The following is a 72,089-nucleotide window of genomic DNA, read 5'->3' as shown; positions in this document are numbered from 1 at the left end:
AAACACAAAACAACATATTTTTATAATGTACAGTGTTTTTCTAACAAATTCTGTTATAATTAAGGCTTTTTCACGATTTTAAGGGTATGTCTATATCGTCATCAACATCATCATTACCAGTTCAGCAGTGAACTATTTTTTATTATAGTTTTGCATATAAATCACACAGAATTTTTAATTAAATTCTTTTTAGACTTTGAAATCATGCTTCTGTGCAGATTCATTGTACACATTATCTTGAGAAGAACTGTTTTCAACAGTTGACTGCTCTTCTTAGAAGCAATAACTCTTCTTTGACTCTGTGCTTTATAGGATCACTCTTCATCCCTGGCCATTGTGTTTTTCCTCCTGGTATGGACGATGTTTAAAACCTCAGATATAAATTCTGGCTATATTTGAAATAACATTTTTGTTCATTATTATTGATTTTGCTGTTTCATGCAGGTTCTTGTGATGGATACACAAACATAACTGAACCATGGCGCAACCTAGAATTTAAATCAACGTCCTTCCCAGGCTACCCCAAGGATGATAAACATCTTGTTGGGTCGTGGTGGCGCTTCACAGGGATTGGTGGAGACACAGTCCTTTGGGGTTGCTATAAAGGCCCTCGTGGTGGTACCAAATATACCATCCGTGTTGCATTTGAATATCCAAAAACTGAATCTGAAACTCCAACAACAGGGATTGCCCATGGTTTTGTTGGAGCGTGCGAGAAACACACTATTAAAATGAGCCTGGCCCTTTGTCCCGGAGGATTCTATGTCTACAAACCATCAAGTCCACTACTCAGCAGTATGGGTTTTGTGACCTGTAAGGCATGATTACTCATTGTCATCCTTCTCTTTATACTTAAGTGTAGACAAGTCCCACTCAATGATGCAAACTGCAGTTATAGAGACCTATTTTTATATTTTCACCGTGAATATCACTTGTGTGTTTGTTTGTGTGTGTGTGTGTTATCTCTGTTTAGATCACAGTGGTTGTAAACCAGACTCCTGTGGACCACTTGCTCAGTGTAAGGGCGCAGGCTGCATTTGCATTTCTGGGTATGAAATCCCTCTAACATACCTACCCACAGGAGATTCATATGGTTGTGTTGGTAAGTACATTAATTTCATCGTAATTGTTGTAAATTACAATATGATTGTGTGACACTAATTATCTTTTTCAGCTGGAGATACATTAAGATGCTTCATGCACACTTAAGGTCTGCATTTTGTGAGCATGTACTGTATTTCCCACCTTAAAATCATGTCTGTGACATCTCTTGGCAGACATTGATGAGTGTCAAAGGACTGCAGGAATCTGCGGTCATTACTCCAATTGTACCAACACTATTGGATCATACATCTGCACCTGTCTGATTGGATTCAATGCAACAAATCCAGCATTACCACCTAGAAAGTCCAACCAATGCGAAGGTAACATTTAAAAAATGTGCTGCTCTCAGTGTTTCATTGTCAATCTCAAACTTGTGTCTTTCTGATGAGCTGCAATTTGTTTAGGTACCAGGCATATGTAGAGGTTTACACTACAGTGTTTTCTTTTTTCCTCTAAGATATTAACGAGTGTCTTGACAATGTCTGTGGTGATGATGGGATGTGTTACAACAACCTTGGAAATTACACGTGTGAATGCCGTGAAGGTTACCACACTGTACCCGATGCAACTCCTGTTTGCCAAGGTCTGTTACAATAGTAATGTTTCACATCACCACATAATCAGGACTAGCTGTCATTTTTTTTTTTTTTTTTTACATGTTCTCTAAGCTATTACTAAATGCAGTTCTAATTTTTACTTCAGAGTTCTTTGCCAGAAAGCATGTTTTTCTTGAAGAAAATCTAAACCAGTGTATTTAAAATGTGCACAAAAGTCTCACAGTTATAGCTGAAATCTGTAACTTTACCAGACCTGCCAACCCTGGACGAATTTTTTGAGTACTACTTCCCCAACCTAGATGCATCAGATGCAAATTGCTGCTGTCCACACAGTGAACTACTATACACAATTTGCATTCATTCGCACAACAGTGCATCATTTGCATTCATGCAGCAAAGTCCATTTATCACTTCTCTAAACATCGCCTACGATTTCACTCAGGCTACACACTAAGCTACCACTACTGCTGCATTTATACAGTTACTATTTACACTTCCACAATAATCAAACTTTAAGCCAATTTGACTTTGACTTTGACTGAAAATTAGATTTTCAGCTAATTTGAAAAGATGATGACATTGTAGCTGTAAAACCCTAACCAGCCTGAACAGACTATTTTGTGGCTATGGTGAAATAAATATTTAAGAGCTTAATACAACAGTTGTCATTATAGGTAGGCTTAATGGTATGATGACCTAATAACAATGCAGGCTGAATATGAACATGGCTGTTGAAACTGTAGAAGTAATCACATCCCTCTTTACATATTGGACTAAATTTGCAATGGGGGTATTTCCTTTCCTTGAAATTTTCTTAGAGTAGGCAAAGTTATAGACTAGAGTGCCAACACACAGACACACACACCCAGCTGTCCACAGGCCCATTCCTCCTTTTACACACACGGAGTGGGGGGGGATGAATCTGGTGCTATGATTGGTCGAACTCTTCTTCTTTTGTTATTTGGCAGGCTAGACGCTGATGCTTGAGTACTGCACGTGCACAATTGAACTCACAGGCGTCACCAGCTTTTTACGTAGTTTACATTGACAAATCGTATTAGTGTACTTTGATGTCAAAATGCGTACAACTGTTCACCATTAGTCTGACTTTACTATCATACATTTTACTATGTGTTTAACTAATATGTTTTCTCACTCTACAGATATAGATGAGTGCAATGAGAAACCGGGTGTATGTGGTAACCAAACTGTGTGCACAAATGTACCGGGGACCTTCTCTTGTTCTTGTCTAGATGGATTTTACCCTTCAACTGGAATCTTGTGGACATTAGGGGTCTCATTTTGTCAAGGTAAGCTTAGGATGCAATATATACATTATGAAGAGTATGCTGTCATATCTTGATGTGGTCAATGACCTTTACATGTGTTTTAATTTTATTTTATTCTACAATAATTCAACAGGACTTCAGGATATTCTAGATGTGATAGAACCCCTAGAGGTATGTATTGCCTGCTGGGTGGAATTGTCAAGGACAGGACAATTTTACAAATGCTAATAACATTATATCTACAATATATCACTCTTATTTTAAGTTAATTAGTTAATTAGCCTGAAAAATTAAACAAGCCAAAGATAAGTACAAATCTTGCCTGTGCCATTCTCCACACATATGCACTAAACCACTACACCTGTAATGTGAGTAGGCATCTTGCTTTATGTCTTGTTGACCAAATGTTACTATAATTTGTCAACATATGCCATAGTTTGGATATTATACACTATTCAAATTTCAGCTACTAACATTTAAGTTGAAGTTTGTGAATTTGTTGTAGGGCGAGACAAAAGAGATCGCTTTCCTTCACAAAATGGACCAACAACTTAAAGACAGTGCAGGCATCATTATATCAGAACAGGTCAGTATAGAAAACAGAAAAGTGCTTCTGCTTTAGAAACATTTACAAAACACAAAATGTAATTCCTTCTATGACAGATCTAGAGTGCAACTACATATATTTGACTCAGCCATTATGCATAGTTGGATTCTCTTAAGCTAAAGGAAAAGTCAAGGAATCACCAAAGAAATTAGGGTTCATCCTCTGGGGACCATGAATATCTGTACAAAATTTCATGGCAATCCATCCGATGCTTTGGTCAGTTTAAATATATGCAGTTGAAATTTTAGAGAAGGGCACCAGCCACTGCTAAAATCTGCCAGCTTTAACTTGTTTCATTAAGATGGAGAACTCTATACTCTCCCGCTTACATTAGTCTCTTAAAGTGTACAGCACTGGTTTTACATCAACTTTGATGCACTTTAAGTGTGGATGACACTACGACTGCATTTACATAATTCTTTCCCCTACCTTTTTCTTTCAGACTGTGGCAAACTTCCTCTCAGTATCTATGGTACTTGTGCACTTTTTGTTGGAAGTTTTTATACTACTTTGTGTTTGCACGATCAGCCAGGTCAGCTGCTCATTACACATATATTTGCTCTTAAAGCAAATGGCAGGTGTTGGACCACAGGCCAGCTCAATCACGTTCAGTAGTGAAGGAGACGGGGAGCTTGGCAGTCTGATTCTGAGCATCTCAAACCGTCTAGTTTCTGCGATGATTCAGCCAGGTCAGAACCAAACCAGGAAAACTGTGAAGACTTCAACAGTGGGTAAGAGATGCTCATCTTACTGTAGTTTACAGTCCACATTTACTGTATGTTTACATGGGTAAATACCAAATAATGATATTGTAACTCTCATATGTGTGCTAGATTTAACTCTTGAAACTGTTGGGCCTGGGAGCAACAATGCAAACAACTCTCTTCTCTCAGCCAAAGGAAACATCATGGAAATCAACCTGGAAAGTCTGGCAAAAAACAACAACGGTAAGGGAGAGCTCAATTTTTTTTTTGCTTACTCATATTCTACAAATCATGTACATTTTCACTGTGTCTTTCCCACCTTTCGCACTGCAGTTGGTTTCTTTCATTTCACTATGGTAGGAAAATCAACCTGTACAGACTTAACCTACTTTTATGTTGCCAAAATGTACATTATCATTGTGTGCTGAGGGGCATAATGATCAGAAAATCAGCATCTGCCTAGAGGTTAGGACATACACATTCACATATAAACACAGGACTGTGGAAAATGGTGTGATATGGCCTAAAACATGCAAAACACTCATATGGCCTTTTACTGTAAAGCAGTGTTTATCGCCTCCCTGTGGACATTTCCAGGTTTTGCAGCTGCTGCCCTCATGACAATAAACGGCATGGAGATTCTTCTGAGTAATAAATACTTTGAAACAGAGAACAGGACAGAGATGTACTCAGATGTTATCACCGCAATCTTACCCTTAATGAACAACACCAACCTGACCAAGCCTGTCAACTTCACCATCCGACACAAGAAGGTGCTACTCAATCCATCTATCCATCTCTACTTTTTGAGACAAATACATTTTAAGATAACACATGCCTTGCTTTTCATCAGATATTACCCAAGTCTGGTTTGGTGACCTGTGTGTACTGGGAGGACAAAAGAGAGGAGACAGGAACGGGAGAAGGAGGTGAAAAAAAAGGAGAAAATATTACTACAATGCGCTGGTCAGAAGAGGGCTGCTTGGTTGCATACTCTAGTGAAAACGTCACAGTGTGCAGCTGCTCCCATCTCTCTTCATTTGCCCTCATCCTGCAGATAGGGGAGGTATTATAGATTTGTATGTGAATGTGCATTTGCCACTTCAGGTTCCCATACTTGAACTTAGGTTGATCATTGCCCGTGTGTCGTATCTTCTCAGCCTCCATCAGAGGAACCTTTCTTGGAATGGCTGAACCGAATTTGTGTGATTGTCGGACTTTTCTTCTTTGCTTTGGCCATCCTCACCTTCCTCCTGTTTAGCTGGAACCCCAAGATCAACAACACAGCCCGTCTTCACCTCTGCCTCTGCCTCTTCTTAACTCATCTGCTGCTGCTGTGGAATGACAGATATGTTGAACATGAGGTACAGTAACACTAAGATGCAAATTTTCGTTTTTGCTTTAAAAAAATACCTCATGAACCATGACATGTGTATTAAACGTGACCAAAAGGAAGCTAACCATTCTCAGCTGGGGGTGTTTCGGGCTTGAATGAAAGAAAGAAGCCTTTTATTAGTTTCTCCTTATGTGTCTCCACAGCTTGTCTGCACTGTTGTGACAGGGTTACTCCACTTCTTAGTTATTGCAAGTTTTGTGTGGATGAAGCTGGAGGCCCTACAAATTTACCTGCTGGTCCGAAGGCTCTCCAAGATGCAGGTCATCCAGAGCGAAGGCCTCCCCTGGCCGCTTCTTTATCTGATTGGCTACGGTGTTCCATTTGTGATTGTGGGTATTTCTGCATTGGTGTACTCTGATGGATATGGTGCCACTGAGGCAGGGGTGTGAGTAGGACAAACAGTGATACACAGAATGATCAATGTATATCTATTTAAATGGAATATTACTTAATAATAAGACTGGATAATGGTGTGTAATGTGTGATTAAATTTCAGGTGCTGGCTACCACAAAAACTTAACTTCAAATGGGCTTTAACAGGACCAGTGATTACTTTGCTGGCTGTGAGTATATTAGTGTTTCATACTGTGGAATCTTTATCCCACAGCAGTGATGCGCGGATCACAGTCATATCTGCGGGCACAATGATTAATTGGCGGATCGGTTGGGGCCGAGTCATAAAAATTAACATTCTGTTTAATAGCAGATGGGTTGCAAGTGGATGAAATAATAGATCATTAATGAGGAAAATATTAATTACATTCACTAAAACGTGAACATATTTAAAGCTTCATTTTTTGTCAGGCATGAATTAGCAGACTAGACTCTTACTACGCCAATTGTGGGGTCTATTTGTCTTAAGCAGCAATGGAGGCAAAGAAAAGATCCAAGACAAAATTAAAAAAGGAATTGAAAACAAAGAAAAGGAAGGGCAGAAAAGTTCAGTGTGGGAGCAATTTAGTGAAATATTTAACCATGACGAGTCAAATGCTGGGTGCATTATGTCATATACAGATAAAAGTGGGAAGAGGCTTACAAAAATACTTTTTTGTTGTTACAATAAGTGTTCATGAATAAAATACCTTATGAAGGAGGTCCCCACACCGAGTCTTGAACTGGAGTCTCTCTCGGATCATAGACGACTGCGCTGATTACTGAGCTAAAACTTTACTCATCGCCTCATTGCAGACAGACCTCTACATATTTATACACCCAAGTGTAGGGAGGAACTTCAACTTTAAATAAATGTTTATTTACAGCCAGTGTAATATGTTAGCATATCATCACACTTACATATTTCCCACTGAGAAATAATGGTAATGTGTGATCGGGTGCGGGCTCTAAATCGGAGAAAATAATTCATTCAGGTGGGTGGTGGGTGGATGATTTATGCATACATGCAGATTCGGATGACATCAGAGCTGCTCCGTGCATCACTATCCCAAAGTGTTAATGTTCAAATTGTTTTCTTAGTGGAATAAATGGGTCAAACTCACTCTAATTATGTCTCTTCTATCAGCTTAACTGCATCTTGTTCTCTGCTACTTTATGGACTCTGAGACCCACTTTGGCCAACATGAGGAGTGAGGTCTCGCAGTCCAAAGACACAAAGTGAGTGTGTGCTCTCTGGTTTATTTCTCTCTTAATAAATAGTTAATAAATGATACTAATTGTAAGTGATTTTAATTGACAATTGTATAAATTAATATACATTAATGATAGAAACAGAAAAAAAATCCTTCTGTCTTTTTGTTGGCAGGTTGATTATGTTCAAGATCCTGGCCCAGTCTGTCATAGTGGGTTGTAGCTGGATTCTAGGCCTGTTCCAGTTTAACCTTGTCTTCCACGTCCTCTTCATAGTTCTCAACACTCAGCAGGGCACTTTCCTCTACATCGTCCACTGTCTGCTCAACAAGGAGGTAGACTCACTCCGCTCTCCTTAAGCTGCTCTCTTATACATGTTGAATTCATATAGTACTGCCACGACCACTGTTGTCACTACTACTGATAACAACAACAGCTCTCTGTCTTTGAGATAGTGTTTTCTTGTGTGTTTAGTAGAAAGAGAGTGTCACTATGTCTGCAAAAAAGTACAACCTAACTCTAAAGTGGTTCTATTTCATTGTATTTTCTAGGTCAGAGCGGAGTATGCGAAATGGTTGACCTGTTCTTTCAATAAGAACTGAGAAGAAGGATCTGTGGTGAGTTTTTAGAAGACAGTGAAAAAAATTAAGTTAATGATTTGTGTAATGTTGCATGCAACTCCACCCCCCTATTTTAATGGCGTATGAAAAGAATATGATCAATGTATTTCAACAGAAAGATGTACCATCATTCTCTGAGGACCTGGACAAAGCTGAGGAAGAGACACACAGTGGGAAAAACAAAGATGGTTAATGATGATGAAATGACTATGACAGAAGACAGATAGAAGACAATGAAGATGAATGAAAGCCATGTCCACTCTGAACCATCATATGTCATTATTTTATTATTGTTGTTGTCATTAAATGTATATGTGTATGACTGCTTCTTTGTACTATTAATTATTGTGCCATTTTCTGATGTTCACTTGGAGACAACAGAAAAAGCTTTTAACAATGCAGAAAATACTATACATACTATACTATACTACTATACAAAGTCATCATTATTTCCATTGTATAAACCACTTTTTCCATCATCCAGGAATGTGAACTGCATAGGCATGTCAGTATGTTGCTTTTTGGACAACAGCAAGAAAAATATCAACTACTGATCTTTACATTGCATAGATGCATGTTTTTGACAAGGCTAATAGCTACTTCCATGATGTTCTTTCAAATAGCTAAAATCAGATGTCCATCCTTTCCGACTACAACTGTTTCATCTGTTACACATGGAATTGAAATGCTTTCGCTAACATCAGTGTAAAGGAAAGTTACTTGTTTTTACTCTGCGTAGCACAAGTGGGTTGCTTTGCATTCATATGAACATACTGTGATCTGGTAGGCAATTCCCATGTTTCCCAGACAGAGTGCAGGAGTGTTTTCTCATATCTCTGAATAAATGCTCCAGATCTGTGCTATGAAAACCCACAGTATTTTTGTGAACTCATTTGTATAGTTTGTATGATTTGTCAATTGTGTTGTTTTGAGTCAAAATTAAACTTTTGAGTTCTTCCAGTTATTCATAGAAATGTTTCCAACATTAATAAATAGGCATCGCACCTTTTCTCATGTAGTATGTATATACTATATGTACCATGTATATACTTTATGTGTATATAGTATATGTATCCTATACTTCAGCTATGAGTTCTGTGGTATTCTGTATATAAATGTGTGGCAATAATTTCAGATGTTTTTGACCTGACCTGAAAGATGCAACTCAAGCTGTGTTCATATTATTGCAGAAAAATAACTTTCATGTGCACTCATAACTAACCAAACTAAAAAAACAGCTGGTGGGTAAAATATCAGCCCTCACTCTTAGATCTCACTACTGTGTTTATTGCAGCCTGTGAGTCTTTGAAAATGTCATTTCATTCGCAAAACAGATCAAAAGGTTAGAAAACTTGCAAATAGTTAGAAACTAATGGTAAGGCTGCCTCAATCTCCCCAAGAATCCTGTACTGAGCCAAGCAAACAGCACTTGCAGTGCAAGAGTCTTGTTTTTCTGTTAAAATGTGAACGTGGCTTTAATCAGAAATTTATATAAACTGTGTGGTGTGAGGCCATATATAGTGTGTAGGTGCCCCTTTCTAATCACTATTTCCTTTTTTATGGTATACCAGATATATGTAAATTTCCATAAGCTACTTGCAGACAGGGAGCTGGTGCAGCCTCCACCTCCATTGTTTCTAATATAAAAACAATAGCAAAATTGTGAATCAGTAAAAAAATTGAATGCATTCCAGATGACTTGTCACAAGGAAAGCTGGAAGAGTTAGGGAGAGAGAACTTATCGAAGTGTTAAATGGTAAGAGAGTACGACTCTGACAAACTTGAATCCGAATTGACAAACAGGCTGAAAGTAGAATCAGAAAAGGACACTGAAACAATGCTGTAACACAACATGGCATGGGGGTCATGTGGAACCTACATACATCAATTACACACCCTTTCCCAACCTTTCAAGCCTAAAATGGATGCACCGTCATGCATCACAACACATCAATGTTTTTTCCACTGTTAGCATATGTTATTAAAAGAGCTGTTTGGTGGCTGCAGATTTCTCTTCCCTCAGCTTGGCTCACTTTTTTTCATATTATGAGTCAGCAAGTTTGCATTCTTCGCACTTGTACTATTCCTTTTTAAAAGCAAGTTTTGATTGCTGTGCTCATAAAATGTTTGGTATACCACAGTGAGGACTGGCGTCCTTCACAATTTAAGTGGAACCTGTTCATGCCTCCTCTGATCTTGTCTTTTGCTTTGTTAATGAGGAGGCCTTTAATACCACGTGTTTATTAATTTGCATTGTTTTTTTTAACCAAACCTTTTAAAACCAAATTTTGGTGCAAATTTTACAATCTAAATCTCGGATACTCAGAACTGATCTGCAGATTTGACGTGGGATCTGACACAATGAACTGCTGTGCCTCACTTCTTTTGGGTGAGTGAATTAATATTTTCATATAATTGATGTGCTAGTATTTCCAAACTTATTAGCTGAGAGTACTTTATTAGACTAGTTCCCAGAAAATCAAAAATTTCAATTCAAAAGGTACTATCAATTTTCAGTTTGTAATAAGTTTTTGACAGGAGAAGCAACATCATTTAGACGTGTTTTATCAAAGTCTTTTCTAGCTTCTAAAGAGATATATGTTACGTAGGTAAATCATTAGAATCAGCTTTTATTACATGAGTCATGTTTTGTTCATTTTAGACAGACATTACTACTAGCACCTTAAAAATTAAGTATTTATTACTCTGTGTCTTTCAAATTTACTCTAAATCTGCATTTCAACATTTTTTAAAAGTTTGTCTTTTGCTGATATTTTTAGAGGAGAAAGAATGTAAGCTGTATAAATTTAAAAAAAGTAGAGATGCAATTGTTTTCAGGATATTGCTAACCTCTACGCTATTCTTATTTTCCACAACTCTCCATTGGCTCTGTTTTGTTTTTTAGGTTTACTCATCATCCCTGTAACTAGTGCTTTCCCTCCTGGTATGAAAGATGTTTACTTGCAGATAACACACAAAAAGCTTGTAACTGAGGGTGAAATAACCATTAATTGTTACCATTATTTGCCTTCATGCAGGTTCTTGTAATGGATATACCAACATAACTGAACCATGGCGCAACCGAGACTTTACATCAACTTCCTTCACTGGCTTTCCTAAAGATGATAAGAATCTTCTTAAAAAGTGGTGGCGCTTCATAGGGATCGGTGGAGACAGAGTTGTTTCAAGCTATTTATCAAACAATCGTGGTGGCACAAACTACATGATTTATATTCCATTTTCATATCCAACTACAGAGTCGGTGATCCCAACAACAGAGACTGCATATCGTCATTGTGATGGGTGTTCTGGTAATACTTTTTTAGTGAGTTTGGCTCTGTGTCCTGGAGGATTCTATGTGCACAAACCATTAGGTCACCCAGCTAGCAACATGGGATACGTGACTTGTGAGTAGTTATTAATTGTTGTAATCCTGTGTTTTTAATTTCCCTTTCAACATATAAATCTCGATTTAATGAAAATTTGAGAAATAAGCATGATGTATTCATATGCAATAATCTTCAAAAGTGACATCCCAGGTGTTGCACTGAATACAGTGAAAGCCATGTGAAATAATGTGGTGTAAAGTATGTGTTTGGTGTGATGGATGGGTCAGTACAATTCTGACAACCTTGATTCAATTCCTTACTTACAATAAGGGCCATATGGATGTCAATGATGTTAATTAAAGGTCTTAACATTGTACCTGTCAGACATTATGTGTCTGATTTGATCAGATTTGATATCTGTGGAAATTGGGTATATTGATTACCCAGTAAGACTGAAGTGCAACAAACTCTGTGTATGAAAGTGGTTTTGTGTCCTCATCAATCAAGTCTTAGAGAACACTGAAAGTAGAAAGTCAGATATGTGTTTAAATCTAATTGTGAGAGTTGCTATATTTGGCGTTGTTGGCTGTGAGCGTCATTACTGATCCATTTTATTGTTGCTACACTGTAGATGGATGGATGTAGATGAATTTCATTCATTCCCACCAGTTAGGAGCTGACAGGCTGTTATCAACTTTAAGATTATGGGGCGGAAATATCTTTAAAATAAATAGCAAACATTGTAAACGTGTGCAAAAATGTATGTTGATTGCATCTCAGGTGAGTGGCCATAAATGAAGACCGAACGGTCAATGCTCAAACTCTTTAGTATGACAAAACAACTTGGATAAACTGAATGCCACAAGCAGTAATGTGGTAAAAAAGTAAAACTTTGAAGTTGATTCATTTGAACACATGCAAAAAGATACTACATGATACTACATAGAAAATAGACCTGTACCAACATTATTTGTACAATACAGATGTGACACAATCAAAAAAATTACACAAAAATAAAGGAAGCATCATCAGTTTATTAAACTTTTGTACCACAATTGCAGTGCTGATAATAGAGGTGCTTAGTAACCGCCAGTTTCTTTCTCTCTTAAACTTTCTCTCCTATTTCCTTATTCTCTGTTATTAAAGAGGCCTTAAACACCACGAACCAGTGAATTTGCATTGGGTTTGTTTTTTCATTTGCATTAGCGCTTTTAAAAACAATTTTTGGATGCTGTGCAAATTAGACGATGTAGACCTGAGAGAGTCACAACTGATTTGACGCGTCATGATGAACTACTGTGCCTCGTCACTTCTCCTGGGTGAGTGAATTCATGTTTTCATATAGATGTAAGTATCCCCAAAAGTATTAACTGTGTTAAGTAGTATAGTTAGTTTGTTACTTCTGACAAGATTTAATTCCAATCAATAAATTATATTCTTATGATTAATGTGTTAATATTCATTTTAGAAAGACATCACTGATATTTCAAGGAACCTTTAAAAGTAATATAACTTGGCAGGTTTCTCTCAAATTTATTCTAAATCTACAATTTTTTAAATTGATATTTTGAGATGATTAATCTATTCTTCTCATTTGGGGTTGAAAAATACATCACCAAAGTTTTGCAAAGTTCCAAAGTTTTTCAGGGCACTGACAACATCTCCTTGACGCTTCATTGTGTCTCTTTTCATTAGGTTTACTCTTCATCCCTGTCACTTGTGATTTTCCTCCTGGTACGGATGACTTCCACTTATATACAGACAACAACAAAAAAACAGCTAGAAACAAAACAAACAAACAAACAAACAAAAAACTAGCAATGGGTGAAATCACCATCAAATTATATTTAATGTTATTGTTTCCGTGTTCATTGCAGGTTCTTGTGATGGATACACCAACATAACTGAACCATGGCGCAACCGAGACTTTACATCAACTTCCTTCACTGGCTTTCCTAAAGATGACAAAAATCTTGTTAACCATTGGTGGCGCTTCACAGGGATCGGTGGAGACAGAGTTGTTTCAAGCTGTATATCAAATAATCATGGTGGCACACATTATTCGATTTATATTCCATTTTCATATCCATCTACTGAGTCCGTGACCCCAACAACAGGGACTGCATACACTTATGTTAGTAACTGTGCTGACAGAGGTTTTTCAGTGAGTGTGGCTCTGTGTCCTGGAGGATTCTATGTGTACAAACCATTAGATCACCCATATACTCCTCTGGGTTACTTGACCTGTGAGTAGCAGCCAGCTCTTGTAATCCTAAACTGTTGTAATCTTGTGCACTAACTTGTTAAAATTGTATCTTACCCAAATTAAGCTGATAAACCCTTCACAATAGTTGGGGCCCAGGCAATGGTGTTTACCTCATCCCGTCATCCTGGAAGGTGCTGCAAGTTACTTGAAATTTCACTGCCAGAGGGGCAAAGCTAGGGCTGAAAAGCTCAGGAAAAAGAAGTTAAAATCCCCCAAAACAGGAGCAACCAAATGCTTCAAAATAGCTAGTTAATGCATTTGGCGCTAAACACAACAGATATTAGAACCAGAGAATCAGAGCGGATTCAGGACCACAGCTCCCAGTGAGACTAGTGAAGACACCAGTCAAGGTTTTACAGCTGCGGTAGTTGGCAGAAGACAACAGGGATAAGCTAGTATGGGTTTAGTAAGGAAGATAAAGTTATTTGGCTGTTTTCTGCTCTGGTTTCAACAGAAATTTTAAGACGATAATTAACCAAAGTACACATACCAAGTATTTTGTCAATGTGATTATTATTGCTGTACTGTTTAGTTTAATCTTACTCTAATGCTTGCAGTTATTATAGAAAGAGTGTAAAATACATGTAATATAATGCAATGCAAATGCACCTCAACTTTGACTCTTTGTAGCTTTTATTTTTCAGTGGATCTAATGGCTCAATTAGTGATAATACAAAAAGTAGTTTTCTCAGTGTGTGTGACACTCAGTGAATTTTCTTTTTTATTTTACAGCTATTTCATTTCTAATGGTTTTGTATATGAAAAAGTTTTTCTGGGTTATTTAAACTGCATTTTCAACTGTCTATGGCTACAATAAATAATATTTTTGTATTCATGTCACCTGATCAGTCGTTAATACTTTCTTACATACCGACAGTGACTTTAAACACCTTCACAACCATTCTACGAGATGTGTCATTATAATTGCTTTACTTTGAATAGGTGGAAAGAACTGATAAATAAAATGTCTCATATCTGGGCCCACATATGATACAATACCAAAGTTGTTTTAACTTCTCATACTTAAACATGACAACAGTACTTGGAGAATTGCATAACTCATTTTTAAAATGATATTGTCATAATTTTTATCTCTGTTTAGATCATCATAAGTGTAAATCAGACTCCTGTGGACCACTTGCGCAGTGTAACACTGATGGAGGCTGCACTTGTGTTTCTGGGTATGAAATCCCTCCAAAACACCTACCCACAGCAGACTCATATGGTTGTATTGGTAAGTACATTTTATTTCATCTTAAAACTAAGTAGTAAAATGTGTGAATTAAAGTCAAAGTAGTGTAATGGGAATTATTAGTCACTACTGGGCATGTTGTGGTGGCTAGTATCAATTACAATCTTTTAAATGCTGAACAAACAATATGAGACAGTTGCTGGCTTTAGACTTTCAAGCTAAAAAACAAGACAAGAAGTTTGCAAATATTTATAAACGATTTGTAGGTAAGAAACTTAAAACTTGCAAACAGGGATATGGTAAATTTCAAACAATCAGAATAGCAAGAATGTCTAGGAAGCTACAGAAGTTTACAAAATTAAATTTCAGTATTTTATGGAGAAAGCAGACATAGATCGTTTTTCAACAAAATAAGAATAGATCTATGGCATCTAGACACCTGCATTACAGTAGGGACTTTGTGGAGAAATGTATAGCATATGCTACAAGCCTTCACAGTTTGTTCAAAGTGGACTGTCTTCTTTAAAATCCTGCCCTGCCTATCACTTGACAGACATAGATGAGTGTCAGAAGTCTGGAGGACTTTGCGGTTCTTACTCCAGTTGTACCAACACAAATGGATCATACATCTGTTCCTGTCTGGTTGGATACAATGCAACAAATCCAGCATTACCGCCTGGAAATTCCAACCAATGTACAGGTACCACTTAAAAGATGTCTGTCTCTCTCTGTCTTTGTTGTAATCACATTTATGCAGGTGTTTACATGAGTCTGTTGTTAATTGCTCTTTACAGATATTGATGAGTGCACTGACGATGTCTGTGGTAATCATGCAACCTGTCACAACAACAAAGGAAGTTATACGTGTGAATGCCATGAAGGCTACCACCTTGTACCTGATGTAACCTCTGTTTGCCAAGGTCTGTACTATACCAAATTGGGTTCCCATGAGCAGGTTGAATTTTGGGTATACATTTGTGTCAAAGTGGGAATTTGACGGAATTTGAATATAATCTAACATTCAAAACCTGTACTAACAGCTAAAAGACCAATTTTTAGTGTAATCAGAAAATTGTCATTTATAGTAACTGTTCCCTCCTTAGATATCGATGAGTGTTTCAACTCAACTGTCTGTGGTCCTGATTCTGTCTGCACCAATACACCTGGAGTGTATAGCTGTGCATGTCAACTGGGTTTCACACCAACTGTACCGGCCAAAGACCCCAGCGAGACCAACATCTGTATTGGTATTTGCAAACACAACAGCATAGCAAATCTGCAGGTTGAAATGTCTCTTACCATTGGACATTTTGGGTACATTTTTTTCAGTATGAGAGAGAGAAGCAAATAAACATTTTAGAGGGAAACATCTAAGCAAAATAACCAACATTCTTTGCAGGAAATATTGTTTTAGGTATCCAGTAGACAATGAAAAACTACAATTTCACTGTCTTGACTGGTATTGGAAGCTCCGATCTATGTTACACCAGGAGAGAGTTAGATGAAGTGAGAGGCTGTCAGAGGAATCACAGGGTGCACTCCAAAACCTAACCTCCACAGTGCTGGTTTGTACCGGGTGGACACATCTGAAAATGGTACATGTGCCAGTTCAGTTCTGTGGCTTGTGCCAGAAGTAAACAAAGTTAATATATATTCATGGCATGGCATGGCTAAATCCAAATACCTAAAAGTTATTGTACTGGAAAGACTTTGAAGTTGTGCAAAGATGAACTTAAAACAGAATTATGGTTACATATTGTATCATCTAATAGACAGTGATTAATGTTTAATGTGTTATATTATTTACCCTCCTAGGTCTTAGTACTAAAGATATGCAGAGAGCCGAGTATTTGTATTGTATCTGTATTTGTTGATGCAGTAAAAATACACCTTCTAAAAGTAGTGTTACCACATCTTCAGCCTCACAACATGCCACTGTTTGATCCTCAGCTAATGGAAATTTAATGTAACGCCTGCATTTTATTAAAAAAGGTCATCCACTCTCCAGTATGGCATGTTCACAAGGCAAAATGGAGTGCACCAAATGCACACTGCTAGCAGTTTGAATAGAAAAGGGTGCTGAATAGAAGGCAGGCTGCAGCATAAAACAAAGGAAAACTAGCTCAGATTAAAAGGTGCACTGTGAGAGGAAGTATCACAGGTAGCTAAATGGGGTCAAACATACTTTTGTGATGTTTTGAAAAAGTGTCTATGACTAATTTTCATTTATGGATTTCTACAGATGTTGATGAGTGTGTCGAAGATGCTACCATTTGTGGACCTAATGCCAACTGCACAAATTCATTCGGCTCTTACATCTGTACCTGCTTCCTCGGTTTTCAGTTGAACAACCCACATGTGATAGCCAGCCTTGCTAACCCATGCACAGGTGCCTGCTCTTGCTCGGCATCTGTGTGACATACAGTGGTTCTAATATATTTACATATATGTGGAAGAACAGATAGGCCAATATAAAAATCATTGGCCTGTGTGTGCTCTCTCCTCTACAGATATAGACGAGTGCAGCGAAACACCGGGTTTATGTGGTAAAATGACTGTGTGTACTAATGTACCGGGGACCTTCTATTGCTCTTGTCCTGATGGATTTTACCCTTCAACTGGAATCTTGTGGAAGATGGGTGTCTCATTTTGTCAAAGTGAGTAAATCAATTATAAAGATTAATTAAAGAAAAATGACAATTTAAATGGATTAATGTACTATATTTGCTGATATTCTATTAGGTGTTCAAGATATTCTAGATGCAATAGTACCCACAGAGGTAAGCCCCGCTGACACATTTCATTTAAACTGTCATCTCTCTATTGTGCAATCAAAACAATGTGATTTTTTCAGATTATAGAAAGTTGGACTGTACCTTGCTGTCAACACAGAAGTGAAAAATCATCAGGATACAGTGCAGTAATATAACCAAATATACAACATACACATTTATTGCAGGGTCAGACAAAAGAGAGAGCGTTCCTTGACAATATGGATCAACAACTTAAGAACAACACAGGTGTTGTCTTACCAGAAGCAGTATGTACAACTTTTGTTTTTTAAAATCATGGCTTGCTCTCAGTAATATCTAATATTCATGTTATTAAACATAGAGACAGATCACACCGTTTTTTTTTTTTTTTTTTACTGTTTTAGTGATGTAATGACTTGTGCTAAGGGCACTGCAGTTACATTTGCTTTTCACTCTGTCCTTCTTGGTGTTTTGCAGATGGTGACCAACAGCTTTTCTGCATCTATGGTACTTAACACCCAACAAAATTCTTTAACCCTTCTGATGTGTAGTTTTTATAGCCTGTTTATTTATCCATTATAATGACTTCAATTCTTGCAGCAAGTGTCTGGTGCTGGACCAATAGCCAAGTCAATCAGAGTTAGTAGTAAAGGAGACGGGGAGACTGGCAGTGTGATCCTGGGCATCTCAGACCGTCTAGTTTCTGCAATGGTGTCACCAACTCAGAACCAAACCACAAAAGCAATGCAGACTTCAATAGTGGGTAAGAGAAGTTCCCCTACATTTGGATTCTCAGTGAATATCAAAGTAAACTTACTTTAATTCCTATCCATCTCCAAGATTTGAGTCTACATGCCATTGGTCCAGGGAGTCATGATGACATCAGTGTCGCCCTGTCTGCCAAAGGACAGACCATGGATATCAACTTGCAGTCTCTGGCCAAGAACAACAATGGTGAGAGAGATTAGATTATAAAGCAAATGTGATTACAAACATAAATAATTTTATTTATTCATGTTTGTTGATTTTAGGTTCTGCAGCTGCTGCCTTTATGATACTAAATGGGATGGAGAGTCTTCTTAGTCATCAATACTTTAAAACAGAAAACAAGACAGAGATGTACTCTGATGTTTTCACTGTAATATTACCCTCAATACACAACACCAACCTCACCGAGCCTGTCAACTTCACCATCCAACACAAGAAGGTGCAGCAGCATCAACAAAGATTGTACACCTATCCATCCATCAATCCATAAAGAAGCTAACTTTAAATGTATTAAATGTAAATTTTCGGTTTCTCTTGGTCTCTCAGAAAGTTCCTGAATCTGGAATAGTGACTTGTGTGTACTGGGAAGACAAATGCGAGAACAATGGAGAGGCAGGAAAAGAGGGAGAGGCAATGCGTTGGTCAGTAGAGGGCTGTTGGGTTGCATACTCTGATGAAAACCACACAGTGTGCAGCTGCTCTCACCTTTCTACCTTTGCCCTCATCATGCAGATCGGGGAGGTATATCAGATTTCTATGTATTTGGTAAAAGTGTGTTTCTGAGGTCAGGGACACACTGATTTGAGGATGAGTTACATGATGCATACTGGACTTCACCTATTTGCATATGTTTGCCTGTCAGATTTCATAATGCTAACATCAAATGATTTGAAAAGTGGGGCTAAGGTAGGATGGACTTAAAATAAGATGTCAGATTAAACATCTGGTTTAAATGAGAATTCAAATCTTCTAGTGTCTGTGTCCAATCTACACGTTGCTCTCTTTTGTCTTTTGCTTTCTCAGCCTCCACCAGAGGAACCTTTCTTGGAATGGCTAAACCGAATGTGTGTGATTGTCGGACTTTTCTTCTTTGCTTTGGCCATCCTCACCTTCCTCCTTTGTAGCTGGAACGCCAAGATCAACAACACAGCCCGTCTTCACCTCTGCCTCAGCCTCTCCTTGTCCCATCTGCTGCTGCTGTGGAGTGACAGATATGTTGAACATGAGGTACAGTAACACTAAGATGCAGAATACCTCATGGGCCATAACATGTTTTAAAAGTGACAAAAAGGAAGTTAACCATTCTCTGCATGGAACAAAAAACTTAAAAGCAAGGAGGAAACATTTGATAGTATTTTTAAGATACTCCTTATGTATCTCCACAGCTGGCCTGCACTGTCATGGCAGGACTTCTCCACTTCTTACTTATTGCAAGTTTTGTGTGGATGCAGCTGGAGGCTGTACAGCTTTATCTGCTAGTCCGAAGGCTCTCCAAGGTGCAGGTCATCCAGAGAGATGGTCTCCCCAAACCGCTTCTCTATCTGATTGGCTACGGTGTTCCATTTGTGATTGTGGGTATTTCTGCATTGGTGTACTCTGATGGATATGGTGCCACTGAGGCAGGGGTGTGAGTAGGACAAACAGTAATACATGCTCTCATTCATATTCCTCTGTATGTCTGATTTGCAACTAGGTTGAAATTATTGCTTATTATTTTGATTATGTTGCAGGTGCTTGCTTTCGAGACGTCGCAATTTCAATTGGGCTTTAACAGGCCCTGTGATTGTTGTCATTGGAGTGAGTATATTGCATATTGTTAATTGCATGCTATATTTTTCAGTACCATTAGAGCAGATGGATTTTCTTAAACTTTAGCTTGTCTGAACAATTTTTAGCCAACACAAAACCCAGAAATACAATCCAACATGGACTTTGAGACTAACTTTTTCCAAAAGATCTTTGTTGGGCATGTTGAAGACGATACAATGTGTAATGCTTTACCATGACGACCCACTGAACATGGTGCATTGCAAGTTTGCCCCTAATTTTCTATTCTATTCACCTGTCAAAGCATTGTGGGATAGCAGGAGATGGGGGAACTGACCAGAGACACTAAAAAAGGGAGGGGTTGAAAAAAAGGAAACTTTATGCAAATTAGGGTGAAAAATCACCTGGAAGTGCTACAGTGGTGTGTTTAGTTTAGTTCTTACCAGCAGTGGATACAATTCTGTACTGGAGAAATGTAGTTTCTGAAATTCCTCTTTTGTACTCACAATGCCAACATTGCAATACAGACAAAATAGGTATGCTGCATGGCACAAAGTCATGTGAATTATTGAATAAAATCGCTTATTTACACAATGTTTGCTAACAAGCACTCTTCCAGAGTATTGACATGCCCAAAGGCTCTTTTGCGGGATTAGCTCCCTTCCAGTGGGTCTTCATCCTTAGCTTCAACTCATATCAAAAAAGTTCACATGAAGACACATTATACTCTCTGGTCTTACATCAGTTATAAACACCTCATACAACTAGAACAAAATTATGTTTTATGAAATATGTAATTTATGAAATATTCTTTTCCATCTCAGCTCTGCCTCTGTGTCTTTTATTTTCTTAAAGTTTAATTGGATGGTGTTCTGTGCAACATTATGGAGTCTGAGACCCACTTTGGCCAATATGAAAAGTGATATTTCTCAATCCAAAGACACCAGGTATGAGTGCTCAAGATTGTCTTTGCATTTAAATGAAAAATATGAAATTTGTGTTTGGATTATCCAGTTTGATTCTTCCAATAGCAGTGATGTATTTCCTACTAATTGCTTGGTGGAAAGTTGAAGGTGACAATTTATAATGCACATATAACAATACATGTTCTGTATATCACTGAGTTTACTACATAATGTTCATTTGAATGCATATGATATTGGTCATATTATATTCTACATACAGATACATAATTTTGATCCTCTTCAAACTGACACCAAGAGTGAAAAGTAGTGTATACTACTTATTCTATACTACTAATACTATATAGCGTTATTTGTTAAATTTTTTGTCACGTTGTTTTTGAGTGTTAATAAGTGTTAAAAGGAGACTGTGCTGAATAGATATGTATGTTTAAAAAGTTATATATTCTTAAGATAAAAACACATAAAATTATCATTGTTTACAGGTTGATTGTGTTCAAAATCCTGGCCCAGTTTGTCATACTGGGTTGTACCTGGATTATAGGCCTGTACAAGACGAACCTTTTCTTCCACGTCCTCTTCATTCTCATGAATTCCCAGCAGGGAACCTTCCTTTTCATCGTACACTGTCTGCTCAACAAAGAGGTAATCTTTAGCTCCGTCACTCTTCTTTTCTATATCTTGCCCTCTTGCAAAAGTCCAATAACTAGCCTAGTATCAACAGCTAAATATGAGGGGAATATGAACGGAACAATAAAGATCCAAGATCCCCTCCAGACATGTTTACTTGGCTATGAATAATAATTTGTGTGATAGAGTTTTTTCCACAAGAAAGTTCAATTACCTTATTAAATATGCCTACAATTACATCTCCTCTTCCTCCTGAATTGTTAATTTGTGTGTTCCAGGTGCGAGAGGAGTACAAAAGATGGCTGACATGCTCTTGTGGAAAGGACAGCGCTGTGGTGGTGGTGAGTCCCAGGATATACAACAAATTATCTCAATAAATATTATACATCTCAAGTTCAGTCATTAAAGAAAAACTGTATTACTGAAGAGTTTCATCTCTTACTGTACATCTCAAATAACTCTTTCAACTGATTTTGTATGTGATATGGAGGAGCTATCCCCAACGCTACAGACTGATGTGAACAGTGCAGAATTTAACCACAAAACACATATATTAATGTATTCATGATTTATTGAATACAATTTTAATTCAGGGTCCTGTTTTATATGTTATTGTTTGTCTTAACCCTGTATATCCATTTCAACAACACATATACTGTTTATGATCATTTATTTCAGGAGAAAGATGTGCCATCAGTCTCTGAGGACTTGGACAAGCCTGAGGAACAAACGGATCAGGGGAGAAAGGATGATGAGTAATCATGATGAAGTGAACAGAGAACAAGGGAGAAGAGAGACAGAACAGAGACAAAATCATCTACTTCAATCTATGATTTATGTTCATAAATTCCAGTTACATGAATGCAAAAGGTGACCTGTATTTCAAATATAAATGTCTACACTTAAAATGTATCATTATATCCCTCTTATTGTTATAGTTGGCCAAAGACTTGTAACGTTATAAACTAAAATGTTTTAAATTAACTAGTAGTCAAGTTTATTTAGGTTATACTTGTAATATAATACAATTCATGTTGTATTAATGCCATTAATTCATATTATTTTGCTGAATACATTTGAGATACAGCTGATGTAGCTGTAGCATTTCACAAGTTAGAAACTCTTACTAGTGTATTTGAAAGCTTTTAAAAATCTGGTGGTTTCTCATAATCTCTACACTGTCCTTGTAACCTTCAGTAAATTACTGATTAATAACGGATTAATGTAGCACACATCAGGGCTTACACAAGACATTAACAGTTCAAAACTATTTTTTTACACAGTATCATCCAAAATATTTATACAACGAGGCCCATAATATTAGAAGTCTTCACAGTGTTATGAAACACAAGGAAGACTTGTGGAAATTGTCACCATCTTACCATCTAATTCATTTGTTTGGGTGTGGGAGCTTCTACAAACATGTCACTGTTCACATCCTCAGTCAGTCACTGTCTAAAACAACAAACTTACCACAAGGTAAAACATTCATGTCAAGTTGTTTCTTCTATCTTTCCATTTGTATTCTATTTACATGAGAGTTAGGGCACTTGAAGGTGTGTCTAACTTTACAAGACAAATTTTAAGGACGGGGAAACGTCAAGCATACTTTCTCTTATTTACATTGTGTGTATTTATGCTACGTTTTCCTCAAACAATAATTCAGAGAAACAAACAGGGGGCACAAAAGTGTATAAAACTTGAATTGGTGGCAGAAAAAAAACAGCCAGGAGTCTCTCTGTACTTCAAAGAGGTTGTTTTCAGACATGAATGCAATGTACTGTATGAAATGTTAGATGTTATATCTGCATCACTCCTCATTCCCTTCCTGTAATGTGGGGTTATTTATCATCTTTACAAGACAACACTGATGTGCACTCCACTCCTGACAGAGTCACTTTCCTTTTTAGCATCATTTTGTCCTTGGAATCATAGATCTGTTTACTTTAAGAGTTTATTTTTATAGGGATGATGCACATTTCTCTATATCACTGTGGCAGTATTGGCAAATTGAAAAGTTTTTCTCTGGAATTTCTATTGCTGACATCTGCATTTCTGTTGTTCTTTGCGTGTTCTCATAAATTATTAAAAAAAAAGATAGATATCTCTGCTCATGGTATTGTTTGCACCAGAGGTTAAGAACAGCAAATGTAATATTATTGATGGAATCGTGGTGGGATTAGACAATATGTATAGAGTCAAAACAGAATTTGATCTGAGTGAAAAAATGTATTGATTATTTAAGTGGGATTACCAACTGCACATCAGAAATGTGGAACAACACAAATAAATGTGCATCATTGTTTATTCTTAGAATTGTAACGTCATATTTCAATTTGTCTGTAAAGTGTGTTTATATTTCAGATACAGACAACACTTTTTTGCAGTGCTTAAGCTTGCATGATCTGAAGCTGTTGCAATGCATAGGTCTGCTTCAAGGCTGCAGCGTGTAATCACATACAATGCCACAGATAGGAAGCAGTGTGATTTTTTAAAGATAATTCAAATAATATTGGGTTAAGTGTGAAATCCAGTGTTTCCTTTTGACCTGTATCCTTATGTCCCTCTGAAATTCTTATGTCTTTGTGATGGTAAAAATGTATTATAATTTGTAGCCATGCTAGTTGTGGTACAGAGTGATTTTTTTGCAGTAATGATGATAAAGAGGAAATGTCTAAGAAGGGTGGAGAAGATATTTCATCAGGACAGTTGCTGCATCCTCATTATCTATTATAAGTTCTTGTACAATTTCAGGATGGCCTGTGGCACAGTTGACAAAATAGAGGAGTAATCATGGGAAATAGCTGGTGGCTGAAAAGCCTGTATGACACTTCTCAGTCTTACCCACTTTAGAAGATAACGAGGACTGACCAATTATCAAATAGAACTACAGTGGAGTGGCTGAGGTCGCAGATTACAGAAGCTGCTGAAATCCCCTGTGGAAATTTGAGCAAAGAGAGGAAATAATAATGTCCTCTCTTCTCTTCCACTGCTTCATCAACTGCAACTTGGCCTTAATCCACACGCTTAACCACACTTGGCTATGCACAAGTCCACTTTTGAGTGGAGTAGATATAAAAGCAACCCTGTCTCCTCAAAATTAAATTCCCACACAACTAAACAGCATTCTCAAATATGTTTCGACGGAAACGTATTTTGTCTTGGATTACATTTCTTTGTGATGATTTACAAATATGTTTCTAATCATCATATCTTTACTTTCTTTGACCACTTGCAGAGATGTTATTAATTCAAACAATCATTCTCTAGTCTTATTACTATTATTAAAGTATTATTATTATTATTATTCTGTGACTATTTTTTTTCTTGTATCTCTACTGACATCTGATGTTTTGTGCATAATGACTGCTTTTTGAATAGCTGTCTGCCATTACTGTGAGGAATAAAAAGAGAAATAAATGTTACGATTTCAAATTTTCTGGCTATTGTTGTCTAACCTCTATGATACACACAGTGATGTCATGTGTAATAAGGTCCCCATAAAGGAACCCCCCACCCCACCCACATTTTTTTTCATTTAATTGAAAATAAGAATAATTTCCCTTTTTTATTTCGGAACAAAGCTCTCGGAGTTGTGTTTTAATAAGAATTCTCAGGCACTGATGATTTTATCCTCATAGACAGAGGGGGCTGCTCACTGTACCTGAAATGGTTATCCTGCTAACATTTCCTGTAGACCAAATCCACTGGACTAAGTATGCTGGTTAATGGATAAATCACAATAGTGTTTTTTGTAGTTTCATGTCATGGCTACATACTTTTAAATTGTAATCTGACAAATGAAGCCCTTTTTGTGTCAGGCTCCATGGAGGCACTCTGTGATTCAAAACTATTCTATTCATTCTACCTACATGCCAGCGTGCTTTTATATTTTAAATTTCACCCTTCACAGTTTTCTCAAAATCATTTCGTCAATGAATGCCGAGGTAAACATTACAGTGACTTGCATAAATGACAAAAAAAAAAAAAAAAAAAAAAAAATCTAATGGATTATCAAGAATATTCCTTCACTCATATATACAAGCAATAGTGAGGGATCTCTATGTATTATACAAATGTAAGTAAATGTTTATTGGCTTAATTTAGCAGTCTGTAATGATTTAATACCGCAAACGATAATGCGAATGCTAATACTAGCTTGCTAACTAGCTAACAGCTGCACATTTTGATGTTGTGGTGTATGTGTAGTGTATATGTGTGATAAATTGTAGTTTTCACTCATGTAGAGGATTCTAGTATTTGATGTGTGGTCAGAGGCTTGATAAGTTGTAAATATTTGCAAAATGCGGAAGCTAGCATTAGCTCGGCAGATAGCCAGTGAGAGCCAGTGTCAGCTATGGACATGGTGTATCGGCAGTATATTTCAAGTTTTGTGTTTCTGTTTTGATTTGATGTCTATATATATTCTGGTCTCACTAGGGATGGATGAAGACACGAGGTCCCTGATCTTGTGGTGGGTTGCCAACGCCTCCCTGTTCACGGGGAGGTGTAACGCAGCAGTGAATGGATACGAGTAATACATTATACACTGTATGAAACCTTTCCTACATTGTGAAATTGTGTTTCAATCAGGGCGTTCATTGCGAAAAAAGGATAAATATAAGGTTGGTTGGCTGTCTTCTCACTATTTCACACGTCACTATCCAAGTGAGATAATCAGCCTTAAGGATGCAAAAGTTGTCAATTATTCTTTGAGTTGATGAAGAGGTAACTTTAAAATATGTCGGTGCATTCATCTTACTCCAGCTATGTGTAGACTTTCATGTTTAATTTTTAAAATTTCATATTCAATTAAATTTTATTTATTTAGCGCCAAATCATAACAAAAGTCATCTCAGGGCACTTTTCACATAGAGCAGGTCTAGACCGTACTCTTTAATTTAGAGAGACCCAACGATTCCCCCATGAGCAAGCACTTAGTCTAGCATTTACTCTATATTATTATTTTAGTTTTTGCTGGTGCAAGTAGTTAATAACCCCAGAAAATGTAATACCCGTGTTTCCCCGTTATGCATTCAACAGCAGTGGTGGACCACCAATACTGTTGAAATTTCACACAGTTTATTATTCATGATGTTTGATGCACACTCAGTATACAGTGCTCATAACACAAATCAACTGAGGATGATTTTATGTCACTTAGCCTACATTTTACATTTTTGTCATACATGTCATACATACATTTTATCCTATTTACTATTTCTATAAAACACAACAGCACTGCTGTTGAACAAAAAACATAGGGGAAACGTTAAATACTGTAAGGAATGTGCAAGGAATGACATTTTAAATGTTTGCTTTAAAACCATAGTGTTTTTCTGTTTTTTTGCTGTCCTTCCTCCATAGGATCTGAAGTGTCCCAAAACTGGGGTCAGCACAGAGGGGGATGAGACCACTGCCGCATCTTGGAAGTGGTACACTTTGATGGATGAGGCAAATGGGGGCAGGCCGTCGGTAACACTGCCTGTCCTCATTGCCTCATCCTCCCAGGATGCGGTGGTGGTTGAACCACCGTCACTGTGGTGACCCCAGAACAGGACATCTCGACAACATCCACCCCAAAAAGGTGGCGGGTGGATGTTGTGGAGGCATTGAAGGAGCTTCAGGAGAAGGAGGAGATATATGAGATGGAGATGAGAGAGATGGAGGCGAAGAGAGAGGAGGCCAGAGCCAGAGAGGCAGCGGACAGGGAGGAAAGGAGAAGGCATGAAGATCTAGAAAGGGAGGAGAGGAGACACAGAGAGGCTGTGGAGAGGGGGGAGTGTTTTTTTAAAGAGATAAGGGAGAGGGAGGAGAGGAGAGACAGAGAGATGGCTGCTAGGGTTGGAGCGCCTCCTAGCAAAAAAATGAATTTTATGTATAAATAGTTAATTTAAAAAATGCTCTGCTCTGTCTGTTCAAGTTGTTAAAAAATAAATGTTCACCCACATGAGAAGGCAAGTGTATTTTTATATCAGATTTCAACAAGGCAATTCTAAGTGCTTAACATTAAACATTGAAAGCATTAAGACAAAGTGCAAAAGAAACACATAAAAGGACATTTAAATACAATAGTAAGAGCTACCAAGCAGCCAAACTGTAATTACAATGTCATGTGATGCTAGTAGGCCCAAAAAGACTTTTTCCCATAGACTTACATTGTGAAAGAGACGTCTGTAAATCAGTGGATAATTTTTTTGAGCATCACAACCCCCGCGAAATAACTCTTCTCACTATCAGAATTTGATCTGTTCGGTCCAATCACATGTCGATAGTCTAGAAGAGCTTTATCCCTAGAGTTTTATCCCTATTCAAGTTAGCCAGAGGACTAAAATAGCCAACTCGGCTAGCAAAAATCGCTAGCGTGCTTGCTCTATGGGCCCAATTATCCCAGAAGATCCGGGTAATTTTATACTGAAGTCGAACTTTTTTGGCTTCATGCACCACTGAGCAACTTTCATAGGAATGAACGGGGCCCCCGCCTCTGTATCCAGTTCTCTTTATACATCCATGGGATCTACCCCTGGGTTGCAAGACTCAAGTCCGTATGGGCTCCATGAGGGAGCGCCAATGCATAAAATTAATAAATACAGAAAAACAAATCCCAGTGTATAATAGCAAAGAATGTTGAATGAAACAGTAAAAATACTTTGTAAAAAATAAAATAAAATGGGGTATAATGGTGATGGCAAGTGGAAGCATTCCAACTCTGCTACACTGCAGTTAGCAACTTGATTAAATTAACAAAATCACTCTGAAATAAAAAGTATTCTGTCACAAAATTTAAGTTACTTGATTAAAAGACCAAATCATTCTGAAATAGCTAAAAAGAGTCTAGCCTATCTAGCAACAAACCATAAATGTAGCTAGCTAATGTATCCTAAGTTAGGCTTGTTAAAATTACCTAGCTAGCTAACAGTAGCATGAAAAGAAAAGTTAAAGAGCAGATTGCAGGTTGGAGAACCCAGTGAATCACTGTGTAGGAAAATAATGTAGGGACTACATTTATTTATACACATTACAGCAACTTCTGGAGTTGTTTTTGTGAGAGTTTTACTTCCGCATCTAAAAAGGCTAAACCGGAAGTGACATAACAGGAGGGAGCACTGTCAAGTTGAATAAGAAAGGAATGGATCTCAGGGCTGGCTTTGACACTGAAGAGGTTGTAAATCTTTATTCATACGCATATGACGGACTACAAATGCACAATTTTGATCCTGCTAAAATGTCAAAAAGGATCAGAAACAAACAAGGATTAAGAGAAATAATGGTCATTGGCCAGAAATTCAGTTATACCATAACTTACAGCGTGAGAACCAGTGCAGCACGTAACACAGTGTTGTTTCATCTCACACTAGTGAGACAGTACCAGCATCAGTAGTGACTGTCTGATAGCAAGATACCTACCCACAACAGACACTGATGCAGAAAGATCAGCTTGTTAGGTCAGTTACATGTTGCGGTGTCTGATTTAACTCCTCACGATGTTTACAGCGCTACCGCACAGGAGAGAGAGACAGATAAAGAAAGTTGAGAGAGGTAGATAAAGAGAGATGTTTCTAATCTAAGCTTTTAATGGAACAACAGAAGACATTTCAAAAGGTTTCAATGGCCTCATTGAGGTGACAATTAATAAAAGTAATCATAAGAACAACCAAGTGTTTGGATGTATTTAAACATTTTATGCACTTAAGAGCAGCTTCATGTATAACAAATAGATGCTGCATTGCTGGCTAAGGCCTGCAGGCATCAGCAGCAAATACTAACAAACCTATATAAATAAAATGATTAGTGCATTGTAATATTCTCCAACTGCATCGACTAAACTAAAGCATTTATGCATGTAATACATATGTAAACCAAGGTTTAATCCCACTAACAAAATTCAAAACACTAACTTGTAAGTTACTATCACCATCAAACTGATCAATAAGTCTGTTAACACAGTAGAAAACCACTAATCTATAAAACACTGGTATGAAATATATTACATCTATTTTTAACTATAATCACAAAACACACAAACATACTGAGTGTAAGTTTTTAAATGATGTAGCTGGATGAATCTCAAACATATGGTCAAATGAAAAAATACCAATTTACCACTTTTAAAACCACTAGAAAGCAGAGAGTGGATACCACCAAAGCTATATTATGTTATTAGTTATATTATGTATAAATATGAATTGTAGAATTAATCTGACTTGTATTAATGTCAAACTGCAAACTGAGAACCGCAACATCATGCTGGGTTTTACACTCAGTCCTGTGTTAAATTGTCAAAGCTGTGCAGGTTACAGGCCAACTGCATTGTGTTTGGTGATCTGGTGGCAGGATCTGGAAAGCGACTCTGTTGCGAGTGGAGGACAGGGCAGCATCGCTGTCTTGTAGAGTCAATGTTGACCTCGAGTAGTCCTCCTTCAAAGATTCCATCAGGGTTGATGCATATGCAGGGGGAGATAAAAATATTTAGATCACATTAAATAATACATAAATAAAAATAACAGCTACATAACAACACCCAAGAATAAAAAATATACCTGAGCAAACAGAAAGTCACAAAGTTATACAACTAGATACATGGATCTTGCGTTATGTAACAACTTACTTAACATCATGCTGTTTCAAACAGTAACTGCGTTTCCAAAACAGGATACCAACAGTGTTAGCTAACTAACGTTAGCATTATCTGTTGTCAGCTAGTAGTTTTACAGGTTAGTTGTGCTGCCTAACGAACGATAAACACTCGTCAGACGTTACTTTTCAATTCAAGGTTTCGAGATTTGGAAGTTAAAAACATTAGAAACAAGAATTTAACAGAACAGTTCATGTCTTTGTCGAGCTGAATCTGTCCGGTCAGTGCTGAGCTACTGCTGGAGCCAGAGCTGATGAGGCAGCTGTGTTTACCAGAGGAGCCGCACTAGCTATCAGCCTTAAACAGTCCTGGCTTCAACATCCCATCCTGAACTTCATCATATTGCAAATAACATAATCCTAGCATGTCAACAGTATATGTCACATAGAAGTGGTATACGTCAGCTGAAAGCTGGGAACGTGAAGATGTAATATGAGATGCAGCTCAGCACTGTGTGTCAAGTTTTTCTCTTAATAAACTAATTTTGTTGCAGCAAATTTGCTGCAGCAACATCAAAAACTTTTGACATTTGGAGATTTCTGTAAAAATGGCTTTTTTACAGTGATTGGATGGTGAACACTTACGTTCTGGAAATTGCTCAGAAACCCCCTTATTGTCAATACACCTAGCAAAGCCATACATTGTCTGAATACCCTAGGTCTCTTGTTTATGGTTGTAAAGTTTTATGAGGCTGTGATTATCCTAGAGGTCACAATAGATCATTTTATCGTGAGCTCATGTTTGAAAAAATGGTCTCACTACAATGAAATGGCTACTATGGGGACTAACATCATCACATTAATACAACTGGGCTCATTGCATCCATGAAATAAAACACGAAAATAACACATTATACTGCATGCAAACAATTGCATAGTTTTTGCCCAAAACTGCATGGGATTAGCATAAAGTGGGCATGTCTGTAAAGGGGAAACTCATAGGTGCCCATAGAACCCGTTTTCATTCTGATATCTTGAGGTGAGAAGTCAAGAGACCCCTTTGAAAATGGCCATGCCAGTTTTTCCCTCACCAAAATATAACGTAGATTCACAGTGTTCCGGAAACTAAACACACTAAGCACAGTAAAAAGTCCCATAAGATATCAATGTGCAGCTAGATAAGTCTCTGGAGGAAGGTCTTACATGAATACCAAAGTTTGATTGACACAGTTTGGGCCAATTGTTTGGGAGAAATTTTTGGATAAAATAGTGGGTACATTCAATATCCGGATTACAATGAGGACTCACGGATATTCGGATGGCTGCGCTTTTCTACCCACGGTATCCCGGACAGGCAAGAAAGAGTCTTTTCTATTATTATAAAAACACACATTATTGATGAATGACCATCAATTATTATTATTTATTTATTATTTATCATTTTTAAGCATTTCTACATTTTTTAATCGATAATTGCGTATATTAAGTGACTTGGCAGGGGTCGAAAATGGCTGTGCACAACTGAAATGTTAAAACACATGAGGATTGATAGACACAACTCTGGTAAATTTGTAGTAAGCTAAATTTAATTGATTTGAAAACAATGTAAATCATTGTAAACATTTCCCTGCATAACTTAAACAACAAATTCAACAAATTCAGCAACCAATTCAACCAGACAACAAGAAGCCTTAAATCAACATCATTTAACATGTAACTTAAATCTAATAATTTATAAGATAATGTTAATTGGTTAATCATACTGTAATTTTATATTGTGTAAACTATTAACAGTGTGTTTGGGTCAGTGACATTTTAGAATATCAAAATAGCAAAAAAATAAAATTGAAGTAATGTGTTAGTTTCAGCTTTTTATGTGTGAATCCGCAAGTGTATTTTTCATTTTTTAATGCCCCTTGTAAAAGGCTACGATATATGACATTTTAATGCATTTATCTGTAAAGACCCCTGAAAAATGTCATTCATAGTGCTTTAAAATCAGGCATACTTTTATATTTTATTAGCTCTTCTTCATTATGCTCATTCATAAACTCATTTAATAGTTTATTTTAATAGTATTTTGTATATTTATTTCAAAATTAAGTGTTTTACCATATGACATTTTGTTTTACCGCATGACATAGCACAACTGCAAAATACCATGGCACATACAGTATACCTAATAAGTTAAGTTGGCTACTTCTGAATAATACAAAAGATACACAGGGCCTCCAAAGTAAACCTTTTAATGACATTAAAATGTCTTGCAACAGTTTTCTTGTTTCATACAAGAATGAATGCATTGTCAGTTTGAGGTCTTATACAATATATGAACAAGTAAATCCAATTTAAAATTTGATTTTTACCACTAGTCAATTTAAAAAGAGCATTAACTTTCTTATTTGGTAAAACATATTTACAGTTTGATTCCAAACATAACTAAACCTTACGAACAGTTCTAATCTCTAATACTAATTCTCAGAATTCATTTAGTCATAGAAAAAAACGTAACACTTTGCGTAACCCCTATAACTGTAATCTATCACTTGAACAATGATTAAAACAAATCTGTCATGGTAACCTGAAATCAGTACAGTGTGCATAAAATATCTGTCTTCTAACGCCCTCCCCCTGTGGCTGGTCACTGTTGTTTTCTTCAGACAGATAAGAATCTTTCCCAGTCCTCAGCTGACAATCTTGAGCTTCGACTGGTTGATGGCTCTGGTTCTGAGATGACAGCTTTCACATCTGATTGAAAGTAAAAGATCACATCTGGAATTTGGGGCCACACAAAGCAATTCTTCCCCCCAGACTGTTGCATACAAGAAACCTCAATTTCTTCACCAACAATCTTCAGTACCTGCCCCACGAAAGGCTTGTCATCATAAGACACAATGACCATCTTTCCAGCCATGTCTTCCTGTTCTTGATTGGTGGTGCAGGATGCTTTTTCAGAGTTAAAATCGAAGACCATGGGTGGCTCACATTCGCAGGTAACTCCAAAAGGCTTACAAAAACAGGACAGCTCTCTGTGAGAGATCTTTCCAGGGGTGTCTGTAATCACTTGGTGAATGCCCAAGGTGCCTTTGACTATTGGCAAGGCAGTGGGCACAGCCTCATCCACCCTAGCAATGTCCTCTTCTGTTACCCAGTAGAGTTTTATGTCAGAATTGGACTTTTCCAGAAAGGAAAACAATTCCTCTGGGTGCTGAATATCCCCTCCTTGCTGGACAAATGCATCTGCTTTTCTCTTTAATGAACCACCAATACCATCTGGTGCACCCTTTCCATGGGACTTCTCTGAGAAGTTCCATGTGACAGCCTCAATACCACGCATGAAAGGTAAGGTTGACATCAAGAAGAAATTTTTCTTATTTCTATATTGTGTCAGAGGGCCATCACTCATGAAGTGCACTGTAGATATTGGTGCATTTGACTGTATTTCATCCAACACAGGCTTCAAGTGTGCCCATACTGCCCGCTCATCATGTCTGAGAGAAGTGGAAATGGTAGCATAAGCTTTTGATCTTTCTGCAGTGTAGACCCTGCATGTGTGGACTGTTGCTTGTCTTCGACTTCCCCCCCAGTGATAGGACTCAACCTCAACATTCAGCTTGCATGAATAATTCTCAGAAAAGTCCATGTGGACTACAGCCTCATGGTCTTGAAGGCTGTTCTTGAGAGCCCTACATTGCTCCACCTGATGGATCCATGTATAATGATGCTTTGCCAGTCTTTCCAGCTTTTCATTAAAGCTCTTCAGGAGATCTTCCCATTTTCCAGTCACTTCTCTCTTCACAAAATGTGAATAGATTTTCCCTTCTGAGCTGACTTTCTCCCTCTGCCATTGATGCCATGAAACCAGCCCAGTGTCATTTGGAATGGCTGGCTCCATCTCTGAATAGCAGCACTTTGCACACTGCCTAAACATGCATTTTTTGTTTTTCATGTCACACACAATGTGAGTGAGTGCATCAGTAATGCTTTTACTTCCTAAAAAGCCTCCTTGATGCAGCATCATCAACCTCACATTTTCATGATCAATACAGGCACATGTGTTGCGGTCACTAGCCTTAGGCTCTGTGACATAAAATGGACGAAGGCGGGCAAAATGCCGGTATGATATGGGTGCTCCTCCTACCTCTGTATTGTATTCTTTATGAAGCTCTTTAAGAGACTTGGTCAGCACACGACGCTGTTGCTTGACCTCGCTTTTAGTTACAGTGTCCTTTTTTCCCAGTAAAATACGACTGTTTTCATCACGCGTTAGAAATTGGACCACACTGCGTCGTCTTTGTGTACCTTTCCTGAAAACTTTTTCCACTTTCTTTTTTCTAGCTGCCTTGAAGTTTGTATTCTTCAGTTTCTTTAAGCTTTTGCGGAACCTGTCAGCTCTTCTTTTTTCTCTCAAAATGTCCTTTTTTAACTGCCCAATTTCTTGGTCCCTCCCAAGATAATGCTGTCTCATCAGGTGCAGAGTGTTGTGACAGCCCTAGTGGTGCAGAGTGTTGCAATGGCCCTTGTGGTGCAGAGTGTTGCGGTGACTGTGGTGATGAGGAGTGCTGAGGAGTTCCAGAATGGTCAACTTGAAAAGGCTCTGCAAACAAATCCACTGATAGTGGCATGAGGTTCATCACAGCTTCTGCTTATCGCTGTCTTTCCCTACATTTCCCCTGGTTGAGCCTCCACTGTTCTCTTCTTTTCGTGGCTGCAGATGTGGTCAAGTGTTTGATGGGTTGATAATCATATTGCCCAGCTTGCTTCATTTGTCGATACCTGCAAGAATTGAAATAAATATGTTTATATATTAATAATATGAATTTAATATATGAATAATATAAATATCATATTAATTCATTAGTTTATTTATTTATTCATTCCTTCATTTACTTATTGCACGTCAACAAAGGCACTTTATAGTTGTGCCTCTGTTAAGGACTATAAATCAGGCTTGCCTGTACTGACACAACTGACATACACTGCCATTATTACCATCATACACTTTCACAGTAATGCCTTTCCCTTCTCTTTTCTAGTCTCTCCTCTCTAGCAACAGGATCTGCCCTGATCTTTGCACGAAAACGTGCACCCCTCTCTTTACTGGAAAGAGGCATCTGTAAAAATGTAAAATAATGTTTAAAACATACGGAAACATATTATATGTTAAATGTAATTAAGAACAATTGTTCAGACTTAACAAATAGTTAAATTAATTAAAAAACAGATAATTTAGTTAAATCCTCTGTGTCATTTGGGATGACAACATGTCATTTAGTAAAACCGTTTGTCCAAATGACATATTTTGTTTTTCCGCATGACGGATTTCAATATTTTCATTCTGTACAGGCAGTTGCATGGCCACCTATGGCTAACAATGACCTTGACTTTGACTTATGAACTTTAAATTTCATGGGTAAATCAATAATTTTTAAATCTATAACTTTATTATCACTTTTTTAACGTTTGACCAAATGACGCTGAAATCTGTGACACTTTGTACAACACATGGAAAAGGTGATATTAACTTAGAAAAGGAGTACATTTTTGAACTTACCACCAACTCTGGTGGTCTTCAGGGGTCTTCTGAGTGATGTCATCACATGTCACATGACACGAGTCATTTATCTACAATTCAAAATGGCTTCCAAAATTTGTTTTACCGAATGACAATTGAGGGAAATCTGTCCTTGCGGAACAAAGTGTTTTAGATATTAAAGACATTTCTTCAAGATTTATCCTATTAATACTTAACAGTGCTTTTCTGTACATTTTAAAAAATATGCCACAGACAAAAGTGGATGATTTTTACATATTTTTAATCATTTTAAATGAAGTTGTCTTCTTTGACATCAAGTGACTGCCGTTTTACCGTACGACATTTTTCCACTTTAATGGTATAAAAGTCAGTCAATTTTGTATTTTTCATGCAAATATGAATAGTGAGGAGGAAATGTGACGTGAGATTAATGAATATATACAATATCAACCTTATTTAATCCAAGTGTGTAATAGTAATTTCTCCTGGAACAAAAAATCAGTGCGTCACGTCACTGACCCGTTTGTGTGTGTTTGTGGTTTGTTCAGCAACTAATTGCACGAGACAAGAAGAAGAAAAGAAACATCATTTGAACATGTAAGCCCACTATAGCCTCTGAAAGACAGCAATATCAGTGGAAGAGGTTTGTGCAATACCGCCTTCCAACTGCTGTTCTGTACTTCACTGGAAGTTCTGTAAATAATTGTTTGAGTGCTGTAAAAACTGTTGTAAATGACGTAATATCTCACAGACCTTGCTATTCTTTTAATTAAAAAAAAAAGTAACTTTTATTTTTTTTTAATTTAATCTAAATTTAATTTATTGTAAAATTGTTTCTTTTTTAACCTGACTGAGTGAACTGCACAAGAATTCCACTGTGCATGTATCCTGCGCTTGTGCAAATGGCAAACAGGTCTCAGTCTGAATCTTGAAATGTTTTTTCGAGCTAAGATGTCAGATTGTAAATCTGTTTTGTTAATAAAGGTTTTTTAAAATTAAAGTTTGTGGAAAAAAACAGCTTACATGTGATGTCACAAATAAGTGTGTGAAGATTGATGATGTCAGTAATACAAACTCAAGTTCAAAGGAGCAGAATGTGATGATGTCATAAAGACCAAAGTTTTTAGAAGGCTTTGATGTTTCAGTGTTCTTTTGATAGTTGTACCAGCAAGTCTGGAATCTCTAACAGGTTAGAGACCGGAGGGAGAATTCGAACTCACACAGCTAACGTGACACAACCAAAGTGCGAGACAGATAGACAGATAGAATGGCTTCGAGAAAAGTCGGTATTTCGTCCAGGGCTGAGTGGGTTGGGATTCAATACTCACTGCAGGCAGCCGAACAGTACGGATGTGGAGAGGCAGACAGACATGGTCTGCAAAAAAGATATACAGGGGAGGGTAAACTCCTCAAGGTCCGATGGCAGAGGGCGCAGGAGGCAAAAAACATTCAGCGGGCCAAAGAGGAGTGTCTCAGCAGTGATATCAGGACCCATTTACAGTGGGATCATGAGACACAGAGACGGAGGGATAAAATTGGGAATTTAGAAATTGAGAACAAGCTGCAGCAGAGAAAACCTGAGCAGTATAGGTTTAGGAGGCTCCAAAACCAACAGGAGATAGTTAGGGAGAGACTGACAGCTATTAACAGGGAGCAGGCTCTCTCTGCAGCTCTGAGGGAGGAGCAGAGGTGTAAATCAGATGAGGCTAGGCGACGCGCTGAACTGGAAAGGCAGCAGAAAGAGAGGGAGAAGAAGGCTGCTTTACTGGAGTCCATCTCAGCTCACCGTAAGGAGCAGATCAAGGAGAGAGAGCAGCGCAGGAATGCAGAGCTCCAGAGCAGCCGGGACTGGCTTCAGGTTCAGAAACAGTCTGACAGGTTGCTTATTAAACGCGAACAATTGAAGACTCAGAGGATAAGAGAGGAAAATATCAAATTACAGAGTTTCAATGCCTCTTTAGCAGCTGAACAACGTTCCCGGTATCAGCAGCAGAAAAAGGAGGAACATGACAATGCAGTGAAAAACACTGAACAGATTGCTGAGAGGGAAAAGAAACATCAGCAATACATTCAGCGGGAACTCCTTACTCTTCAGAGCAAGCCGGTCTTGCCAGCTGTGAGAAAAGGAGGGCTAGGTTTGTTTAATAGAGAGGTGCCTGGTTGTATTACAGCGAACAACGGTGAGGCATTACCCAAACTGGGTACTGCTAAAACCAAGTTTGTTAAACTGTGTCAGGAGCGGAACAAGTTGCAGCTGGGTTATAGAGAGATTGATAAAGTTAGCATGGGATCAGACCGCCTCCCTCCCATTTCCAGTGCAGTTAAGCACACCTTAGCTGCACAAAATGCAGAGAGAGGAGGGTTTAGTCCAATTTTTAGAAGGGAGGGGCCTAACTACCTCCCTGCAGATATCAGGGAGCCATTGCACAGATACTCCGGTGCTCAGACAATTAAACAGCGACAGGAATGCTACAGGAGTAATGTTAAATATGAGCAGACCACAATAATAGATCTTAGACAGACCGGTTTATCTTCTACACCTGTCCTCCCTAAACTCCAACGGGACTCTAGAGTATTATCCACCATCCCTCGCTTACCACCAATTCGAAATGCAAGATAGAGGTTCAATATCTATGGACATTGACCTTCTCCCTTTTTCCTTTCCACCCCACCCTACTTTCATTTACTTACATTGAGGAGTGCTTTTTCATCCCATTTGTGGGTTTACTCATGGTATTCAGGTTTCCTCCCACATTCCAAACACATACTGGCTAGGTATATTCGACACTCTTAAATTATCAATCATAATTCGTTTAGTTATTAGAGGTTCCCAGCAACAGCCGAAAGAAGATCGGTGACACCGCCTTTGTCAGTTACACCCCCAAACTATCAATACTCTGCCCATAGATGTCAGGGAAGCCAGCTCACTAGATTCTTTAAAAAGAAAGCTTAAAACCCGTCTCTTTACCCAGGCATTTAACGCTTTGCACTTGCCCTCTACTGCACTGTTTAATGTAGTCAGCCTTGCACTTATACTCAACTGCGCTTCTTTTAAAATGTCATATTTTATTTTATTTTATACAATCTACGTATTGTATGCTTTAACTTGTTTTTGTTATATTTTATGTTTTGATTATTATTCAGTGTGCATTCTATGTATTTTAGTTTCACTTTATCAAATGGTTTTTATTTTTAAAAGAGAGAAGTAACAGGAGCGCTGCTGGTGTCCCTCAAACCACCGGTGATCATGGAAGGGAATAATTGAAGGAGAACGGAAGAATTATGATCAAAAAAGCTGTTGCTGATAAGGCTCATAGTGAAGATTGCTTCCGTACGGATTTTCGAAAAGTGAATGGGGTAACAAAACTGGACTGTGATACTTTTCCAAGGATGGAAGATTGTGTAGATCATGTTAGGGGGGAGCCAGGTTTGTTACTCAGTTAGACCTAATGATGGGATATTGGCAAGTCCCCACTGACTGAGGGGGCGAAGGAGATCTTTGCGTTTGTTACATCTGATGACTTTCTCTAATATACAGTTATGGCATTTGGCATGCGTAATGTGCCAGCCACTTTTTAGCGTTTGGTGAATGTCGTTCTCACTTGTCTGTCTTTCTGTCAATAATTGGTTGTCTGTTCTGAGTTATAGGTTGAACATCTGGAGCATCTGTGTGCAGTGTTTTGCAGTCTGAAGGAGGTGGGTTTGACTGTGAACCTGTCTAAATGTGAGTTTGGGCAGGACACAGTGACCTATCCTGGAGAGGCGGTGGGGGGAGGTCAGGTGGAGTGTATTATGGCATTTCCTGTTCCAACCACCTGCACTAAGCTTTGCCGTTATTTAGCTATGGATTCTATAAAAATTTCTCTACTGTAGTCTCATGGTTCTGATGGGGTACAGCACCCACTTTCTTATTTTTTAGATTAATCTAGACTATGTGTAGAAATAAATATATTTATAGATGGAAAGGCGTGAGGGTCAAAAATGATCTACCATTTCTGATTTCCCATCAGAAATGGTACTCGACCATTGAAAAAGAAGCATTGGCGCTTGTCATGGCTCTAGAACATTTCGAGGTTTATGTCGGCTCGTCTAGTGCTGCTGTGGTTGTGTACACAGGTCATAATCCACTCGTATTTGTGCATAGAATGCGGAACATGAATAGGCGTCTGATAAGTTGGAGTTTGCGACTGCAGGCCTTCAATGTGGAAGTCAGACATATCCATGGCAGGGATAATGTTCTTTCTGACGCATTGTTGTGTCTCACAACTGTTTTCAGATAAATGTCAGGTTACGTAACTTGTAAAACACAAAGCACAAATAAATGCATAGTAATTTGTATCAGTAAATCTGTATCTGCAACTCGTATATCTTCATTTGTAACTTGTATATCATCATTTGTATGTCAAATTAGCATTTTTAAATGGAAATATATTTGTGAATATCCATCTATTTGTTTGGATTATTTTGAGACTGTTCTACTGTGCCCATTAACACAAAATCCACAAATGCAGGGAGCACGTGATTTGCAAAATGTCACATGACTCGTGAAACACAATGCACAAATAAATGCAGTGATTTGTATCTGTAAATCTATATCTCTATCTGTGCTTTTAATTAACCACTCATATATCATCATTTGTACCTCAACTTAGCATTTTTAAATGAAAATATATTTCTGAATCTCCACCTATTTGTGTAGATTCTTTTGAGACTGTGCTACTTTGCTTTTTAACACAAAATCCACAAATGCAGGGAGCATGTATCTTGTAAAATGTCACATGACTCGTGTCTCGTAAAACACAATGCACAAATAAATGCAGAATGATTTGTATCTGTAACCCATCATTTGAATAAATGTAAACTAACTTTAAAATATGCATCAACAGTCTTTAAAAAAAAAGCCTCTAATCTACAACTTAAATATCATTATTTGTAAATAAACACAAACATTTGCACAAATACATCGTCATATTTTTACTGCGCCATATGGGGGGATCAAGTGGGTATGGGGCGAAAGGCTTAAAAATGTCCTGACAGCCCTCAGGATTCATCCATAAGGGCTGCTTTTTTACAAACAAGTCCACTGTATAAACCTGGAATGTGTTTGTAACAGCTGACCTGTGTAGATGTGTAGCAGAACACAGAACATTAATTATCATCAGATCCTAACTGATCCGGTGTTAATGAAGTTACCGCTGCTGTGCAGTTTGGAGACGCACTTATCGTTTCATCTGCTGTGTGATGCTGCAGCCACCTGTCACACACCAGCTGTGGGCAACAAACAGAACAGACCGATGTTTCTGTGAAATCCTGGATACATTCAGTGACACCTGAACATTATTGTAAAATTCAGACATCAATCTAACATACTTCAGACCAGGCTGAGTCACATTAATAGCTATATTTTGACATTTCAGTGGGTTATGTTATAGATGAAAAGCTTCTGTTGTCAGCAACTTCCACAAGTTGAGGCAGTACCACATTTCCAAATTTCACACTGCAATTGCAAAGTGGTAGCTTGAGAAAGAAGCTCTGTTAAAATATAGTGTTTCAAGGATACTAATCCTTAGAAGAAAAGGTGTTCACATGTTGCTGAAAAGTGTGAGATGGAGAGAAATTGAGTTTGTCCAAGACAGGGAACTACTTTGACTCTTACCTTGTTGCTTTAGAGCCCAATTATGTTGACATATGATTGCACTGTATATCTGAACATCAGTCCTGATGCACTACATTGTATGTAGTATTGTTTTATTATCTATCTATAGAAGCAGCCAGAGTCACAACCCTCACATAGGTGCCATTAGAAAAAAACCCTGGCTGTTCAATTTTTAGGTAATGATACCTAACAGGACAAGAAATGTGATTCATTTAGATCCTTATTAAAAAGCTCCGTTGTAAATGTTCCAGGAATATTTCACAAGTGGCCACTTCACATTCGGCCAATTATCTGCTAAAATAAGAAACAGTAAACAGTACAGCCAGTTCAATTGAGACAAGATATTTAAATCTCTAATATCTATCTATCTATCTATCTATATATCTATAGTTCTTAAAAAGGGACATATCATGCTTTTTGTGAATTTCTGTCATTAATATGCTGTTATAATGTTGTATGTCTATGTTAAACATGGTCAAATTTCCAAAACTTGTGGTGATGTGAAAATGCCAGGGCTTCAGTCTGCTTGGAACGCTGTTTATAATGTTACCTCTACTTCCTCCTCATGATGGGGTCCGATTTGCAGCCTTTGTTGCTAAGATTAAGTATTTGAAAAGTTTATATTTCGAGTAGAGAACAAGGAAAAGAAGCAAAATCTGACTACTACTGTTTGTTTACGTAGCCTCCCAAGCCACTTAAATTGACACTTTCTGAGTGCCACACTTACATTAAGTGCAGCACTACAAAAGCAGCTTCGTGATATTTCAATGCTTTTTCTCTTTCAAAAAACTTGAGAGGATTTGTGGGAAAATTACAGTTTCATGATATACAGAATACAGAATTCGAGGCAGCACTACAGTTGTGTCTGTCAGAAGTAGTGACACAACCTGACAGAGTGAAATGCTTTCAAGTGTCAAAGACTAAGCACAGACTATAATTTTTATATAAAATTCTTTCAAACCAAGTGGCACATGCATTAACATGGACAAATGCAGTGGGCCGCTTCCTGTAAAGCATGAAAGGATACACATCCCTCATGTTGTCAATGTGCCGTGCCCTGAGAATGTCGTTGATGCCGATGATATTCTCATGGTGGAAACGCAGCAGGATCTTGATTTCCCTCAGCGTGCTCTGGCAGTACGTCTGATGCTCAAACGGGCTGATTTTCTTGATGGCTACGTGCTGGCTTGTCAAGTTGTCCAGGGCAGAGCTGGATAGGGAGGATGTGGAAAGAAGCAGAAAACAGGTCTCATATTACACACTGCACAGTTCACACACAATGAAGGTATCAGAAACTGGGCCAATACTGTCAAACTCAATAACATGATACAACTACTTGTTACTATATTCAACCCACTTATCAATTGCATATGGCCATTTGTTTAGGTCATAATTGTCCAGTTTGGTTTAATGCCTTGCATACTGATACTACAGATACTATCGGTGCAACCCTCAACGTATGTTGTATAAACACAAGACTACAAAGGACACACGGCCATATAAACTTTATCTGTGTATTACACATTTGTAATTAGCTGAGTTGGTGACTACTGACTGATGGGCATGCACATTTTGAAAAATCTGTCCAAAGATTCTATACATTATCAAAAAAGTTGTATCTATAAAATGCATAAGACTCACCTTTCCAATATTTACAGCAAATATTTTGTGGTATAATTTCTGTATAATGCTGAATACAACTTACGAAAGTGATGTGGAAACTTGAATCCTTTAGTGCACATACACTTAGAACAAACTTTAAAGTGAAGTATGGTACATCTTGTGTCCAGCAGTTAAACCTTTTATATTAATCATATTTGCATATTCAAAGATTCTGAATTTTTAATGAGGGAGAAAGCAAAATGTCATAGAAATCCTGTAAATATTTGTTGAGGTATTTCAGTCTGGACCAAAGTGGTGAACCAACTGAGCAACTGCTGTTGCCAGGCTGCGAGTGTGATTAAAATGAATGTATAAGGGCTACAACCCCTCACTGCTCAACCAGTTTACAGCTAAAAGTCAGAACTTTAACCTCGTTTACTGTTTAATTGTAAGCGTAATGTAACAAACTGCTCATTAGCTGTCCTGCTGATGGCTGCAGGAACTGAATCAATGTAAGGAGAAGGCTTTCAGACAGCCTAAATGAAGCTGTTATTAAATTAATAAATAATGCATGGAACAGAATTGTTTAAATATAAAAGTAGGTGTATCGTTGATCTGACAGTTTCCTTAGCTCAGTATGCAGGACTCATAGATCAGCACTAGGGGTGTCACAATTCTCCACATCCACAATTTGATTTGACTTTTAAATTTAAGTTCAAAATTCGAATCGAATTTTTGATTTAACCATTTTTTTCAGGATTGACGGCTATGCCATTGTTAGACTCGGGTCTGGGTATCACCGGATAATCCGTAATTCATTTGCAATTCAAAAACCAAAAAACGGTAAATCTGCTATTTGATTCAACCTCTCAAATAACCAAATCAAATCAAAACCAATCAAAAACAGACGCACTTATCGTTTCTGCTGCGGTCGCATCTCTGCAGGTATAAGTGCTCCTTACTGGAGCTTATAAACTCAAATGTTTTTTGGAGAGGGGGTATTTCATAGTCAGCACCCCCTGCAACTCCAACTGGATCATGTGCTATGGATTCGCCCACTGATTTATTTATGAAACACATTCACAACCAAATTTGTATGTATTTCCCTGCATGACCATGAATGAAAAATCAACCATTACAGTGGTTTAAATACTTTCTTGATAGAATAGAGTGTAAAGACACAGTTTTCTGTAAAATGTGAAGATTTAGGTTTTCGTGAGCTGATCAGTACTGAAGCAACAATGGCTGTAGACTATAATAAGCCTCCCGCCCCATAACCAGTTGACCTGTTGATGGTTTTATATTAAATATCCTCAGCCACATATTCTTGGGAAAATATAATTAAATGAGCAACTTCACATTTTACAATCACAGGCTATAAAACGCCTTTTCTTAACACAGATAGTGGCATTTGGAGTCAGGTTGCGGTGGACAGGCAGCAATTTGAAATGGAATGAAGCCCACTGACGGCAGACAGCCCAAAACAGTAGTCAAACGCACCACATCCACCCACAACACAATGCTCTTCCTTAGACTTCTGCTATTAAAACCTGACAAAAAATTTTTATTTCTCAGAATTGAAGGAGAAATAATTACAACTGATGGCCTTAAGATAAACATATCATATTGTTCAGATACTAAAGACACAGTGTTTTTGTGTTGAGAAATGTTAAAGATATCATTAAGAGAAAACCTTAACATGGTGACAGTGTGGAAAATACTTCCGGCCGGCGGGTATTCCGGTCAGCCAATTGCAAAGCTTCAAATTCTGTTTACTGCACAGTTTATGGCTGATCGAGGTTATTATACATACACACATTATTTTCTTTGCAGTTCAATGTACAGTACAGTACGTTGATGGTGATCGTTACCACCAACCTGCAGTACTATATAATGTTATGGCCCAGATCCGGCCCAGAGCCTCCATAAGTTGTGGGCCAGATCTGTAAAATGGACCCAGGCCGGTGTCCTTTGGCACAACGGGCCAATAACAGTGCGGATCCGTTTTTTCGCTTCTGGGCCGGCACCGGGCCAGCTCCAGAACGGATGAGATTATTTTGTAGTCATTTGTCCGAAGGTGGGCCAGATCTGGTTCAGTTCTGTACTGGATCCGGCCCAGAGCTTCCATAAGTTCTGGGCCAGATCTGTAAAATGGACCCAGGCTGGCGTCCTTTCTTATCTGGGCCAGTACTCAGCCAGCTCCAGATCGGATCACTTTCTAGCCATTTTGTTCAAATATTTGCTGTATCTGAATTAGTTCTGGGCTAACCTTTATCTTTTCCATTACTAAATTCAAACTAAAAAAAGTATCTCTGGATATAAATTTCTAGAACTATAGTTGCATCATCATAACTGGTTGTTTAAAAAAAAACAAAAAAAAAAAACAAATCATAAGTTACGACAGGAGATGCTGCTTTGTTGATCGTTCACTGTACACTCATCAGTCAAAATCTGTAATGAAGTCTACTCACAGTGGATTAACTCCAGAAAAAAGTGAATGAAGCGTGACATGACATCACTTGGGTTTACCTGTGCATGTTGAGTGTAAACTGAGTAAATATAAAATAGTGTAATTATGTCATATGACAATAGCATATGGCATATGAAGAAGAGACGAAGTCCTTTTAAACCCGTAATTTAGAGTGTAACAGAAGTATAAAAACTGACCTTTGACACACCAAAGCACATTGGGAAGAACTAATGTAATTGTCAGGGACCAAGCAGTAAGGCTCAAGAACACCAGGTGTGTAGCATAAAACTTTGTTATTTATTTACAATTTAATTTAATCTTAAAATTCAAGTTCAAAATACAAAGATCACTAGAGAAAAGTAAAATAGCATAATGAACTCAACCGGGTTGGCAGGAATAAACAATTAACTAACAACCTTAATAGCAACAACAATACCAACATTATTCACAACCAAACTAATTGTGACCCCCCCCCCCCCCCCCCCCCCCCCCCCCAAAAAAAAACAAACAAAAAAAACAACAAAACTTAAAATTTAACTGAATCCCAAACATATCCCCACCCTTATGACCTCTCCCACTGCCTGCTGTCACTTCCACTTCCTCGTGCCACTTCTTTTGCTGGATCCATGAAAAACAAAAACTTAAGCATAATTTAAAGCAAGCAAGAAATGGCAGAATGTTAACCAAAATGTGTTCATACAAATTAGCAAACTGTCAAAAAATAAAGTGTGTGCTGTAGGAAAAACAAAAGGCTATGTGTACTGCCATTACTTAAAATGTTTGTATGTTAACGGTGCTAAAAAAGTAAACCACTGACACTCAGTATCGGTGTTTAGTGCGGCTGCCACAGTAATCATGAATGCAAAATATATGTAAAATATACAGTACCTTTATGAAGTCAGCCACTGCTGCTCGGTGGAATGTTGTGATGCTTATAAACAACCAATTGTGAAGTTTAAAACACAAAACATAAGTGCTGCTGCAAAAGACTAGCACAATGCTTTATCTGAAATTTACCATGGTTAATGCCTCTTTAGCCTTGGCATGGCCAAGTTAAACCATCTGATAGCATATGAGTCGATCTCACTGTCTGGAGCACTGCTAGCAACTTGGTTCTTCCTTACAGCCCGTTGAGAGAGAATGTCCATCACATTGTAAGACAGACAAGCTGTCAGCAACCGAAATTCTCCATTTTCCACTTAGCCGTTCTAATAACCCACTGTTTTGATAGCTGCTTTAAAGGGGTGAAAAAAGTGTCCAATGGGTCAATTAAGTGATAAACAGATTATGCAACAGCTAGGGATGTCAACAATTAATTACAGAATTTCCTCAAATAGCACCTCAACTGCAGAGGCTACCCAGCCTTATATTAGTGATAGACCTTTATTTCTAATCCCCTCTCTTTGTATTTTAGTACGAATCCTCCTTTTCTTCTGATCCGCTCCTGTTTGCCTGTTTTAAAGTTTTGTTACTGCATTATGCTGTTACATATAAACTCAAGACTTCCTGTATCATCTCAAATTAAAAGCCCTCTAGCATTTCTGTGGACAGCATCCCTTCATTTCTTAACGTTTAAGGCTTTTATTTTGAAATATTTGCAGGAATGTGTTGTGGAAATAAAAATAGCATGGTTATATTGTTAAATTTATTAAATTAATTAATTATTAAATTAAAGCGATAGAAATGTATGTACATTATGCTTAGTTGGCATGCACATTATACGAGTCATTCTACCAAACGGGTGCCATTTGCGTCTGCAATGTTTGATGAGGTGCATAAGGCACAAAACGTGCCAAAATGTGTTCCCAAAGCTTAAAGCTAGTAATTCAATTGTTCTTGTTAACAAGATATATGAGAAAATGCTATTCTTAAAGAGTAACATACTATTTCTTGATAAGTATTTATTAGTACAGGGCCATTTTCACATGTCTGGATTGACCAACATGACATTTACATCTAAAATATCACCAAATAAATGTTATATTTTTATCAAACCTTTATTATTTTCAGGAGTATATGTGTGTCACTACATAAAATATATTTATTCAAAACAAAAACATTATTTTTTGTAAAAATTTTATGATTTGTGTGTGTTCCTCAGTTTGACTTACCACCCCGTCACACTCACCGGTTTTGGCTATAAATACTGTACTGTTGCTATAAGTGACCAGTTGCTATAAGCCCATTCAGTCCCATTGTATTTATAACTCAGCATCTGTATACAGTACAAACTCCATTCAAATTTCAAAATGCTCAGTATTGCACACTGATCAACTGTACTTAAGCTTAAAATGTCATGCACTGTAAGTTTATGAGTAACATAATGCATTTACACCGTGTTCACATCAGAATCGCCACACGCAGGTTACTGCTGTGAAACCAGTGGCTATGAAGTTCAAATTTTTGTTCAGTCTGTGCCAGAGCAATTCAACACAACACCACAAACAAACCGACTAACGTTACAAGTACAGAGGTGAGTGAACCTCTCTCTTAGGTAGTCACAACAACTAAATGAACAACCAAATACAATATGCTTTTCAATGGTAATACATATTGCAGTGCATTACACAACTTATTACACAGCGATCAGACAATGAATTACAGTTAACTTAAGATGAAATTTTTAACTTCTTTACATTACTTATCCAATAAGACTGCAAAACTTTAACTAACTTATAGCCTGGATTTGAAAATTACTGTAATGATGGGGAAATCAAAGCAGGAAAAAAAACAAACAAAAAACAAAAAACTTACCCTACTGATCCGCCGCACTCTGGGGGAACCTTAACCTGAAATAGAGACCGGTTGTGCTGTCAAATGGTGCTGTTTCAAACTAATGTTAGTAGTTAGCCGTTAGCCTATATGCTACTGGCTACATTCCTATGAGCAGCTAACGTAACGTCAACAGATAGTAAGATGTGGATGAAAAGCAAGTTGTGGGCAACATTGGTTGTAACATCACTAATAACAAACACAGAGTTGTTTATTCATTATTAATTCTAACTAACTTAGCTAGTTCAGTAAGCTAGCCCGGCTAAAAAGCTAGCCGTTGCCGATATAATATTATTAGCAAGCTTAAATGGGAAGTCAAAACCTTCTGAAATTATGTTAAGAAACATAAAACCACTTTAAATACTGTTTTGCCACAACATTGTTCGCCTTACCGTTATAAATAATTTTCCAGGGCTGGAAGAAAAGCCGCCAACATACATGGTCGCTCAGGATCATGGGTAGGCTAATGTCTTACAAAAATACTTGATTTCTCAGAATCAAAGGTGAAATATTTAAAACGGATGGCCATAACCTTTCGTATTGTTGAGTTATCAAGGACACCTTCGTGTTTTGTGTTGAGAAATGTTAAATACATTAAATTTTACCAGCCCATTGGACTGGTAAAATTAAAATAAAGAAATAAAAACAAGGATAATATCTTGTAATTAAATGTTGAATGATATAGCAGTTATAGTTAAAAATGAATAACAAATGAGAAAAAACATGCTGCCGGCGCGAAACCTCAAGAATGAGCACCTAGCAAGCCGCCATCTTGGCCTGACCAACTTTGCTGTTGAGCGAATACCTAGTAGATGTGACCCGTAAAAGTCATCAGTGAATGAGTGAGGGGAAAAAATAGAGAGCGGGACGACAGCAAAGGAATTTTTAGTGAGCAGCGAAATTGCAGGAGTTACAGAGGAAGACGTTGTGTCTGAATTAATAGAAACTCCATTTTCAAGATTACATTTCAGGAGAAACTACAAATAATCCATAAAGGTCGACCATTACCTGCCTTGTCAGGATTGGTGCAAACTAGCAAGAGCTACCAGAGGAATTTTCAAGCTAAGAGCTAATAAAGTCGCTATCCATGGCTAACGGACAGCCCATGCACCAACAAGCTGTACTGCTGAGATTGCTTGCTTTTCAATCCCGACGGGGCTCTGCTCCATCACAGGATTTAATAATTTGAGTTGCTAAACTAAAGCAGCTCTGAAACATCAATCTACCCCCGGACACCTGTGTGCCACTGTCTCTCTGAAAACGTTTTGAGACACGTAACCTGCAGTTGAGTGAGCAACAGCAGAAAGAGACCACCGCACACAAGGAGAAGGTGAGTATGGGCAGAAATGTAATTAGAAACTGAATTTGAATCATTTATATTTGAATTTGAATTGCTCATCTTGAATAATTGTATTGAAAAACTGAATCCGTTAAACTGCTAGTGTTCCACAGGCATTGTTCGTTCACTGCTATGCGCATAAACTGAATTTGGTCATGTCTCAAGGTGCTCAAAGATCAGGGAATGCAAAATCTTTTTTACCCATCTCAGTGGCCTTGCAGCGTTCACCTAAATGCGCAAAATAATTGGATGGCATATGCCAGTGCCAACTACCCAGAGTTGCTCCAACATAATGGATGTATTCATCTCACTTGGTCAATACAGTGCATGATTGTAGATCATCACAAGGACTTTTATGCTGACAGCGTTTGCAGTGCACATGGGTATGTCAACCTTATTTCTGGCTACTTTCAACTCCATCTTTGCACACTCGGATGTACTGTTGGGACATGCAGTTTTGTCTGAAGAGGATGAGTGAGTTATGCATGCCAGGGAGTTCATGAGTTACTGCAGCATGGAGGCCCTAAGATCCTGCCTGTCATCCCCCAGCTCATCGTCCCCATCAGGAGTACCCTGAACACGAGAAACCATCAGGTGATGGCCACCACAATGAAAGTCCTGCAGCAGCTGGTGATGTCTGGAGACAAGGTGGGAGAGGCTCTCGTGCCATACTACAGACTACAGACTCCATTTTCAGAATCTTCAAGAACATATAAACATATAAACTCTCAAAGTGGCATTGAATACAGCCAGCACAAGAGAGAGAACATTGGTGACCAGATCCAGGAGGAATAAAAACTCAACATAAAACTGTTGGGACTCAGTTAGGAGCAGGTTTGGTTATTAGCAGTTAATAATTATCGAAGATTGGTTGGGCCAGGAGGGGAGTCCTCAATTGTATTCATGTGTGATAATGTTAGCCACCATAGTAGTCATTTCATTATAGAGACCATTTTTTAAAATTTGACCTCATGTTCCTTTATCATCTCATTAGACTTGCCTGTTAACTAACCAACATCAACACACACACACACTCTTTACAAACCCTTATCAAAATCCTATTTCCTATGTTTCAACAGCTTAAAGTTTGATCTCATAAGTCCTGCATCAGTACATAAACTTCCCCATCAATTTTAATACACCCTAATATATAACGCTTGTTCTTGAAACGCACTGTCATGTCAGTCTGTTTGTCTGTCTGGTTGTCCATCTGCTTGGTCTTGTCATATCTTGTCATGTCCTGTCATGTTTGTCTGTCTGTCTGCTTGGTCTTGTCATTCATATCACATCATGTTTATAAGTATAGGGGAGGGAAAAAACACGTACATACATAAAATGAAAGGAAGGGGGATAAGGTTATATTTTCTTTTTTTTTCTCAGCTGCCTGATTTCTTACTCACACTAAAACCTGGCACCACATCATCCCAGCCTTAAAAGAACTCCACTGGCTTCCTGTCTCCCACTGGATCAACTACAAAATCCTGGTCATAACCTTCAAAGCCCTTCACCAACTGCCCCCCCCCCCCCCCCCCATCCCATATCTCACGGACCTCCTCTCCCCCTACCAACCCTCTCAGCTTTCTCTAGAGCACCTCCCAGGCTCTGGAACTCCCTCCCCCCTAGACACTAGAGTCCCTTATTGTTTTCCAATCCCGCCTCAAGAACCATGTTGAATAAATTACTTTCTCATAACAACACATTACATGGTCATAAATATCCAGTGTTTCTGTCCTTAAGTTGCAAGCGACTTTAAGTAGATTTCCAACCATTATATCTATGTTACCTGTAGTTTAAAAAACATCTTAAAAATATATTTTAAAAAAGTCCCAGATGCCCAAGGGGGCAATTTTTAGTGACCCATATCTCCACCACCCTGTGGTGTTTTTGGGGAAACAGGAACATGTTCAGAGGCCATGACGAAAGCAGAGAATCTGCAAACAAGGGGAATTATTTGGAGTTGTCGGACTACTTAGCTGAATATGACAGTGAGCTTTTCATTCTGTCTCCAAATTACGCACCTTTTGCTGACATATGCTGTTCTTACGAGGCGTCTATAAATTATTACTAGAAGACATTTAAAACTTGAATAATTAATGTCATTCGTTTTAGATTCGTTTTTAATCAGACGGTGGATATGTACAACATGATGTGATGTTGAAGTTATCTGGTTAATTCAAATGCAGCAGCACAGCCCAGAACCACATCAGCAGCACACATCAGAGCAGCAGCACCAGCACAGCTCAGAGCCACAACAGCAGGACAGACCAGAGCAGCAGCACCAGCACAGCTCAGAGCCACAACAGCAGGACAGACCAGAGCAGCAGCACCAGCACAGCTCAGAGCCACAACAGCAGGACAGACCAGAGCAGCAGCACCAGCACAGCCCAGAATAGCAGCACACACAGAGAACAGAATTAGCCAGATGATGGAAGAAAGACAGGATAGAAGAGAAAGATGGTAGATTATTCTCAAGGGTAAGGACTGCTCAGCTTAAAGCTTGCATAAGTAATGTCATTCATTTTAGCTTGTTTAAGCAGATAGTGAATATGTACATGATGTGTTGTTGAAGTTATCTGGTTAATTCAAATGCAACCTAGAGTGACAGCAGCTGCCTCTTCTGTCACAGCCCAGAGTACCTGCAGCAGCACAGCCAAGAGTAGCAGCTCGCACACAGAACAGACTTTGCCAGATGATGGGAGAGAGAGAGGACAGAAGAAGTTGTAGAAGTATACTTTAAACCTACAATTTGCATCTCTAGTTTTATTGCCATGGACATGAATGGCTTTTTTAAGGCCATTAAATGGCTGATAATGCTGAGCTTGTACCTTTTCCCATTTCTCCTCATGAGGTGTAGGCTAGTCAGTATGAGACATCTGATATCTACATTCAACTTGTTTGTATGGCATTGCTGCCGTTACTTCTGGCAGGGAGATATTGATTCTACATTAGGTTGTAGCTCGTTGTCTATCTTACTACAGTAGGAAAGAGGTGTCGTTTGTGTTTTAAGAACATTTCGCTTATGAGTTATTGATCCAGGAAGTTGGAATGTGTCAATATATTTCCAACTTTACCAAAGTGCGTGGCATAGCCTACAAACTCTAGTTTTTCTGTCAACGATGCATTCGTTGTACACAACTCACAGGGAATGCAAAATGTTTCCACACCAGTGACTTCAGGGAAGCAGGAGGATTTTACAGTTCTTTTCTGTCATCTCTGACTCTGGCAGCAGCCATGGTGTCTTGAAAAGTAATGCAGATGCAGGCTACCAGTAAGCTACGCTGTCGTTTTTGAAATGTGTTTTTTTTCTTGGACACGCCCGCCACATGCGTGCAAGTGAGCGGGAGTGGGAGAATCGTTGATTCATTGATTTCAAAGGTCGAAATCAGATGCTCATTTTGATCAATTTTCGATTTAGAATTGCAATTGTGACACCTCTAGTCGGCACCATGTATTTGATGTTTATCAAATCCATCCTTCCCTCATCCTCACCTCTTCCTTCATCGCATCTGCAGTGGCACGGATCAGGTCATTCTGGATTTTACTTGACGTCCCAGTAAACACTTTAGATGATGCCAGGTGGCATTCAATGCCACCTTGAGAGTTTATATTCGTGTTCCTGAATATTCTGAAAATGGGAAAGATCTGTCTGTAGTACGGCACAAGCGGTTTTTCCCCTAGGTTGACTGTTTACGGGTGGCGAGGGGTGGTGCTACTCCCGGGGGGGTGGGAGCTGCTGCAGGACTTTCATTGTGGTGGCCATCACCTGATGGTTTCTCGTGTTCAGGACATTCCTGATGGGGATGATGAGCTGGGGGATGACAGATCCTGGGGCCTCCATGCTGCAGCAATTCATGAACTCCCTGGCATGCGAAGAACTCGTACAAGTGAACCATCTCATATAAGCCATCAAAGAACAGAGACAGGTTGTGGGTGATAGTCCAGTTTCTCAATATCCACCTTACATACAGTGCAGTTTCCCCCTGGGTTATGCTGCAGTGCCAATGGCAGCTCTCCACACTCATAGAATGAGAAAAATTTGGTTGGTTTAGAAGGGTGCTCCCGAAAAACCCCTGTAGCCTCGACCACAGCGTTCTTCATGGGGGCCTTCACAGTGAAGCCTTCTAATTCTGGGTCTCAGTCAGAGAGCAGAAAGTTGGGAGACTCAGCAGCCACACATTTCTCCGTTCACTGTTTCTCTGTTTAGTGTCTTCAGGTTAGGCTACCCCATTGTTGCTAACTAAACCTTCACTTTTCCAGCAGTTGGGGAAACAACAGACGTGTCTTTTCTTGGTCTTGATATGCTGCAGCATTTATTAACACACTGCACACACTGTAGTCTGTGCGGTACATTTACTGCCTGATTGACAACTTACTACTAACTTTTCCCTCTGCTCCGCTCACATTCACCATCACTTTTCTGCCGCTCACTCTCTCACTCAACCACTCACTCACCTGCTACGTACACATATCATGTACTGCCCTATTCCTTAAAAGGAGTTACGCTACCAAGAGTTTCCTAGGCAACGCCACGGAGGTTAACTCACATTTCGGAACAGTGCTGCACAGAGGCTCCCAAACACTATTGATTTCTGAATGAATGGATATTTGGCTTTATTTTTAACATTAAAAATATTTTTTTGGCCTAGCGGCAGGTTTTCGTTTTGCACTTATAGAGGAAACACTGGTGGTCCTCTATTAAGTCAGACATAAAAAGGCTGATCGGGGACATCAAGATATGCATGGACATTCTAAAAGCTTTATTTGAATCCTGTTGCTAAGCCCCGCCCCCATGGTTACTGTTGCTATGCTGGGTATGTTTTTTTTTTTCTTTTTTTCTGTATCCTCAAAACAAGAGCGTACAGGCAATCATAATACTGTTTGCATTGTACACTCAGAGGTGTTTCTAATATTTTGTCCATCCCATTTATATGAATTAGGGTAGGTTAAATTATTAGAAGCACCTCTCAGTATAATCCAGTACAGTTCAACAGCACCACATACTACAACCTCCAAAATGCCCATAAAATCTATCAACACCTCTGAAATGAAAACTGAACATTATAACTGTTGGGACTCAGTTAGGAGCAGGTTTGATTATTAGCAATAGTTCATAATTATTGAGGATTGGTTGGGCTGGGAGGGGAGTCCTAAATTGTATTCATGTGTGATGTTAGTCACCATAGTAGACATTCATTGTAGAGACCATTTTTTGAAACCTCACACTCCTTTATCATCTCATTAGACTTGCCTGTTAACTAACCCCACCAGCACACACACACACACACACACACACACACACACAGATATTATAAACCCTTATCAAAATGCTATTTCCCACCTTTCAACAGCTTACACTTTGATTCATGTCATGTTTTAAAAGTACAATATATACATATATAAAATGAAAGGAAGGTTGAAAAGGTCATGTTTTCTTATCTTTTTTTATGTCATCATTTTGGTTAATTAAATAACAGTTTAATCATGATCCTAGTCCAAAATATTGATTAACTTTGATATAAATGGTTTTGATGAAGATGTTTATTGGGATGATCATTTTAATGATGATGACTGTTATTGTTACTGTTTTAATTTTACAGATGTCACAATCTATTATGTATGACGATAAGAAAAAGGAGGATGTTGATTCTGATACATTATTATCATCATTATTTATTCTTCCTCTTATTATTATTATTGTTGTTGTTGCTATTGTTGTGTTATCATTATTGTTATGAACTTTACAAAGACAGACTGGTAGGATGAGGATTAGGATAGGATTATTATTATTAAATAGAATACTATTAACAATATTGCACAATTTATAAGACAACAATGATAGTTATTATTATTATTTTTATTATTATTATATAGATTATTATTGGTGGATCTAGATCGAGGATGATGACAATGATATTATGCTTAAAATATAATACACTGACTATTTCCATTAGTATGATGATGTTGATTTTTGCACAGATGATTATAATTTTTATTTTTTATTGCTATTTGACATGCCAATAGGATGATGAATAAGGTGTTATTGTGGGAGTTTTTTGTGGTTCTTCTTTAATTTGTTTATTTGCTGGAGAGAGATGTCTGTGATGGCTAACCTCCACCAAAGCCTCAATACTTCCTCGTATACATTTTTGTATGGCTGCATATTATAATTGTTACTGACTGTGTTATTAACAGTGTTTCAGCAGCCTTGTGTCTTTAAAGAACTGTATAAATTGCCACTGGGCTGGCCTTGAAATTTTAAGTCAAATCTGAAAATACTGTAGAATAAAGCATGAAACACACTTGGTGATGTTGGTGTAATTTCCTATGACTGCCACTAGATGTTATAAAAGAGCCATATTTTACTAATTGTACCTTTAACTGAGTGGGTTTGTGACAGCTTTTGGTTCTCATGTTCCTCAAACAACAGCTCCTGATCTGAACAGCCGTGGTTGTACAGTACCTATTAGCATAGGTGCTACTCTCTGCCTCTGTTTTCAGCTCTAATTTTGGCTTTATTGTAAGCAGTCCCCCATATAGCATCATCACTGAATTCCAGACAAATTATATCTTTACAATTCTGCTGCCAAGAACAGAAAGTTGGAGCTTTCATTCCAGTGTCATTTTATTCACAGGATAATCATTAAAGCAGCAAGTGAATGGTGAGATATCCTTTGCATTTCACCACCTTGAACTTCCTCTTATATGCAAATGATATTTTATGCCATGGGGTGTATTCCATTTGCATAGAGGTACTCTTTTCGGCAGCTAACCAGTGCAGGGACAAAAGTTTACATATTCATCTGCAATGATGCAATCAGAATGAATTAAACAATGTGATCTTATAGACTTATGAATGTCCTTTAAATATTTTTGTAATAAATATCTCTGTGTGTGATTGTACTTACATACATGTATGTGAATGTGCAAAGAGAAACTTTGTACATTCAGATTCGTGCGTAATGATGCACAGCGTCTGTAAGGATCAGCTGGAACTCTGCGTTCTGTCTGCTTGAGTACTGATTGCATCCCAGTTGAATCTAGTGATGATGCCCACATCTCTATACGGCTGTCGAGGCATGAGGCCGCCGATGACATGGCCAGCGTTCACACTCTAAAAACCCTGTCCGCAAACATTTATTCAGAGTGTCTTAAACACTGCATCTATGCAATATTAATTATGACAGTTTAGAAAAACTTAGAAAATGACCACAGAGAATTCTGTCTCACTTGGTAAATAACCTCATTCATGACCAAGTTCATTTCACTTCCTTAAATACACAGGAAAAGACAGTAGAGGGATCTTTTTTCTTTTCAGTACTTAATGTTTCCTGTACTTCTGTTAGGATCTTATTCTAAAACCCAGGGTTTCAATTACTGCTGATTTCTACTGAATCTTATTTAGTCTCTTTGCAGAAGCCATGTCTTTGTTCCTTCACTGGGTACTGAATGGTGTCAAAGCACTTCTAAAGGGTTACAGAGCAGCAAATTTGTTATAAAAATCAATAACATGTGCATCTTTGCTGGGCTGGAACTGTGAAAGGCAATAATGTTAATGGATTGAGAGCAGAGTTGCGTAAGCACAAATGTTGTCAAGACACATTTTAAAGTGTCTAACATAAATGTTACAGTCAATCACGCCACCACGACTCTGACATGATATTTGAGCTATGGCCACCCTTGAAAGAAATAACGGGGCAGGGAGACGACAAAAACCAGAGAATACAGCGCTCAGGATAAGCTTCGGTGTCTCTCCCCCTCTCACTCTCTTTGTTCCTCTTCTCAATGCTACACTTGGTTGCCATGGAAACACACTTGCAGCGCTTGAGTCGTGAGACCAGTCAGCTGAGATACCTCGTCTGGTAAACAAACCTGCAATCTCAAGTGAATATGTCGGGTATGCGTCAGAGTTTGTCAAAAGATGTAGACATCAGCCAAAGGTCATGGGTGCTAGAAAGGTGGCAGGAGCAGAGGTGGAATTCAGACAGCAGTTGTGACAACTTTAAACTTCTGGTGCAAGTTATAATATTTTATTCAGCTTACATTAAACAACAGAAATGGTATGAGCCTGTTTAATCGTAAAGACTAAGAACATAAGTAAGCTGACACAGATACTGCCTGTAATACCAATGAAATTATTCTAATCCAGAGTAGTGAGTTCATTAGCTGTTTGTCATACAGCAACCACAATAACAGGCAAAACAGAGACATACATACATGTGGTGTTTGAGATTACCACAACGAAAACCAGAAAACTCGACAGATGCACTGTAGGAAAAGAATGTTTCCTCTATAAATTTGCTTTAAAGTGAGGCTGGAGCTGATTCAAACAGATTCCAAAAACACTTTAAAAAGCCGAGCGTCCTTTAACTGGCCTCTAACAGTTCAGCAATTTTAGCACTTAAACATAGAGAATAATCTTTGCTAAGTGGAACAAAGTTATGCAGACCTTGACCTACCTACTGTACAAGAAAGCCGAGCATGGATCAAGGCAACACCACCAAAGAAGCTCTGAGTGGAGGAAATACATAAGTAGATGGAGTTGACAAGGTGCACCAAAGCAGTTTCCCAAGAAAATTATAAATAAAAAATAAATCAAGTAGTAAAGCGTAGAGTGGAACGCACCCAGCTGAAAAGATTTCTGAAATTAGATTCGTTAATGTAACATCAAGAGTCATGGCCTCAAAACTGTGCAGTAAGTAGTGGCTTGATGACAACCCTACTTGTCTTCACTGTAATAGTTAACCTCGCAAAAAGGATCTAAAATGAAAGTCCCTGGCAGTAACTGGAGAATATAAGAGCAGCTATTAACTGTTTGGCTGTCAGGAGAAGAGTACCATGCATCAAAGTAGCTTTGTATGTGAGAGTGAAGTTGGGAAAGAATTATTTATGACTCCACAGCCGAATGAGGCTGTTAAGAAATGCAAGTAGACCGGCCAGCATTTTGAGGTCCTGTATGAGAATCAGCACAAGCCTGAAATCTGACATTTTGTGGTCAGACAAAAAATATGAGTCATCCCTTTACCTTCTTATTGCACCAGTGACTAAGCCAAGTCCTTATGTCCCCCTAACATTTTGTTCCAGAACAAGACTGAGTATTTCAACAGCCATTGGCCAGATAGCTATGGTATGTCTTGACACAAGTGAACTTTCATCCACCATCAGGTCAAAATCCACGAGAAAAGTACCTCAAAAACCAATTAACTTGATTTACATAAGATTTGCTGTTGATGACATTCTTTACCTGTTTTCCACAGTGTTTCATGTCATACTGTATCTTCTCCAGTCCGATCCTCTAGTTCCCTCTAGTTTTCCCTCTAGTTTTCCCTCCTGCTCAGCTCTTCCGTACAGCTTGATCAGTTAATTCGGGGGCCATGCACTGGATCTGATGTGCAAAGGTGAAGTTGGAATAAAAACTTCTTAGCCATGCAGCCAAGGCTAATGGAGGGTGAGTCAGGAAACGGAACCCCCCCTTTTCTTTCTCTCGGCCTTGCTCCAATTTTGGCCTTCTGCTCTTCTAATTTCCCTCGATTGCATTCAGCCAATGAATGCAGCCTCAGAAAATTAGTAGATCAGAGCTGACCAAGTGCAGTGAGGATTATTAGAGCAGGCTTTTCCAAGTTTAGTCCTTTTGAAGGCGAGGTTACGACTCGGCTGCACGGAGGTTAAAAAAGATGATGTGGAATAAGGATGTCAGCATTAAGAAATGACTTCTGATGCAAAAAAACCCCAAAACATTGTTATCCATTCATGGCATAACTGTATTTTTTCTTCCGGTATACAATGTACTATTGTGTGTGGAAACATAGGCATTAACTAGCTCATCACACATGGCTACACATCCTCCCAGTAGCAGCGATGGATAACAGATTTGTCGAGCATCATGCCAAGACAAGCCATTGTGCTATTGCTTAACACTACAGGCGCTGATAATGATAAAATACTAATGAGAGTCTCAGTACTGCAGCTAATAGTCCTCCACTGACAGAGAAAAAAGACAGAGATGGAGAGCAAGTGAGTTAATGAGCTGAAGTATGCACGTGTGTTTGCATGTGTCTGCTTTCACTCGCTTTTGTGAGTGAGAAGGATCGGAAGGGAGAAAAAAAAAGTGAGAAATGAGGAGAGGAAGAGTGTTAATTGAGTATGATCACACCTCTGACATATTCCGTCATGTGAAACAGGCGGTATCAACCTCCCTGTCGCCTACATGCGCATGCAGAACATCATCAAAACCTTCTCATTCCTGTTTTCCCACAGCTTGATTCACAAACTGCTGGAGACTTCTTTCATTCTTCGTAAAGCTTCACATGTTTATGTGGACAAATTGGGGGAAACACTATGGCCTCTGATCATCCTAATGCAAACAAACCTATTTGACTTTATTGTGAGATTACATCAATAAATGAATCTTTCATCGTAACTGAGAAGAATACCCCAAATCATTGCAGTGGTCTTACAACAGGTGTTGCTTTTTGCATGGATCATCTTAGTCGGTGATTAACTTCCTTGTCTGTAGATGCGACTGAATCTGTCAGTATAGTTCATTCTTTCGTTTCCTCCTCTCCCTCCCACCCTTCAACTCTTTTTACAATATAATCTGTACAGGCTAATCAGGTTGATTGGGTGCTTGTCTTTTCCGTCTCATTTTATCCCTGCGTATGCACATGGATAATTCCAATTTTGCAGACTTATAATGATTTATTCAATATGATGTCAATAGAGCCCTTCTGTTTGCTATTTTTAACATGTTATCAGTTAATATAGGTAAGTGCTGCCTCAAACTGAATCTGCAGGTAGTTACTTTACTGAAAAAAAAGCCAGCTGTAGAGGCAGATGCCCACTGCAGTTCAACTATATTACTCTACGCAGAGGTCTGTGCATCCTCTCTCTCTCTCTCTCTCTCTCTCTCTCTCTCTCTCTCTCTCTCTCTCTCTCTCTCGCTCTCTCTCTCGCTCCCTCTCTCTCTCTGTGTCATCCTCTCCCGCCGTGCTGCTGAGCCTGCGACGTTAGCGGTGGATGGAAAAAAAAAAAAAAAAATCTCCCTCTTTGCTTCAGCCAACGGACGCATAATTTGGAAGGGAAATAAGTAAAGGTATTGTACCAAAATGCACGCTTTCATCTTAAGATTTAGATTCTTTCCTCTATGTTATTTTATGTAGCCTTGATATGATGAATTATATGCGATGGATGCAAGCGACGGCAGAGTGAGCATGCACCTGCACTAAAGACTCCAACGCTCTGCTGGGTTGAGTCTTCTTGGTGCAACAGAAGCCCATATGGTTGGTTTTGAAAGCCTGTTTTTCTGTTTGGGGGGGTTTGCATTAAGTGCGTTTGTTGAGCAGATTTGTGATATTGAATAATATGGAATAAGATTTTATTGGCGGGTGTCAGATGTTTCCCTTTTTGCTACAGTTGTTGCTGTATATCACAATGCGATATTTCAGCATGTGCGGGTTTAAATGCTGAACACAAATGATTCAAATCTGTGGCTATTGATTCAAAGTGTCACATGAAGCGAGGCTGGTATTTATGCTGCGGGGATACGATGGACGGGCAGAGTACGCGCCATGGACAGATGTGCGAGAAGGGATTTAGTATCGAGGGAGGAATCACGCAGGGGATAAAACTGGCGGTGTGTGTCTGCGCCTGTGTGTGTGTGCGTGTGTGTGTGTGTATGTGTGTGTGTGTTCTAGCTTGTGTTTTTGAGGGTGAATGGCCCAGCTTTCCAGCAGTGTTGTGTACTCTGTCGCACGACAGGCGCCACACTTTACCTGCAATGAGGGCTTCGGTGTCAGCTGCGTTCAGCCTCCCCGTGCCCGTGCGTGCGTGTGAGTGATTGAAAATGAGAGAGAGAGAAGGGGAGAGAGAGAGAGAGATTTCCTGCCAACAGCAGCAACAGTGTCCGGCTACTGACCGAGAGACCACACGGATTTCGTCGCCCACACATTTTGGACTGCCAGGCACGAGTATAACGCAGCCACTGTGAACAATATTTAAACATTTTCAGTCACTACGTTAATCAACAGTGTCTGTAGGCAATTAAAGCTGCTTGTTTGGGGAAGTAATATTGTCCCTTTTTCTTCATCAACACGTATTTGTAATCGAAACAGCAGGACACGTTGGATGGAGTGCAGTACTTCAGCACCACGGACAGCGCATTGTGCTGACCAAGCGCAAAACGGGCTTTGGTGGGCTGTGAGCTCCACATGTTGGGGAGAATGAATGGTTCTAAGACGTATGCTTGAACATGATCTGCCTGCATAATCAAAATATAGGCGATTTATCTGCTTATCTGCTCACTTTGGTGATTAGAGAATAATAACGGGAAATGTTTATAGAGGAATTACAGCTGGAGTATAAGAGAGCTGGTAGTCAAGTCAAGTTAGGTGATTTTATTTGTATGGCCCAATATCACAAATCACTTTTGCCTCAGGGAGGCTTTACAATCTGTGCAGAAACACATCATCCTCTATCCTCAAATAAGGAAAAACCCTTTGATGGGGAAAAAATGGAAGAAACCTGAGGAGGCGTGACAGAGGAGGGATCCCTCTCCCAGGCTGAACAGACATGCAATACATGTTGTGTGTACAGAAAAGACCAAGAAATCAAAATAGCAGAAATACAGCATGCAAAAACAAGATGACAAAATTATAGATTGATTGATAACATATATGAAGATTTATCATGGTATATTTCTTGTGTTTTTGTATGTACAGTATATAAGTTCACTCTTAAAAGTTATAGGGTACACTGTAATGAAAAACAATTAATTTACTACTTAGCATTGTTGTGAACTAACTGTTGAATGTTTGCAAACAAGCAAACTATGAAAACAAAACCCTCATGAAAATACACTTAATTAAAATGACACTCCTTACATTATTATAAATCAGCACATTTGATGCTGACTGAAATAAAGTATATAAGTATATTACAGTGAGTGCCATAACATTTTTTTCTATAGCTTGGGAAAAGATTCCTTTGATTTCAGTACTAATGTCAAGGCACGTGCTACAGTCAATTGATGCTGGCCTTAAACTAAAGACATGAATGTCAATAGGACAGCACTGCTTTCTTAGTCAATGGCTGATCAATAGTTAATAAGTGCTCTATCAGCTGCAGCTCAAAATGACAGAGGGGTATCTTGGTCTGCTAAGTAGGAGGATTCCTTCTTACGCAGTGTAGTAAATTTGTTTTCACTATGGTCAATAGAGAAACCCTCTCCTATAGGCCTTTGCCGTAAGCCTGGTCCCATCAATCATTAGCTACACTCACTTGAATTAAGGAGAAATACATGAGGAATACATTTCAACATACTATGCCCTATGTTATTACCTTCTCTTTTATTACACCCCTTCCACACATCCTCTCTCCACCCCCTGCATTCATTTGTCCCATTCTGCTTATCTCCTTCAATTCATTTCCTCTTGATGTCAATGATTCCTGATGTTGCCCTTGGAGGAATGATGAGCAGTCTCCAATCAATTGCAATCACAGATCAGTGGTTTACCAGGAAAAGGGGGGAAAGGAAATCAGTAGGGGAGGCAGGCCTTGGAGACCTGAATAATGACCACCCACCTACCAAACCCACTGCCTTGTTGCTATGTAATCTTCAGTTCATCAGAATACTATTGAACTATGCTAGCCATAATTCAGGGAATCCATAGCGCCTGTCTGTTGGAGTTGCTCCTGAGAGGTGATGAATGTTACACTGGAAGAAAACTGAAGTGCAATTTTCTTCCTGTTTACTTCTCTTGTGTGAAATTCAACTCATGTAAACTAAGACTTTGGTGTTTACTTTGATGTCTAAAAAAGAGAGTAAGAAGTCCATTAGATTAGATTAGATTACCACAACAACATATAATCAGGACACAGCAAAGAAAACAAGAGAATAATGCCGCCAAAAGTTACATATATGTGCATTAAAGAGGGAGAGAAAAAGATATATTTATTACTAACTGAATACTCACTGTACATTGGTATACTCTGAGTCAAAAGTATAATTTAGCCTGATGGATCATTGAAATAACAATGCATGACAGTTGCAACAATCTAAGGTCAGTCTGTCTTCACAGCTCAAGCGTTAACTTCCATTCTATTAATTGTCTGGGCCAATTGAAAGCCAGGTGGGCAGACGCTTGAGTAGTTACTGAATGGTTAATAACAAGAGCCATTAGTGCCATTATATTTCCCTGACCTTGGTGCCCTGAGAGGCCAAGACAGTTAGTGGCCTGATGCCTGATGTGATGGACTGATTGCGCAACTACACTACATGCTGACGATGTTCTGACTATAAGTCAGCAAAATTCATTTGTTTATTTATGCATTTCACTCACTTTTGATAAATGTCTAGCTGACAAAATATATGCATAATTGAACAGGCATGCAATAGTCATGTGTAGTGGGTGCTTCTTTTAGTTCGATCATTACTGATGGACTAATAGTGAGAGGGAGACCGGCTGCTCAGCTGACTGACTGTTTTTGTTGTTCATTATATCTCTCACTAAATCACTTAATCAAATGCGATTTCACTATCAACAACTGACTAGTTGCCATTAAAAACTCCATGCTGTAGGTACAAATTCAACCTTAAAGGTGCAATCTGTGATCTAAATGTAAACAGTTTACTAATGTCACAGTTGCTGTAAAAGGTCTTTTTTACACATGAGTAATGTTAGAATTAAACTGAGATAACAAACAAAATGCCAACTTTTCAGCACCTTTGACTAATGATGTAAATATACACACAATCTATTTGGTCATAAAAATTCAGATTAGGCCTTTCACTAACCTTATGTATTATTCATCTTCCTCCCGATTTCCTCCATACATATTGTATATCTGGACAGTATATGCTTAACAAAGTCTACTATACTGTGAGCAGAAATATGTAAACACATTTACAATTTTGAATAATAATGTTTTTTCAGATTTCTTGCCTCTCTGATTGCATGGCTGTTTTATTTGGTGTTGTTACACTGTGTGTTCATATTTTTCTGATTCTAAGTATATATATTTCATCGAATCAGGGCAGCCAGCTCCCTGGCCCACAATTGGCAATCTCAGAACCTCCCCACCAGCTCCACCTCCCCTGACCTCCCTTTCCTACAGCCACGCCCTCCAAATCGATTTCTGGATCCATCAGGAAGGATTATGCAAAGATCCTGAGAGGGATAACCCTTGGGAGACATCCACACTTGCTCACTCCTCCACATCACATCCTTGGCCGTAGCACACTGTGCTCTCTTTCAGCCTACCAGCTGTTGTAGTGCTCTGTGCAATCAATACCACAGTCATGTTTCACAACACCCGTCACTCTTTCACTGCCAGGAACCTGTGGGAGGTCCCCTTGGGCAAGAGACTGAGAGACATGGCAGACAGCAAATAGCTGACGAGGTTTTAGAAATGCAACAGCAGCAACAGGTCTGATAAATTTGTATGCAGTTTCATTAGCTGTACCTTCACCAGGCATGGAAAGTGTTGATAGGGAAAAGCCGCTGTGTTCGTTTCCAGGGGAAGATGAGACGTGAAAGGAGTGCAGAGAGTGTAGACAGACAGAGGCTGGGAAGCAGGAGAAATAAGGGAAGGAATAAAAAGGAGGGAATATGAAAAAGGTAAAGAAGGGAAACAAGAATGTTGCAGTTTATAGGAAAGAAGAAAGTAAAATAAGAGAAAGTGACTAATTGGAAGTTGGTGCACCACAAATCCTCGACACCACCCGAACCCCTTGGATGACAGGTACAGTTGGCAGGTGCAGGCAAAACCTGACTGTAACTGTAATTTAAGTAGGGAGAAGGGTGATGGAAAATGTGTAGAAACCAGAGTAACCCAGTGTTTTTAGCCCAACGTACACTGACCCAATATGTTCCAGCGTGGAACCAGGGAAAATACTGTGGGCAGTGAACACTGTGGAGGTTGATAAATATAATAATAATATATAATTACCGGAATCCAAATGCTTAATTGACACGCAACAGTCTTTATGCCAAGGCCGATCATCTGACGATTTTGTATTCCTTCTCTCACATTAATAGATTCACAACTCAGAGCTTTATGACTGTAATTGGAGTGACAAAGTGGTGCAATGTGACCTGACATTGACAGAATGCTTTTGACAGGGAAAATCTGTTTGAGCAGAAAGGGAAGGGTGCAGTGATGCATGTGTGTTTGAGGGAAGGTGTTGATTCTTTTGTGGTGACGTACTGAAGTAAGTTGTGTATGGACACCCGAGTCTCCATTCAGTACAGGAAGGAAGGCATGTTGTGTCATTAAGTTAATCTGAAATATGTGAGTATATCAGCCAAAAGAAACAAACCCACACACACACTTTTTTTTTGTTCACACTGGCACTCATACACACTCATACACACTAAATGCTGGTTAAATCCTGCTTTCATCGTAATATACCCCAAGGTTTCTTTAAATGTAGAAAATACAGTAACAGTGTGTGACAGAATCACATGCTGGATATATTCTGTACTTGTTTGGTTCAACATGTCATTGAAGCTATATGATATTTATACTGGGTAAATTATTCAAACCCATGAAGCCATGTTTTTCTTAAGCCATCAGAAATTCAACTAGTCTGATCTTCAACGAAGGCAAGCGTTTGGATGCAGTAATCCCCTGAGGAAGAAAGAGCTTGACATGACTCCTACAATGTGCAGCTGTTACTGTTAGGGGTCCTATTTTCAGGCTCTGAATGCAGCGCATTATGCACTAATACAGAATGGATTTACTCAGGCTTTCAGCGCGCTGCAATATGAAATTGTTTAACTCAATCAGAAAACACTATCTGACCAGAAAAAAGTGGCATAAATGTGAGAGTATGAATTTCTTTTTTATTTGAAGTTAATGTAATTGCAGGAGTATGAAAAATATAGCTGTGATATTGTGAACAATTTCTAAATGGTACCATTTCAGCATGCGAAATTAAAGACTAATTGTAAGCGTAAAATTGGTACAGCAACAATCGGTCTCTGATTGAACTGTGGAACCAAGGATCAAAATATGAAAAGCAACCCTCCTGACATGATCCACCATCCTTGGAAACTGTTCACATAACATGAATTTGGTCCCTCTGGTGGCTCAGCAGGGTCGACATTTATGTTTTGTATGTGCCCATTTTTCTGTATGAGGGTTTATCTGTTTAGTTAGTGTTTAGTGTGTGTACTGTATGTGTGTTCAGTAAGGACACCATCTGCCATCATCTTTACTTTGTGCCAACCCCCCACCCCTATTAACCCACACCCATGCTCACACACACAAAATGCTTTAGCGTTCAAGTTTGATGAAGGGAAAAAAAAAAAAAAAAAATCTCACCGTGGATATGTGAGAGAGAGGCAGAACATGCTGGAAGGAGAGTGGGTGTGATGCAGTGAGCACTGTAATTGTTAAAGGCTGATGAATAAAAAGCACACAGATTGAGCAAAAAAAAGAAAAAAAAAAAAGTTGTGGTGTACTTGAATTTCCGCCTCTGGCTTGTTACATTCACATGACGGATGCTTACATATTTGCCGGAACACATACACATACACACACGCACGCACACACAAATATAGAAATACAATTACACACACATACTTGCACACACATATAAAGTGGATTTTGGAATAATGCCTTGTTTTTATTCTCATCTGCCCTAGATTCATTTGGCATCTGTGCTGCACACTCATCTCTCTCTCTCTCTCTCTCTCTCTCTCTCTCTCGCTGTTGTTATCACTCTGCTTTTCCTCATACTCACAAATGTGTTCACACACACACACACACACACACATAATCATGCACACACTTACCATTGCCCTCCTTCTTGTAGCCTGCCTCTCTTCTTCAATCTTACTCTCTTTCCCTCTCTTTATCCATCTTTCCCTCTCGCTCTCTCTCTCTCTCTCTCTCTCTCTCTCTCAGTGCAGACAGCTAAGATCTGTGTATAAATATTTTAGCTCTGTCACCCACCCTGCATCTGCAGTTTCACAGAGAGACACTATCTCTATTCCCCCTGTGCATGTGTGTGTGTATGTGTGTGTGTTTGTCTAGGTACAGTTTAGTTAAAGCATCTGTTTGCATTCTAATGTGTGCCACAGCTTACAGAAGCTGAATGTTTGAAATTGATTGTTGTTTGTCTGACATGTACAAAAGGGAGCAACCTCACCTGAGCCTTTAAAATAACAAAATGTATATAACAAAATAATTTACCCAAAACTAAACCAAAAATATCTAAACTTAACCCCAAAAAGTTGAACTAAAAGTGAAAAAAGAACAGTGCATCGTGCTGCCATTTTATTGTAATTTGATAGAAACACAAATTTGTGGTGAAGTCGCAAAGTCATTGCTGTTTTGCCACATTGAACATTGAACCTGGACTTCAGCAGAGGCTCAACAAGAACCCATCTGCTTAGGGGACTCTGTATTTTTTAAGAGCAATCTGCTTTTTAAGAGCAAGAAAATTACAATTTAGACACTATGATAGAGAAATGTGGCAACAGAAAAGAGAGAAACGGGATAATAAATCAATTACTCCATGACAGGCTATCATCCCACTTAGTGTATTGTTGTATACACCTACAATGCAAACACACTCCCACAGATGTGCTTGGTGTTTTTATTAGAATTCATTTTTGCATATTCATGAACCTTCCTACTCACCAAACATGCAATGTTATGCTATTAGCTTAAAAGTCTGAAAGGCCAGCATCATTGTTGGTCATTTCAATGTAACAAAAACCATTAATGTTGTCAACTGCTGGGGCATTATATCGTTTTAAGAACATATTTGTGCCAAAATGTTGTTAACCTATTCCAATTTGCTTCAGTTTGTTGAGTTCTGGTTATAGATCCCCTTTGTGTGAAAAATATCTTTACACAACAGCACTGGCCTCTTGGAACACTTTAGATTCACTATGACTGACACAGCTTGCCTCGTTCGATGCAAAATGACTTGTGTTTTGATGAGAGATGGAAAAAACAAGCAGAATAGAAAGTCCTGGAAGCCCTCCTGAGATGTAAGAGCTTGCCTCCCGAGCCACAGTCTCTTGAAGTAGAGTGTCTTTTTCTGTTTCTGTTCCTCATCCATCAGGCATTCAGTCTGTCAGTCCTTTCGATTCCATATTAGTTTTGCTCTGGTTGCAGGTCACATATGTCACAGGAGGAAAACACAAACACTTTTAGAGGCTGACTGAAACTGTGGTCCAGAAGCACTGTTGGGATGGTGGGTCTACAGACGGGTGTTCGAAGGGCAAAATAAATTTCTTCCAGAATTACAGATTAGAAACACATCCCGCACGATAACCTGCAGTCTGCAGAGGCTGCTTTCAGTATTCCCTTGTACTTCTTATTAGAAACTGACAACACTTTGACAGTGTTAATGTCCCTTCATTCATATCCAAGAAGTTTAAAAAAAAAGTCTTCATTTTACTCCATTCAGATTCCTTTAGATGCTCTGTGATGCTGAGTCAACTTCTCAGGCTGAGAGTCTGGAGTCGTGGAGCCTATAATGTAGAAATAAACTGTTGGTTTGAAGTAATCGATAGTCAAACAAATGCTACCTCTCCCCTCAGTCAATAATAATATTGATTGCTCTACATCCTCTGTTAAAACAAGGGAAGTCCATTTGTTTTTTTCTTTTTCACTTTTCTGGTACTTTTTCATTTCTTTTCCTGCAGTTTATGTAGTAGCTCTGTATGTAGTCAGAGCTGAGCTGAATCACACAGACACACTGTTGGCCCCAAACACAAACAGTCATATGCTGTAAAATGTGCACAGACCTAAGCCAGATGCACACCACATTGCACGCATAACCACAGTGACACCAACATGCAGTATGTATGCATGTGAAAAAGACACACACACACACACCCTAACCCTAACCCTAACCTTAACCTAACCCTAACCTTAACCACTGACCCAAAAATCAGCGTTTTCCTAATTGGAGACATGGACTTCTCCCCAGTTGGACAAGCTGTCCCCAATCAGCTGGTCTTTAGTCTGAATTTTGTCCCTGAAAGTAGCCTATGACAGACCCACACACACACACTCATCTACACACACACACACACACACACACACACTGTCTACACTCCTCTTTGCACCCGTAGGGGTTCAAATGATTTCACAAATGCTCACACTTAATCCACCAGCCAGGCGACAAAAGCTTAGATGAGTGTGCGTGAGAATGTGAGTGTGAGTGTGTGGCAGTGTAGTGTGCTGTGGTTTATATGGTAAGAAAATGAGCACCCTTCTTTTTAATTTACAGTACAAGTGCTAATAAAATTAAACATTTTTGTACACAGCTCACATAAAAGAAATAATTGAAATGTGAAAGTATTGTAGTTGATAGATTCTCAGAGTAGGCAAAGTTCTGAGGCACGAACATTTATTTAATTTCACTGCCTTTGCAAGAGTGAATTTTATTAATCTGACATTTTCTTATCTTTCCTCTCATAAACAGTCCCCCGCACACATGAGCTGAGGAGGACTGGCACATATCTATTGCCTGAAAAGTGCAAATATTTTCACAATCTTTGTTTAGTTAATGACCCAACCACTGCTGTACCAGCAAACTGCACACACTGGTTACACCTTATTAGTTGAAGGGGATGATCTATGTCGCAAATTTAATTATGTTATTGCTGCAGGTGAAATACTCAATTTATGGAGATTATCTTTATGTTTTTTTTTTCTGCCTTTGTTTCAATAAGTCCTAACTGCAAGACTTGGTCTAAGTATTCTCCTAGAATGGCTTGTACAGAGACCACTTTTGTGAGTCAGAGATATATTTCATGACAGATAATATTATTCACTTTGTACATACATTTTGCATGCAACATTCTCCTAAATATCACACAGTTCCAGATGTGAATGCATGGACAGCAGAGCCAACAGAACAACAGAAAGTGATACTTTATCTTCACAAAGCAAAACATATTTTTCTTGCCAAAATATGGCTCAAAAGCAGTGAATTTGTTATTATTGTCATTAAAACTCAGCTCTGAGGTTGGAATTAGAGCTCTTTTTTCAGGTATTAACCCTTAAACCTAAATAATAAAAGATAAATAAAGTTATTAAGCAGCATAAAGAACTAGGACAATAAGATATCACATGGGACCCTGATGATCCATTTGGTTTATTCTGTTTTCCAAGTAAAAAAATAAACAGAAAAAAACTATGAAACTTTGTGCTGACAGAGCCATAACACTATCACAGCATTACTCTCAACAGTACCTCACAGAGATTAGTCATTCACCACCTAAGAGAGGTAGAGGGAGGGAGACAGATAGATGGGCGTAGGATTATCAAAGTCCCCATTCTCCCTCTAATCCACAATGTTCTACCAGCGCATGTGGCAACACTAGCACTCAGTCCAAAACCTAAAGCCCTCTGCCAAAGGTTTGGTCATAGCCATAGGCTTCCATTGGGGTTGTTGGCAGGCTAAAAAACCTTTGGTATATTTTAATAGGCACAGCTGACACACCATGAATGGTTACTAGAATGGCTTGCGATGAAATGGTAAGATTGAGCTGGGTTTGCCTTGTAAAATAGTTTGGAGTGCTGAAAGGAGCAATTTGCTGCATACATGTAAACATGCCACTGTCAACAGCACTATTTCTGGCCATAACATTAATACATCTTATCGTTGAATTATCAACGACACTTTTGTGTTTTTGTGTTATGTTGAAATGTTAAAGATACCATTAAAAGAAAACCTTAACATGGTGACAGTGAAGAAAATACTTCTGGGCTGGTCTTCCAGTCAGCCAAATGAAAAGCTTCAAATTCTGGATTTCAAATGAATTCCTGAGGCACTCTAAAATCTACGTTTTTTTGTTGAAAGAACATCGTCAAACAGTTATATAAAATAATTCAAATAACATAACAGCTCAGATAACTACACAATGCAAAGACAATGATTCAAACAACATGCAACTACGTGGTTAGTTGATAGCAGCGACCATAGCAACGATAGAAAGCCTGCAAGAATCTTCGTAATAATTTCTCGTTAGAAATGTTATCAAAAACCATTTTGATTTCAAAACTATTTTAAAATATTTAACTTTCCACTGAGAATACAAGGAATGGCAGCCTTTTTTTTCATTGGATGCAGGCCAATACAAAGGAATAGGCCAACAAAAGAAAACAACATACACATTTTGATGTGAGACAGGGATTACTCTTACTCTCTGTGTTTGAGTGTGTGTGTGTGTGTGTGTGTGTGTGCATGTGTGCGCGCGCGCGTGTGTTTGTCAGATGTACTGCTGGCCACCGTTGGAGGCTGTTCCCTCGATGTATGCCAGGCATATCTCAGCATGCACTACACTCCTGCAGCCCTAGCTCATCCACATTTAACAATTGTGGGCACGTCTACACAGACACATTCATCATGTACATATATGGCACACACCTTGAAAGGTTTCCTCATGAATCACACACGTCCCTACAGCAGTTTCATCTTTTGTCGCTTTATTTCGCTTTATTTTGTCACTTTATTTTGCTTTATTAACACTAACGCTCTCCTTGCCCTCTTATTCCCTCTCTGTCTCTCTGTCTCTGTCTCACCCGCCTGAAACTCTGCAATTAGGAGCCTCGGTGGCAGATTTTGCCTGGCAGTACTAAGGACACATGTGCCTTAAAGGAAAGACAGAGACAGAAAGACAGATGG

At 38.5% G+C, this 72,089-nt stretch overlaps 3 protein-coding genes across 3 annotated transcripts; 2 read left to right on the top strand and 1 right to left on the bottom strand.

Moving 5' to 3' along the window:
- Positions 1-3,229: 3,229 nt before the first annotated feature.
- LOC137201203 (adhesion G protein-coupled receptor E2-like) lies at positions 3,230-9,091 on the top strand. The gene is made up of 13 exons (XM_067616140.1): positions 3,230-3,536; positions 4,000-4,029; positions 4,126-4,288; positions 4,391-4,504; positions 4,859-5,034; positions 5,115-5,327; positions 5,422-5,625; positions 5,801-6,042; positions 6,154-6,220; positions 7,177-7,268; positions 7,417-7,576; positions 7,793-7,858; positions 7,977-9,091. The coding sequence occupies exons 1-12, from the start codon at positions 3,489-3,491 to the stop codon at positions 7,841-7,843; spliced, it is 1,560 nt and encodes a 519-aa protein (XP_067472241.1). The 5' UTR covers positions 3,230-3,488; the 3' UTR covers positions 7,844-7,858; positions 7,977-9,091.
- A 9,145-nt stretch (positions 9,092-18,236) lies between these two features.
- LOC137168332 (adhesion G protein-coupled receptor E3-like) lies at positions 18,237-24,798 on the top strand. The gene is made up of 10 exons (XM_067570874.1): positions 18,237-18,355; positions 18,433-18,608; positions 18,716-18,910; positions 19,193-19,396; positions 19,555-19,796; positions 19,900-19,966; positions 20,792-20,883; positions 21,345-21,504; positions 21,768-21,830; positions 22,168-24,798. Exons 1-10 carry the CDS (start codon positions 18,316-18,318, stop codon positions 22,246-22,248), a joined length of 1,320 nt encoding a protein of 439 aa, XP_067426975.1. The 5' UTR covers positions 18,237-18,315; the 3' UTR covers positions 22,249-24,798.
- Positions 24,799-41,723: 16,925 nt separating this feature from the next.
- LOC137167922 (mitogen-activated protein kinase 1-like) lies at positions 41,724-48,692 on the bottom strand. The gene is made up of 3 exons (XM_067570274.1): positions 48,492-48,692; positions 48,082-48,116; positions 41,724-42,465 (listed from the first exon to the last, which is right to left on the bottom strand). The coding sequence occupies exons 1-3, from the start codon at positions 48,537-48,539 to the stop codon at positions 42,162-42,164; spliced, it is 387 nt and encodes a 128-aa protein (XP_067426375.1). The 5' UTR covers positions 48,540-48,692; the 3' UTR covers positions 41,724-42,161.
- Positions 48,693-72,089: the final 23,397 nt, after the last annotated feature.

The sequence above is a fragment of the Thunnus thynnus genome, chromosome 17 (assembly GCF_963924715.1).
Source record: "Thunnus thynnus chromosome 17, fThuThy2.1, whole genome shotgun sequence".
NCBI classification, from domain to species: Eukaryota; Metazoa; Chordata; class Actinopteri; order Scombriformes; family Scombridae; genus Thunnus; species Thunnus thynnus.
The sequence above is the reverse complement of the archived record's forward strand: the minus strand, read 5'-3'. Positions and strand labels throughout refer to the sequence as shown.

What these genes read in the sequence shown, in the direction of transcription:
- LOC137201203 (XM_067616140.1), top strand. Translation starts at nt 3,489, where the DNA reads ATGGACCAACAACTTAAAGACAGTGCAGGCATCATTATATCAGAACAG. An exon ending in GCATCATTATATCAGAACAG is followed by an intron (nt 3,537 to 3,999) that starts GTCAGTATAGAA and finishes TTTTTCTTTCAG; the next exon opens with ACTGTGGCAAACTTCCTCTC. An exon ending in ACAGATATGTTGAACATGAG is followed by an intron (nt 5,626 to 5,800) that starts GTACAGTAACAC and finishes GTGTCTCCACAG; the next exon opens with CTTGTCTGCACTGTTGTGAC.
- LOC137168332 (XM_067570874.1), top strand. Translation starts at nt 18,316, where the DNA reads ATGGATATCAACTTGCAGTCTCTGGCCAAGAACAACAATG. An exon ending in TCACCATCCAACACAAGAAG is followed by an intron (nt 18,609 to 18,715) that starts GTGCAGCAGCAT and finishes TTGGTCTCTCAG; the next exon opens with AAAGTTCCTGAATCTGGAAT. An exon ending in ACAGATATGTTGAACATGAG is followed by an intron (nt 19,397 to 19,554) that starts GTACAGTAACAC and finishes GTATCTCCACAG; the next exon opens with CTGGCCTGCACTGTCATGGC.
- LOC137167922 (XM_067570274.1), bottom strand. Translation starts at nt 48,539, where the DNA reads ATGTATGTTGGCGGCTTTTCTTCCAGCCCTGGAAAATTATTTATAACG. An exon ending in CTGGAAAATTATTTATAACG is followed by an intron (nt 48,117 to 48,491) that starts GTAAGGCGAACA and finishes TCTCTATTTCAG; the next exon opens with GTTAAGGTTCCCCCAGAGTG. An exon ending in GAGTGCGGCGGATCAGTAGG is followed by an intron (nt 42,466 to 48,081) that starts GTAAGTTTTTTG and finishes CTCCCTATCCAG; the next exon opens with CTCTGCCCTGGACAACTTGA.